Source organism: Plectropomus leopardus, chromosome 21 (assembly GCF_026936395.1).
Source record: "Plectropomus leopardus strain MGB_pleo_1.0 chromosome 21, ASM2693639v1, whole genome shotgun sequence".
Taxonomy (NCBI): domain Eukaryota; kingdom Metazoa; phylum Chordata; class Actinopteri; order Perciformes; family Serranidae; genus Plectropomus; species Plectropomus leopardus.
In genome coordinates, this window is record NC_142196.1 from 1297521 (window position 1) to 1358468 (window position 60948).

At 39.7% G+C, this 60948-nt stretch overlaps 1 protein-coding gene across 1 annotated transcript; it reads right to left on the bottom strand.

Moving 5' to 3' along the window:
- Window positions 1-33609: 33609 nt before the first annotated feature.
- Window positions 33610-59176, bottom strand: c1ql3a (complement C1q like 3a). The gene is made up of 2 exons (XM_042510654.2): window positions 58435-59176; window positions 33610-37534 (listed from the first exon to the last, which is right to left on the bottom strand). The coding sequence occupies exons 1-2, from the start codon at window positions 59023-59025 to the stop codon at window positions 37355-37357; spliced, it is 771 nt and encodes a 256-aa protein (XP_042366588.1). The 5' UTR covers window positions 59026-59176; the 3' UTR covers window positions 33610-37354.
- Between the last annotated feature and the right edge of the window lie 1772 nt (window positions 59177-60948).

Here is a 60948-nt window from a genome sequence, read left to right on the forward strand (position 1 = left end):
GCTTTAGGATGAATTGCTAAGCTTGAATCAAAAATAGCAGCGACTCCCTCTCCTCTGCCAGTGTCTCGAGTAACATGACTATTTATATGACCAGGAGGAGTGGATTCACTCAGGCTAATTTACTTATCAGGACAAAGCCAGGTCTCCGTGAGTCAAAATAAATCAATATGGCTATCCAATATTAAATCAGTGACTAAAAAAGCTTTGGTTGATAGGGATCTAATGTTCAAAAGTCCACAATTAATTCTCCTGTTATGATGCTATGACAGCAGATGTACTAATTTTTAGGAGATTTTTTTGTACAACTCCCTTTTTGTTTATTTTAGATTTAATCAAATGAAGTGGTCGAGGGACAGACACTGTTTTTATAACATTATGGGTGTGTGATTGTGCTAGAGGAAGCTCAAAGAAGCGCGTAAGACTGTGACTCTGCCCCTTGGTCCCAACTTTGGATCGTCATAGCTTTGGGCCTCTAATAAACTGGGCCAGATCCCTAGAGAGGAGAGGGGCTCCATCCAAAGTGGGATGGATGCCATCCCTCCGGATAAGACCTGGTTTTCCCCAAAAATTATGCCAAATATCTATGAAGCCCACGTTGTTTGCTGGACACTACCTCGACAACCAGCGGTTGAATGATGACATGCGGCTAAACATGTCATCACTGGTCACATTGGGGAGAGGTCCAGAGAAGATTACGGTACGGTATCAGACATCGTTTTTGCATACTCATACACCGACTTTACACCAATTTTAGTGACCTCCGATTGGCATAACCAGGTGTCATTGTCACCAACGTGAATTACGATCTTAGCAAATTTACACTTAGACTTAGTCAGCAGCTTTAAATTTGACTCGATATAGCCCGCTCTGGCCCCAGGGATACATTTGACTATGGCCGCTGGTGTCACTAATTTCACGTTTTGCAAGACAGAGCTACCAATAACTATGGCTGCATCATCAGGTGTGTCACTGAGCAGGGAGTACCTATTTGAAATGTGAAGGGGTAGTGGGTGGTTTACTGTGGGCTTCGGCTTACTATGCTTTGCTAAGACAGTCACCCAGCCTCCCGGCTAGCTAGAGTTAAAGTAGCTAACGAGGTGAACAGCTGTGTGATTAAACAGGAAAGAACGCTGAGAGTAGCTGGGAATCACTGGTAGCAGCAGTACAGAGACGCTACCAGAGATGGACAAAGATGCACCAGAAGTGAGGTAACACGCTTACTGCAGTACCGTCAGCATGTCAGGTCAGAGGAGGAGAAATCAAATGAGGTGAAGGGGAGATCTTTCTGCCTAACAACTTTGCAATGGCTAAGAAAAGGTTTTGTCACGATGATCACTTTAGCCAGGAGTATGTTAGGTATATGAACAAGCTCTTCAGTAAAGGCTATACAGAGCAGGTACCTCAGCAACAGCTCCATTGTGACAGTGGGAAGGTGTAGTACATCCCTCACCATGGTGTCCACCATTCTAAGAAAGGAGCTCTGCATGTGGTGTTTGACTGTGGAGCCACATTTCAAGGCACATCACAGAACAGTGAACTCCTGCACGGTCCTAACCTCACCAGCTTGCTACTTGGTGTCCTTACTCGCTTCAGACAGGAGCCAGTGGCATTCATGGGGGATATCCGAGCCATGTTCCAACAGGTGAAGAGTTCTGAATGACCGTGCACCTGTTTGGTGCTGTGTCGTCCCCCAGTTGTACAGGCTATGCATTGAGGAAGACTTCAGAGGATAATCAGTCACAGTTTTCAGCTGAAGTCCTTCAGGTTGTCAGGCAGAACTTCTCTGTGGACAACTGCCTAAAGAGCTCAGCAACTGAAGGAGAAGTAAGATAAGAGATCTCATTGTTCTGTGTCAAAAGGGAGGCTTCATCTTGGAAAAATGGATCAGCAATAGTCGTGCTGTTTTGCAAACCATCAGGGCCAAGGACCTGAAGGAGTTGGATCTGGATTGAGACAATCCTCCAGTGGAAAGAGCTATGGGTTTACAGTGGTGTGTGAAGACTGACTCTTTCAGATTCAAGATGGAGATAAAACATCAGTCTCTCACCAGACGTGGCATGTTGTCAGTCAACAACTCTGTATATGATTCTCTGGGTTTCTGCACCTGTCACTTTACTTGCAAAAAGAACTCTGTAGGAGAGGTTGTGGATGTGATGATACCTTACCACAAGACATCTTTCACAGATGGAAAAGATGGCTGAAGGAATTGCTGGCTGCATTCAGTGTGGACAGGTGCATTAAGCCATGGGACTCGAGGGTGGTCACACATGCTCAACTACATCACATTGCAGATGCCAGCAAAGGTGGAGACAGAACTGTGACCTACATCCGGATGCTGTGCGAAATCACATCCAGGTCAGCTTTCTGCTTGGTAAGGCCAGAGTGACACCACTCAAGGCTGTGACCATTCCTCGGCTTGAGTTGACAGCAGCTGTCCTCTCTGTCAGAGTGGATTCCATGCTAAAGGCAGAGCTGAATATCCAGTTGGAGAATTCAGTGGTTTGGACTGACAGCACTTCAGTTTTGAAGTACCTTAACAACAAGGACAGACGCTTTCACACGTTTGTGGCTAACAGAATCTCGACCATCAGGGAAGCATCTGAATCCTCACAGTGGACACATGTCAGTACTAAAGACAATCCAGCTGACGATGTGTCAAGAGGAATGAAGGTATCTGATTTCTCAATGAACAGCAGGTGGCTGGATGGTCCAGCATTTCTTTGGAAGGATGAGGAGGACTGGCTTAAGACGGTGCTGGATGTCATAGATTTGATCAGTGATAAAGTGGTCAGAAAAGAGGCAACAGCCAATGCCATCGGTGTGTGTGATGTGTCTAGTCCCACTGACCAGCTCATCACTTACTTTTCTGACTGGAGGAGGCTCAAGAAAGCAGTTGCCTAGCTCCTTAGGTTAAAGGCCATGTTGTTTGGGTGAAGTCACCTGAGGAAGCAGTTGAAGGTGTCTGTGGTTGGTAATCTAATGAAGACACCAATGCCCAAGAGCCGAGTTTTGACACTGGACGAGCTACTAAAGGCAGAGGTTGCTATCATTCGCTTTTGCCAGCAACAGCAATTCAATGAGGAGTTTTCTGATCTGTCATCAAAAAGGGATACTGTGAGTTGCCAAAATCCCATATACAGGATAAACACAGTTTTTGAGGATGGAATTTTGAGAGTTGGAGCAAGACTGAGAAGAGGATAGATGCCGGAGGAGGCCAAACATCCACTCATCCTCTCCAAAGATCAGCACATTTCTATGCTCATTCTTAAACACATACATCAGAGTCTAGGCCCTGGTCGGCGAACTCATACTCTGTTTACTGTGAGAAGGAAGTTTTGGATCACCAATGCCAGTTCAGCCATTAGGAAGATCATTGCTGAATGTAGCTTTTGTAGATGCTACAATGGAAGAGCAGTTGAACAAAAGATGGCAGATCTTCCTAAGAAAAGGATCCTACCTGAACTACCACCATTTACCAAAACAGGGGTAGATTACTTTACTAGATTACTTAAGGAAGATCAACCTGCAAATTATATGGAGTCATGTTTAGCTTTATGGCGAGCAGGGCTGTCCATCTGGAGGTAGCAGCTTCGATGGACACAGACGCATGCATAAATGCTTTGCGGCGTTTCTTTAGCAAAGGAGGACAAGGTCAGATAATCGTACCAACTTCATTGGGGTGGAATAGAACAGAAGGAGGCTCTTGCTAATTTGAACCTGGACCACATTCAAGGAGTCCAATCACAGGCTGGAATCCATTGGAGTCTCAACCCACCAGCAGGTTCGCACCACAGTGGTGCGTGGGAATGGATGATCCGCTTGGTGAAAAGAGTTCTCAGTTCAGTTTTACGTCAGCAAAGTTTGGATGATGATGGGCTGCACACAGTGTTTTGTGAAGTGGAGGCATTTTTGAACGACCAATCAATTACCAAACTCTTGGATAATCCCAATGATTTGGAACCACTCAAGCCCAACCATCTTTTTCTCATGAAGGGTAAACCATCTTTGCCACCTGGAGTGTTTGGCCCTGATGACCAGTACGTGAGAAGGCGATGGAGACAGGTGCTATACCTTTCAGATCTTGTCTGGAAGAGATGGATACAGGGGCACTTGCCCTTGCTCCAAGAAAGTAAAGAATGGAACCAGACGAAGAGTTTGGTTGCTGGAGAAATTGTGGTTGTCATGGATCGTTCAGCTCCTCGTGGTTCCTGGCCACTTGGAAAAGTTATGGAGGTGTTTCCAGACAGACATGAACTTGTTAGGTCTGTGAAATTAAACAAAATCCAGCATCATTGAAAGACCAGTGACAAAACTGTGTTTGGTGTGTTGAGTGAATGTTGGGTTTTAGTTGGTGGTAAATAACATAATTTGACGAACCCTTTTTTTTATTTTCTTTTTTTGTGATTTGAGTGAATTGTTATATCTCCTGGCCATTAGCAATTAGGGGCCGGTGTGTGGGAGCCAAATTTGTGCAAATAATCAAATGTTGATGTGTTATTCACTATTTGAACACTGTGTGGCACTGTGATACCAGACTATTGGCTCAGGTATAAGGGTAGAGGAGTTCCTGTTGACGTCAGGTGTTTGACACCGAGCCCTTATTCTCACACTAACACCAAAACAAAAGCCTGTTTTAATTCTTGGATAACTTTAGTCATGTGATGCTGGTGGAGCCCTGTCACTGTGTGTGTGACTCCAGGTCCAGTCCTGCAGCAGTAGTCTCATGCACACAGCCCTACAATAAAATTAAATTTTACCCATTGTAAATAGTTGCGGTGATCTGAAAAAATTGCAAGGATGCACATATTTGAGGGGATCTGGCTGAATTTGTCTTAATTGTTGTAATACACAGTCTTTTGCTTGTTGTGCATGAAAGCTGCCCCTGTCCGGTCACTCGAATAATCTGTTTTATTTTATTACATCTGTAAGTCTACGTGCGAGAATATGTCGTCTCAAGCAGAGAACAAGACAGTAGAGTTACTTCTACAGAACGAAAGAGATTAATAAAGCTACTGGTCCATAAAACATGATGTAGCATGACACAATGAGCTGATTTGCCCTGATATGAGAGAGAAGGTAGAAACATGAAGGTAGACAGACAAAGAGAGAGCGAGAGAGAGAAAGTGGAAAGAGAGACAGAGAGAGACTGTGACAAATGTGCTTTCGCTATCAAGCGCCTGCTAAGCGAGATGAGTCTTTTTACACCCTGACAACAAATAGAGATATCAGTGATATTAAAACAGACAAGTCCCCCTTTAACCTACTTGGCACAATTTGCTTGGAGTTAATAGTCTGTTGTTGAAGATTTGATCAGCAGCGAGCCGAGTGGATCACATCCAGTCCAAACAGTCCACAGAAGCTGTCACTTCTCATCACATCAGCACCACTGCTGCACCAGGCTAACTAAGAGAGGAAAAATTGTGGTTGAAGGAGGCGAGTGTAACAGTGTGTGTCTGTCTAAGGATGTATGAATGTGTGTGTGTGTGTGTGTGTGTGTGTGGTGTAGGGTGTATAGTGTGAAAGGTCTGTATGTGTGAAGACAAATAATGCAGCTGTGATACAAATCATATATGTGCAATATTTATGGTTATTTAATGTTGATTTATAGTAAAATTCGTTGTTACGGTGTTAAGGTTAGCGTGGCTTGATTCCTGCTACAAGAGAACCTGATTAAATGTATTGAAAATGAGAAGTAAAATCATGTTCTTTTACTTTAATTGATGAAAGATAGTTTGTACACAATGAAAGTAAAATGAGTGCAGCACCATGTGTTCTGTCTTTATCTGAGGCCATCCAGGAGATCTGTGACTCATCCACCTCTCTGCTCCATCAAGCTGTAAACCTTCACTTTCTCTGCCACTATTTCATTAAAATTTGGTTTAGGGTGTACCTGAATTGCAAGAGACCTTCATCAATATGGGAATATGCTACTAGGTCAAAAGGTTAAGAACTGCCCCAGTCTCAAAAACTCTAAGGAGCAGAAAAATAATTACAAACTAGAATTTATGCCTTGCTGATGTATGCCTCTGTGCACCGTGGCATGTAAATCATCGTGTTTAAACTGTAAGTGTAAACTGACTGTAAAATATATCTCCAGTTTTGTCCCTGAATTACAATGTTACCTTCTGCAGAGACAGGCCTAGATACATTCCCTTAGACCACTACCGAAATCTGGTGTATCAGTTATTTCTTTTAGGTTTAGAAAACAAGGGTGTTAAATTAAACCGTTCTCATTCCAAACTTGTAAAATAGCATCAAGCGAGGCGTCAAAAGGCACCTTCCGTGCATGAAATGCTCCTGGGTGGCATTGGGTTAAAACGATACTGATAATGATGTATCACCAGCAGCGCGAGGGCACCTATAAGCAGAAGGGAAGGGTGGTGGATGCGTCCCAAAAACAACAAACTGTCATGCAGGAGTCCAGTGTTTGATCCCCATCTGAATGTGATTTTTATTTTTCTCCACCATACCATGTGCCTCCTTCCCCTAATCCGAACCATCTGTGCCAGCATGTGCATTTGTTGACATTCCTGTCCAGGTTGCCATGTGCTTGTGTTGTCTAAACATGGCTCATCATCCCACCATGTGACATGATGACATCACGGTAGCAGTGCCCCAGAACACAAATAGCAGACACAGAGGGATACCTATTGCGTAATATGTAGATGCAGACGTCTACTGACAAAGCGGCAACATGTGATGACTTGGGATCCGAACATGTTGGTTAAATTTTCAAAATTTAGAGTGGTTTTCCATGGGGAAATCTGATTTATATGGATGTGTTGGCAAGATTGGAGATGATCAGCCACAAATGTGTCATTGCACATACTGGAGTGGTCAAACCAGTGTGTTCCAAAGGACATTACATTGCTTTGAAATTTGGCAAGAATGATCTCAATTGCAAGAAAACCCAGCATTTTTGACTACAGTGAGTCCCCATATATCCCACAGCTCAAATTGAAATGAATGATGAGGCTTTATTTTGATGCACAATTAATGTCTGTCTTCAACATCCTTAGATAGTGATCATTTTTATAGGTGGCCTGCTAATCTGCTGTTAATTCTAGAACACCAACTCTGGGGAAAGTAGTGCACCCAAATAACATTAAAGTTCACTTCCCTTCATCTTCATTGTAATAATCTGAATGCTTCGTGTGGTTAGAAATATGTGAGGGTGTACTTGTGTTTCTGCTGTACTTATCTCTGGTATCAAGTTGTTTGCATGAGATTTGGGAGATTGACATCAAACATTCACTGTGTGTGTTTGAAGGCGATGCACTGTGACACTCTGTCACCTTCCTGCGGGGCCTGAACACATCTCAGCTCGACCTTATCTCCTGCATAGTACAGTCATGTGCAACTATTTTAAATTAGCAAACATCTTGTGGGGGTAACATAAAGCTGTATTTCCATTGCTTTGTGGTATTCCATTAGAATTAATGTTGTTTCTTTAATTGTTAAAGCTTGGAAAAACACTTTATGTGATAACACACATGATCCCACTTCCATGATGTCAACACAAGCACATGGTGGTTATGTTTAGGCAACAGGCACATGCTAAGATGTAGAAAGATTCACATTCACACAGGAAGTGAGCATGAAAGTCCATTGTTGGATCCATCTCCCGCCCTATATGGACCTTCCTTATATTATGCTGATATCAGCAGTGTTTCAGCCTGATTGCAACCATCTGTATATCATGCTGCTGTTGCAGGCGCCATTCGGTTGTCCAGCCACATAAAATAACATGGCAACCGGTTCTGTTCAGTTGTGCTCTGAAGACGTCCTGCAACATATCATGCGGATGTGAAAGGTGGGTGGATTTTGGCCTTTGGATCTTGTACATGAAGCACTGCAAAAGCTGCGATATTTAATGACTTTGGATTGGTTAGAGGTTGAAAACACCTAGTAAACACAATTAGAGATACTTAGCTGTCTAAATGGCTGTTGGTTGTTGGCCAGTACAGTTTGGTACATGGTCTTGCTTGAATAATACATATTAGGCATTGAGATAATAAAGACTTTGAAAGCATTCACTGTTACATATTAGTCTCTTTTTCTGCATAGTCAAAATTTGCATAGGCCTGATTGCTTAATGGCAGAGCTGTGATTGTGTACATATGTGCCCATGCATCCATGCCTCTTTGTCTGTGTGTCATAGTAATTGTGTGTGTCAATACTGAGATGGTTGTGTCAGTTAGACAGTCAGTGTCGTTGTAGAGACCAGGTACTCAGTCACATGGCTTGAGTCAGACCAAGCAGCAAATCTGGGGACTTGCTTGATCCATATTGAATTTTTTTTTTTTTTTAAACTTGACTCGACTTGACTTGTGTTCATATATTTGTGTGTGTCTATGTGTGTGTGTGTGTGTGTGTGTATTAAGTGGCTATTTTACTTTTTTCATTGTAAATCTTTTAGTAATTAATTTGACCTTTTAACCCTTTTCTTTTTATTATTTTATCGTAAATCTATATTCTTTAAAATGTTTTATAATTTATTGCTCTGTAAAGCGTCTTTGAACGTGTGGTTCGGGCATCACAATACATAAATATATGCTTTTTCACAGCAGCAGGTATGTGGGCTTAAAGCAGGAGGGAAATATATCAATACTTTACTCCAGGAAAAGTAATAATATCACAATGCAAAAGTACTCTGTTACAAGTAAAAGCCCAGAATTGAAAATGTTATTTACGTGAGAGAGTTTTTGAAGTGTTCTTAAAGTATTAAAGTGTTACAAGTAAAGGTACTGTACTGAGAAAAATGTCCCATGTGACTTTTCTACTGGATAATTATATATGATATCATTAGATTATTATTGCTCATGCATTAATGTGTAGCTCATTTTGAACCATTAACTGATGATTATTATCCCCACCAGATTGTGTGCCTCATTCAGTGTGCCTGAAGGGGATCATGCCTTTGTGTGTGTGTGTGTGTGTGTGTGTGTGTGTGTGTGTGTGTGTGTGTGTGTGTGTGTGTGCGTGCGTGCGCGTGCGTGTGTGTGTGTGTGTGTGTGTGTTTTTGTGTGTGTTTTTGTGTGTGTGTGTGTGTGTGTGTGTGTGTGTGTGTTTTTGTGTTCTATTGCTTATAAATCCATAAAAATTAAAATCAGTTTTAATGCTGTGAGACAAGCAGAAATATGATGAAATAATGATGAAATATGAGAATATGCTGATTAAGTGATGATATGGGATGATCTCTTTCACCTAAAATTGTCACACTATAGCAAATGGTTGTAAAAATTACGGCCAAATTCATACAGTAATGTACACGTTCGATTTTTTTTTTGTTTGTTTGTTTTGTTTTGTTTTGTTTTGTTTTGTTTTGTTTAAATGTAGTAAAACCATAAATCTTTATCCTTTTTGAGCCAAAATTAATGCTGTAAAAATACAGTCACATTTGTTTTTTGTTTTTTTCAAAATTCAGTCAAACACTGTAAATCTTGATGCTTTCTGAGCAAATATTACACTATTAACCTCAAATTCTACTGTAGAATACTGTAATAAATTTAACAGTTAATACTGCTGAAGTACTGCTGGAAAGGAAAGAAAGTTGTTACAATCTGACCTCAGCTGCTTTTCTCAATCTAGAATTTCTGTCAGTAGCTGTAAGAAGGATTTTCCACCTCCAGTGACTGATATAATTTTTAACACAACTGTATTATCTTATCACACTTGTTATTATCACTAGTATGAACAGTTGCCACCGAATTAGTCAAGACTTAAGTCCCAAAGATCTCAACTTAAAATAGAGTTACTCTCTGTCCCTAAACTGAGCAGTTAGCAGGGGTGGGCTGGCTTCTGAGGGTTGGGTCTTCCAGCATCTCAAATGCCAGACAGATGTGTCTTATTCATTCAAACCCCTCAAAGAACTTCACCAAACTAGTATGATCTGGATTCAGGACACTGATGATGTCTAACAGGGAGACCTGGGAGGAAAAGATGTTCATAGTGTGTACTCTGATGGTAGAGCAGGTGCCCCATACAGAGGCTACATCCTCACTTCAGCAGCTGCAGGTTCAATTCTAGCTTTGGTCCTTCATGTCATCCCTCTCTTTTACACTTTAGCTGTCCTATCAAATAAAGGGAAAACACCCCAATAATAATAAATAAAAATAAAAACACACAGCTGAACTATTAAGCATGACCTTGTATTTCATTGTTTGCTTGTCATTCTAAGACCAGAATGAAGGATGTATCAAATACTGATTAGTTTTTAATTATTTCAACACATTTTTGTTCAGAAAAACAGATTGAAAATGGCGAGATAAAGTCACTATGTAAACCAACATTTGCTTCAAGTAAAAAAAAATAAAATACTGCGATGGTTTATTCTCAACATAATTCTCCATGAATGATCTGCCTTGTACATACAGCTTGTACAGAATGTGGCACAGAGCCTCTCTGTCCTGTTTTACATTTAAAGACTAGTTTTGGACTTGTTTCTTCAGAAAAAAAAGTGTACCCAGTGGGTTTTCGAATAGATCCATTAAGCATCATTCAAATTTTCATGGATTGGATCTATTTTACCTGATGTACCAGAGGCTTCTGAAATTGGCCAAGGTGACGTTTTTCAGTTATATCTTTTCATTTCAGTGTTTGAGAATTACACTTCAAGGCTGAATTTTCAAATTCAGAATGTGTAGTCATCTTCGACAAATGACTTTCATCTCAAATGTGCCTTTCTCTATCTGAGTTCCAATGGTAAAATGACCAGAGTCCATCAAACAACTATATGACAATATATATAATATGACCATAACACATATACCTTTGATGAGACATCCCAATGCCTGGTGAAGACTTGACATTATCAGTCTGATGTAGCAGGACACGGGGTTCTGATGATGTTGTCTTGGATTATGAACGACAATGAGTGTTGTGATCAATCATTTTATCCCATATGTAGTGTGACACAGTAAATGAGAACCGACACCATGTCTGGGACACCTCATGACATTCCCACAGAAATTCTAGCAATATTTGATTTTTTTATTGTCATTGACGACCCTCTCCCCACAGCCGTCACTTTGACCAATGGTCACACACAGCGATCTGCTGCTGTGGACAGCAACCCGGCCTTTTTGATATTCCCTCTAGGGACTAACATTACCACCACAGAGTAAAAACAGAAAAATGTTGGCATGAAATAGCAGAGGCACTTCAGCAACCCAGAAAGTACTGTCATTAGCATTAAGCTAGCAAAGAAAGTAAAGGACGTAGTAGTCAAACATTGTATAACAAATGTGTGGGCCTTTACTCACCACAACTGCAGATGGAACCAGCTTTATTTAACAGACACAGACTTTTATTTTTTTAATTTTCTGAGCATGTTTATATTTTTTTACTTTTAATCACCTCCTGTTCACCATCATTTCAAACACAACTCCTGTGTCCATTTCAAATTAAAATCCTATAATTTTGTTGGTCCCTTTCAATTTCTGAAAATGCTTTTATTGTGAAGATTTGAAGGAACTTGTGGAGAATTCAGTGACTTGTACAGTGTACAGTGACTAAAATAATATTTCTAATAATGAAAAAAGACTGTGTTAATCTGATGACATAACAAACATCATGAAAGATGATTGCAGTGATGACTGTGAACAAACATGTAGTCTGTCATGTCTGTCAGCAAAGTCACAATAAGATTTTAAGATTTTTAATCACCTTATCTGACATAGTGACTGTCGGAGCAGTCAAACATGTCATGTAGTCTGAGCCTATGATAATATCCATAACTCACTGTTGCATTTTGCTCTATTCTTTTTAGAACTCAGTGATATAACTCATTTCAAAACACCTGAAACACACTTCAGTTGTTCATATTAGATAGTTGTGGTTTTCAGATCAGATTCACGTTAAATTAAATATGTTAAATGTGTCTCAAAAGATAATTTTCATATCAGCATGTGGTTTTTGGACTCTTGTGTCCCTTGTTTTTGTTAGGAGTACTTGATTCTGAGTTATATATCAGTAACTCTGAATGCACCTGACACAGATTTGGTACATAGTGACCCACCGAGGTGTTCAGTGGCCTCATTGCACACTCTTGGTTCTGCCTTGCAGGTAGATACAGGGACCCACACTAAGGAACAATAACCACAGAGGCATGCCTATTGTTAGCAGCACATCATCCATCAAGCAAAAAAATCACTATTTGGACCACCACCTGAAACCCTTAGACTAGATGTATGTGCATTTTAGAAGTGTTTCTCAGAGGGTCAGAGGAGCCTTCTGAGATGATCCTTATACTGGATCATCTCAGCCTTCATACCTGCAGAAGGTAATTACCACAGGTCATTTTGTATAAATAAATGTGATGTACATAAAGGATTGTATATTGATCAGCTTTGTACACATAAAGTGTTTCCTCTGAAAAACAAAGTCATATCAACTTTATTTTTTCAGCTGTTAGTGCCTGTGAAATGAGTGAAGCTCCTGCAGTAATGGCTCAGTAGTTGGCAATGGCATCAATCACATTAAATCAGACAGGCAGTACATCACCAATGGCTGAATTCAGTATGCAGATGAGAGGCATTATAACATACAACCAAACAATGTCTGACCTCTGTAATGAAGGCAGAAATCCAGGCTGTTCTCATCAACAGTTTGTACTTTTGGCTACAAAAAGTAATACACCAAAATGTATGTATATATATCCCTCTTATTTTGAAAGGCTGTGGTCATGTGACCACCGTGCTAAGGAGGTCTTATGAGGAGGCAGGTTGGGGTGTTGGATGGGTCACAAAAATTCAGACTTTTTCTTGGAGACGTGCAGAACCGTGTGTGTGAACTTTGAGTCACTTCAAGTTACGTTCTCATCCCAAATCATGACTTATTGTGCTTCACAGTGGACTTCCAAGCCTACATATTATGCTTTAAGTATACTTTTGCACCTGCTGTTGATGTTGCAGGATGCTGCTGCTGCACTTTGTTATGTTTAGGCAACAACAGCACATTGCAACCAGCACCAGGACGCCAACAAACGCACATGCTGGCACAGACGGTAAGGATTAGGCAAAAAGAGGCACAGGGTAAAGTAACATGGTAACATCGCATTCAGATGGGAGGTAAACACTGCTCTCCTGCATGAAAGTCTAGGGTTTGTTGGACCCATCTGCCGCCCCTCCCACCTGCCCTTTAGGGACCTTCAAACTCTATATATTAAGTTGTTACAGGTTGTTACAGGCGTTACAGAGTTTCAACCTGTCGCTGTTCAGCAGCGGATCATACTGACATGACAGGTTCTGTTGGGCAGTGTTCTCAACTGATGAAGCCTGTCCATGTATCACGCTGCCGGGGCAGATGCCGTCTGCTGGCATGTCACAACACTGCTAATGGTTCTGTCTAGGTGCGTTCTAAGCTGACTCCAGCCAGCCATGTGTCATACAGCTGTGAAAGGTGGCTTCTAACCCTAAATTCATTGCAAAAGTGACAGTATTTGATGGCTTTGGAATGAGAACAGGCTGGACAGAACTATACAATGTCTGACCATTGCAAAAAAGTGGCAATTCAGGCTGTTCTCACAAAATGTTTGTATGTTTTTTAGTGCTGAGCCGTTAACGCCGTTAACGTGCTGCGTTAACGCAGGATTCTTATCGCGCGATAAGGAAATTATCGTGCGATAAACTATTCACTAAGTTGGGTCTATACAGTGAGCAAGGCACCAATTTCACTTTGTTGATTAAGCGCGGATGTATACCTGGTCGAATTACACGGAGGGGGCGTGAACAAGGCGGAAGCTGGTCTGCCTGAGTGACTGGAGGCTCAAGCCGTGTCACAAAGCTGCTGACTGTTAATGGTCTTCTTCATGACCTCTAATGTAGGCCCACAGTTCAGTTAGGGTCATGTTATCAGAGGCTGCGCCCTCTGCTGTTCATTCCAGTTAGCAGGAGAAAGTTTTTTCACATGGAGACAGAACCTGTGTTCCTAAATGTCTGTGTTTAACAAAATAAAAAAAAGTTAAACACCAAAGTAAATCTTATGGAACATTATTTTTCTTTACCAAATATTATAGTAGAACAGCTTTCTCAAGCAGTTTGTGACGCATTTTCATCATTTATGTAGATAGATATTATTTTGAATGTCTTTGGCAAAATTCAAATCTATAATTTTAATCTAGATTAACTACAGGATTGCAGTGAGATTAATCTAGATTAAAAAAATTAATCTATGCCCAGCACTAATGTTTTTCTAATTAACAGTAAGTAACAGTAAGTTATACACCCAAATTTGTGTATAACTCCCATATTTCTGAAAATATGCTTTTATATAAACAATGTTCTGTTGGAAGTAAACAAGTAAGCAGTCCCAAACAGTACTGTCATGAGGAAGGTTGGAATGGTGGATGGGTCACAAAGATCCAAACTTTCCCCTGGATCTTTTTCCCTGGAGACATATGTGAAGAACCATGTGTGTGAACTTTAAGTCACTGTAAGTTATATCCTCACCTTGCTTCCCTCAGAAAACTAACCAAAGTGACTTAAATTGACAAAATCTAACCTCCATAGACGCATTTTCAGGATTAACATAAATGATGTTCATGGGGTGCTAATTTGTATATCATACAAATTGTTGTGCGTTTATGTTTGTAAGATACACAACCCATTCAATGCAAATATGTTGAGAAGTGACAAATCATTATGCTGATACAATTTAAAGATTCTTAATCACAGACTGTGTTGTTCCTGTCCTTTTAAAGATTAGCAGTTGTTTCACCATTTAAACAGACATCAGCAATACAACAGTAAGTGAATCCATCACTATCACCATTCACACAAGACTCATTGTGATCGTGAGTCCCTAAAGCTTGAATGGAGCTGGGATGGTGAGAGGTGTGAGGCGAGAGCAGTGGCTAGAAACAGAGAGGGAAAGGTTAAAAAGAAAGGGAAGTTCAGAACATAATTGGACTTTTCTCTGTGTTTTCTCTCCCTGTCTGGATTAGAGGAGGGAGTCAGGCAGGATTTGGGACACATGGTAATTATCCCATCTGAGATCCCATCTGCGACCCCTCCTGTCCCCAGCCTGTTTTCTAAAACCTCCCCAGCCCTCGCAGCTTAAACAGGATTGTCTTTCTCTGCTCCAGAGTCTCCGAGGTCACTAAAAACAAGCCGGGCTTTTGTGTCACAACAACAAAGGATTTCAAATGAAGAAGAAGATACCTTTTAACTCCCTCTGAGAGGAGCCAGCACTTGTTTTGCAGCCTTAACAATTTCAGGAATGCTTGGGTTTTCTATTTTGTGTTGCTCGCCTGATGTGCTTAAAAAACCCTGAATGTTTACTTTGACTTCTCAGTTTTTGTTGAATCATTGTGGTACACTGCCTTTTCCTATTCTGTTGTGCTTCATCCTGTAATTTAAATGCATTTTTATTTGTTTTTTTATAAGGGACCCACACAAAATAGTCAAAATTGGTGAAGTGAAAGAAGAAAAAAAAAACTGGTGGTGCTGGCATTTTTATTCATCCCATTTACTATGGTGCAACCAAATAATACCTGGTGCTAAAAATTATCTTTAAAGGTCACATAATTAATTAGGTCCACCTGAGCGGCATGGTGGTAGTGTAGTGGTTAGCACTGTCACCTCACAGCAAGAGGGATCTGGATTCCAACCCGGGTTTAGGGAGTTTGCATGACCTCCGGGTGTCAGTTTTGGTATTTTTCAGGATCTCCAGCTTTATCCCACAGTCCAAAGACATGCAGGTTAATTGGTGACTCTAAATTGGCTGTAGGTGTGAATATGAGCGTTAATGGCAGTGTGATAGTCTGGCATCCTGTCCAGGATGCACCCCACAAGACAGGCCGTTATTGATAATAAATGAATGAAGTCCACCTGTGTGCATTCCAAGTATCACATGATCACAGTATATGTAAACCTGTTATAGAGAGTCGGCAGCCCCATGAAGACCAAGGAGCTCTCTAAAGAGGTCAGGGACAAAGTTCTGGAGAATAACAGATCAATGTTTGGTTCTAAAAAATCTCTGAAACTTTGAACATCGCACAGACAACAAGTAAATACATGATTACAAAATGGGGAAAAAACATGACAGCACAACCACCAAATCTCAAGGACCAGTCAAGGAGGACAATAATCAGAGAGACAACACAGAGACCAAAGATAACCCTGGAAGAGCTGGAGAGCTCAACTGGAGACTGGAGGATCTGTCCATAGGATGACTTTAAGCAGCATACTCCACAGGCTTTATGGCCAGAAAAAAAGGATTGCTTACAGAAAGAAAAAAGAAAACAACTGGAGTTCAATGTCAATTTTATTTATAGAGCCCATTATCACAAAACATGGTTTGCCTCAGAGGGCTTTACAGTATACGACATCCCTCTGTCCTTTGACGCTCACATCACCCAAGGAAAAACTCCCGAAAAAGAACCCCTGTAACGGGGAAAAAAAAAGGAAGAAACCTCAGGAAGAGTGGCAGAGGACGATGAGGGATCCCTCTTCCAGGATGGACAGATGTGCAATAGTCGTAAATAACAAATGAAATACAATTGTGGCAAAATGGAAAGAGAAAGAAAGAGGGGGAGGGGCAGAGAGGGGGAGAGAGTCACAGCATTAATGTAAACAGATGCATGTCATAATACAATAACGACAGGTGCAAAATTATCAAATGCACTCTATGATGATGTTGTGGGTCATTGTGGGTCTATGATGATATTGATAAGAGTCTCATGCATGTGTTGATAGGGAGGTGTCCAAAGGCATGATCACAGCATAAGTGCAACCAGGGCAGAGAGAATGATCAGGGCGAGCGAGGGATACAGTATCAGTGCAGCCACAGCACAAGCACAACCAAAGGCAGGGTCATAGCGCCAGCACAAATATCACAACAATCAGGCACAGCCAGAGTTGTGGCCAGGATCCGGGAAAGCTAGGAAACAAGGGAGCAGGAATGCTTCGGAGAGGCAGCGGGATTAGCGTAGTGCAGTTCAACAGAACCAAGGTGGTGAGCAGTAAAAAGGATAAGCACTCAATGAGGATCCTAGAGTCACTGATCAGCAATTACGACTTAAATATGAATGCCAGAGAGCAGAAAAGAAAGAAAGAGAGAGGAAGCAGAGCCAGAAAGAAAGACAGACTAAGCAGAGCCAGAGTGGCAAGTCTGAACGGACTCAAAACCATCCCCGGGCCAAAAGCTCTGCCACCTCTCCCTCCTCCCCGTCACACGGACGGGGATTTCAACTGAGCACAAGAAACTTGTGCTCCAGGAATATACACACTAACGAAACTAGGGTCATTAAACTGCTATTATGGCTTAAATATAAAGGTCAGAGAGCAGTGTTAGTCCCCACTGCTCTCTGACCCCTATAGAAAGTCCCCTGGCAAGTTAAACCTATGTCAGCCTAACAATGGGCAGGTCCAGGCAACCTTAGCCAGCCCTAATTATAAACTTTATCAACGGAAACGGTGTCTGCCTCCCTAACCAAAACTGGAAGATGGTCCTATAAGAGAGGAGCATGGTAACTGAAGGCTCTGGTTCCTAGCCTACTTTTGGAAACTTTGGGAACCATAAGTAACCCTGCATTTTCAAAGCGCAGTGATCTTGAGGGTTGGTAAGGAACTATGAGCTGTGACAGATAGGATGGAGCCTGACCATTTAGAGCTTTGTAAGTAAGGAGGAGGATTTTAAATTCAATCTTGGAATTTACAGGGAGCCTGTGGAACAAAGCTAAAACAGGAGAAATACGGTCCCTTTTGTTGGTTCCTGGTAGAACACGTGCAGCAGCACTCTGCATCAGTTAGAGCGACCTAAGTGATTTGTTGGGGCAACTGAATAGTGGGGAATTACAGTAATCCAGTTTAGAGGTGACAAATGCGTGTACTAATTTTTCGGTATCTGTCTGGGAAAGGATATGTCTAATTTTTGTGATGTTCACTGAAAAGAATCTAGGAGACTCCCCAAATTTTCTTTCTAAGGAAGCTGAAGAGTTTTGATGTAAATCTGACACACATGAAAATGTTCTATTATGTTCTCTTTGAGTCTGTTCTTTGTTTTCACATTGTCTGTTGGTTTGGTAATCTCAGCCACAAAGACAAGAACAAGTTCAAAAAGGAGGTCGAGTTTTGCTGTAAAATTCCTGGACTTCCTTTTTATAACCTCCAGCAGTATAGAGAGATAGTCACCGCTAAAGGTCAGTTGATCATCTCAGACTCTCAACGTCCCCTGTTGAGTTTCAGATGCTTCCATCTGGACAGAGGTTTAGCCTCCCTAGATGCAGTCCTAGGCGTCCTTTGTCCTGTCTCATATTGCTTATCTCAACAAAAGCATGGACTCTAATGTCTATGATTTGCCTCAGACAGTGTGATTCTGGGTGTTCTGTTCTGTCTGTTTTGATGTATTGTGACTGCTGTCTGTACTTCAAATTGCCTTCTGGGACATTAAAAAAACTGTCAAAACTGAACTTTTTCCCACTTGTCCATAAAGCTCAGCTCAGTGGAGTGTAAAGTGGTCCTATGGACAGATCGTCCGGTCTCTGCACTGGGGCGTCCCAGCTCCTCCAGGATTATCTTTGGTCACTTTGTTGTCTCTCTAATTATTTCCCTCCTTGCCTGGTCCTTGAGTTTTGGTTGAAGGTCCTCTCTTAGCAGGTTTGTTGTGGTGCCAGATGTTTCCCTGTATTTTAATTGATTTGATTGTTCTCAGTGGCATGTTCACATTTTCAAACATTTTTTAGAACCCAACCCTGATCCATACTTCTCTAGAATTGTGTCTCTAACCTGTTTAAAGAGCTCCTTGGTCCTCATGGTGCCACTTGCTTGATGTTGCTGTAGATTCTGGGTCAACTGAGATCATCTGACTCTAAGATTGCACTCAGGTGGACTTTGACCAATTGTGTGACCTCTGAATTGAAGTGGTAGCACCAGGTCTTATTCATGGGCCCAATAGCAAAGATGGTGAATACCTATGCCACTTTTCAGTTTTTAAGTTTTCAGAATTTTTAAAAAGAAGTCTGAGTTTTTTGGGGTTTTTTTCATTTCACTTCATCGATTTTGACTAGTTTTTGTAGGTCTATTACAAAAAAAGTCCAAATAAATTACAGGTTGTAATTCAGCAAAACGGGAAAAACAACAAAGGGTTCAAGGGACACAAATCTGAACCAACTATGATAATAAATTATGTAGCCCTGGTGTAAAACTGGGAATTAAAACAAGTAGTTCCTAATAAAGTAGATGAAAATAAAACAGTAAGCCAATTAAACTGAAAATAATTGAGTTTAATAAAGAAAGAAAAATAGTTAACAGAGAGATTAAATAATTTAGTCATAAAGGAGGCAGGATGTAAAAAGTTGAATAAATAGTTAAAATAAACAGTTATGAACAATGTTGAAGGCAAACTGTGGTGTTAACTAAATAAAAATCGCATATTGTGCCTTTAGTTTCAGCCATTTTGCTGATTGGTTGCTGTTGGTATTAGTCAGTGCCACCTGTGGTAATTGGCTGTAGGTAAGGAAGAGAAAGGAAGGGGGTGGGACAAAGAGGAGAACGGAGAAGAATTGGGAAGGAAGGAGAAAGAAAAAAAAGAAACAGTGGATAGCTTAGTGAAAGTTTACATAAACAGAAGAAAGAAGGCACATTTTCTGCTTAATCACAGTTGATTAGCCTAAGTGTTGTGCGTGGGTGTGTCTCTGCTAAAGTTAATTAACATTGTGAGTCGTCGGAGCACACCGCATCCCAGCGATACAGGCCTGCAACTTTATTTTTGGTTTCGTGTGTGTGTGTGATTGTGTGTGTGTGTGTGTGTGTGTATGTGTGTGGACCCACTGTAATGTTAAAGTTCAATTATGCCTTTGATCTGAGTATGCTATAGAGAAATATTGGTTTAATGTTATTTGGGAAAGTTACCATTTATTATTTTAAAGGGGTCTAATTTGTGTTATTTGTGTTTGTGTTATTTTAACTGAAAGGGGTAAATATTATTTGTACATTTGAAAACAAAAGCAGTCAGTAAACTTTTATTCCCTGTCATTCTGAAGAGTCGTCTGGGTCAATTATTTCAAATACAGTCAATGTGAATAGATCTTCGAAGTTTGATAGCTTCTTTGTTTATTATTAGGATACTATAAGTCTCACCCAAAACAGGTAAACCTTCATGATAGCTACCTTTAAAGACCGAACCCAAACACCCCATCATTCCAGTCTAAAGTTAGTTATTGCTACTTTGGCACAATATAGAGTGTTGGGGTGCTATGATTAGGTCTAGTTATTTATTTTCTTGATGTGAACACCTCATCATTTGTTAGTTACTTATTAATACCATATAAAATGTCATTAGTCTGCAAGCTATCATTAGTTGGGGATCAACATGTGGTCTGTGATATTCTGTCAAGTTTTTTTTCATGTGTTTGTGTCAACCTCCTGTTTCTTTGACATATGTTCTCATTGTGTTTAGTGCTATACTTCATGAGTTTTCCCACCTTTTTTGATTGCCTCAGGTGTTTCACCTTTGTCTTGTTTCACTCACGTGTGTGCAGTTGGTAATCAGTCCTTGTCTATTTAAAGCTCAGTGTTTCCTCCATTAAGTTGCCAGATTGTCATTGTCACCTCAGTGTGTTCATGCTTTCCAGCCTTTCCTTGTGTTTACTCTCCTGGTTTTTCACTTTGCTAGGATTTGGAAAGATTTGGATTTGATAGACTGTGATAGGTGTTTGGTGCCTTTCTCTGCATCTGATTCCCAGCTTTGTAATAAATTGTTAGTGGTCTGTCTCATCTCTCAGTCAGTCCTAGGCAAAAATGTATTTGTTTATTTGCCTAATCTGACATAGTGAGTATCTTTACAGACAAAAACTATATCAATAGGAGCCTGGTTGTGAAGAACCAATTATCACTTTTTCTCTCTCCCAGCCTTTTGTGCTCCCTGACCCACTCTGCACTGCATCACAAACTGCATCAGACTGTTCTGTAACTGAGCGGGCAGCATTAGAGGACTCCTAGTCACTTCTCGACTGTGCACACTACACAAAATGTCAACATAGCGCATGCCCTTTGGATAATAAGAACACTTAAGAACACTTACTTACACTTACTGAAAAAGCAAGGGACTGATTTTAAATCTCCTTTCTCCAAAATATGAAGGCTCTACACCACTCTGCTCCTGAGGAATGGCACATACATTAGAGGTCTTTTCTCCTGATAAACATGTCACATTTTTATCATCAATATGTCAATTTTGCAATATTTAAAAGTGAAGTGAAATAGTGACCAGCCTTACAGATGGAGGCCTGCTGGACCCAAACCCTATTAACTCACTTTGCTCATAATTAATTTTATATTTTGGTTTTTTTTTCATATGGTTTTGACTTTGTGTTAAAGGACAGCGATTTTCCCTGCTCTAAATCACTGTGTGCGTTTTTCATTCTGGATGTCCACCCTTCAATGAGAAAAACTTGGTATGCTTTTATTTATACTCTCAAATCTGACCATTTTCTAACCAGCAACTTTGTAGAAATTAATTCTGCCATCTTCCCAGAGCTCAGCATTTACTTTATTGAGTGTTATGATGCACTGATATCACTGCAGCATAAACTAATTGGACATAGCTTCCATGATGTCACCCACTGGTTTGTGGATTCATGTACAAGCCTCAAGTCAGACATTTTACCCATTACCATCTTGTGTTTTTTATGCCTCCATGCCAACAACAGCCGAGGCCAGATTATGTTTCAAGGTTGCCTGTACGTCTGTCTGTACGTACATAAGTACCTTCATACTAGCATCCATCCTTGTGTTTGGCTGGCCCATTCTCATGAATGGATATCTCAAAAATGACTTAAGGGAATTTCTTCAAATTTAGCATAAACATCTATTTGGACTCAAAAATAAACTTTTGGTGATCATGGATCCAAGGTCAAGGTTACTGTGACTTTGTATTTCTCATTCTTGTGTGCACAATATGTCAAGAACACTTGAGACATTGAATCTTTCATTTTGGCAGGCACGGTCAAGCGGACTTTAGGATGAAGGATTAGATTTTGGCAGTCAAAAGTCAAAGTCACAGTAACTTTGCATTTGTTCATTCTTATAAAAGTGAAATTTACAAAACACCATGAGAAAATATCTCTAAATTTGACACAAACATACACTAAGGCTCAACAATGAGCTGTTTAGAATTTGGTGTTTAAAGGTCAAGGTCCCTGTGACCTTACGTCTGTCTGATTTTCATGGAAGCAATATTTAATATCTAACTCCCTTGAGGGACAAATGTCCACTTAAAGCCAAGACTGAACTGATTAAAATCTAGTCATGGTAACCTTATAAAACATGTCTTTGCCTGTAACTCAAGAATTGATAAGATCAAATTTTATACAAAAGTCTCATAAAATATAATGATGAAGTTGTGACAATTTATAACCAAGAGATCAAAGGTCAACTGTTACATCATAATGTTCTGCTAAAACACTTCTCTGGCCATTACTCAACGTCATAACTCAGGAACAGAAGGGATACATTTGGTCAGATACTGAATTGGTGATACTAATCTGTAAATGGTGCTGATTGTATAGATCTTCTATGCTGCCAGGGGGAAGCATGTTTTCACAGACATGGATTTAAACTGTAATTGCAACTTAACTTGGGTACAGATGTTGTTGTTTATTAAATAGCAATGATGTGTAGATGATGAAGAAACCTCCGCTGACACCGACTTGGTTGCATAAGAATAAGTTTATTATAACGAAGTTCAGCATCCACCAGGCACCATGGTCTGCCTGTGAGAGGATTCAGGACCAATACGAATCTCTCTCTCTTACAGCTCATGCAAGTCTCTTATATAGGTCCAGGCATCAATACATTCTTCAGTAAAACAACTCTTCACCTGCTGTAATCAATCACAAGACCCCACAAATATATCCTATTGTGGAGGGAGCCTCATTCCATGTTATTCTTAACCTGGCCCCAGTATTCTACACACTTGACTCCCAGGCCTAAACATCCCTAGACCTCTGACCTCAAGGTCTCTTTGTGCCTGACCAAATAAAGACCATAAGAAATGGACCATAATACACATCACAGAGGCATACAACCACGTGGCAGTATTTTCTTTCTTTTTTTTTCACATTTGTATGAGACAGTATCACAGACTTAAACTGAACTGATTTGACTGGTTTGTTTCTTTTTTTGTTCTGGAACTGTGGTCTGCAGAGGTCTGGCAAGTGTCTTACCTAGGTGACATGTCATCCACCTCCTGATGGCAAGGTCAGTTCATATACGTATGTATGCATATACTGTACTATGAAACACACAAAACATATTTGTGGCTTGCAGAAACACACAATGACAACATTTTCTTCTGGCAACTAGGCTGAGGTAAATAGGGAGAGAGAGAGAGAGAACTTTGCCATGTGATAGTGACAGAGACAGAGACAGACAGAGGGGTCAAAGAAGGACAGATAGGTGAGCCAATGAGTGAGAGAGTGAGAGAGTGTTGTGTGATGTGTGTCTTCTCAAAGGACAGTCTCAATAATATTGTTCAGCACAGGGTACACTATTGTTCTCTACTGTTGGTCACGATGTGAGAGCATTTAATTAGTCAACGTGAGATCGTTGAAAGCCATTTTCTTTTTAAAACTGGTTAGCATCTCTTTAGTTAGACAACAGCTGTGTCCCAATTCAGGGTCTGCATCCTTCGGAGGCTGCATTCGAAGGCCAATTACGCCACAGGCGCTGCCAAGGCTGTCCCATTTGGTCACAAGTCGAAGGCTCCTCCTTTTGCAGCCCACAAATGCGTCCTCCTTTTCCCTCTGTTTGGAGGACACATCGCTACTATCCTTCGCGGCCTTCCATTTCCCAAGATTCCTTGCGCGCCCGCGATCTTCAAAAATAATGGCGGCACAGAGCGGAGATCGGAGCGTTGATTTAACTTAATGTGGGTTTTTACTCATTTGAAAATCAAACGCCAGATATGTTAAACTTAGAGGGACATTAAAATCTCATAATTTCATTCATAATACGTGACGTTAGTAATGCTAACATGTAGCCACCTAGCAGCCGCGGAGAGCTCCGTCCGCAGCCGCGGAGAGCTCCGTCCGCAGCCGCGGAGAGCTCCGTCCCCTGACGGACGCTTTACTGCGCGAAAAATCAGCTTCCGACGCGGACAGAGGCGCTTGTCCTCCTCCTCCAGCAAAATTTAAATAAAAAGTAAATTTTAAAAATACAATAATTTCTTTGCTTTAGTGCCCCCCCCCCCTCTCAGCTGATGTGGGGGTAAGGGCGGGAACATCTGGTGACGCAACCAGGAAATCCTCTGAAGGCTAGACTGTCCCAATTAACAACCGTTAATGCGGCCTTCGGAGGTGCCTCCGAAGGAGTCGCCTCCGAAGGCTGCGTAGGCTGGGTCCTCCGAAGGATGCAGACCCTGAATTGGGACACAGCTAACATGTAGTCTGGTAAGGCAAAAAGTGGTGGTATAAAGTTAGAGAAGTAATTGCATGACCAGATGTAAACCTGTTGAATCCCTGAGCTGGTAGGATACAGCACTTAGACTTAGAGCACACTCTCCCAGTATAGACCTGTGTTCTGAGGATGACAGTGTTGGAGGTGGGGTGGGCTGCATTTTTACCAGAATGATTTGTTGACTCTAAGCAGGCCCCTGTGATGATGTGCTGTCAGCTGGGCCCCAGCCTCCATCTGGAGCCCTACTTGAGGTGTGAACGTTATCTTCAGCAGTCTCCTTCACTGTCCTTCACCACTGATTGCACTTTTTTACATTTTCAGTTCAATTTACAAATGCAATGTTGCTGTTATGGATAATTTTCTCCTTCCTTGCCTGGGCCACAACGTCAGACAGTTATCCACCTGAGACATGTCCAGATTTGATAAAAATAAACGTGTTAAGTATTTCAGACCTGTCTAATTCATTGTTTAGTTTACGAAAAAACTAAAAGAGTAATATAGTAGGACCAAGAGATCAAAACCTCCAGAACACAGTAGGTGGACCTTGACTTGAGAGAACAGTTTTGTTAACTGCTCTTTTCAGGGTCCTTCTCTTGTGCTATAAATAGATCTGAAAATAAGTGATGTGTTGTGTTTGATGATATAGAACTAACATTTCCTCTCTTCATCCTCCATCTCTTCTTTCTCTCTTTTAGCCCCATGGGGAACAAAGGAGTAACAACTGGAAACTTTAGAGAACAGGAGAAATAACTCACTGTACTTTTTAAAACTCTGGGTCCCTACAGGGTCCAGCACTGGTAAACAGTCAAAATGGGCCTTCAAGGACTCCTAGAGAACACACATATCTTACACAACGTAACCTTATTGAATGGTTCCTTTGATATCCTATATATTAGCAGCCCACAAACGACATTCCTCCTTGACTCCATAACACTACTCCTTCAGGCAAAGATATGTAATTAATGTAAAGTTACAGAGATTATGTTTTGGAAAAGAAACATGGTGACAATGTAGCTTCAAATCACAAACAAACGTCTCCAAGGGAAAGTCTTAGTGGAAAATCTGGTGTTTCTAGACCAATCCACTGCCCCGACCTGTCTTCTTACAGACCACTCAGGATCACATCCTTCATTGCTCCCGTCAGTGCATTGGTCACATGACACTGTCATATGGGAGAATTAAGTGTGATAAACTTTATTCATTCTTTAAAAAGGAGGTTTAACAGCGAAAAAAGAATCAGACAGGAGACATTCAGCGGTGAGAGGTGTAAAGTTTCAGGCCATGGCATCTGACAACGTATCCCTAGACGACAGGAGACTATAGAACAAGAAGAGGATCAAAGCTCTGGTCCCTCTCGTTTCCTTTACATTCGCCCTCTCGGTTCCTTGCTGCCCTTTTGTTGGGCAAATAGGGCAGTAGCCGACATCAGCTGAGTCCTCAAGCCCCACCCAACGAAAGAAGAATGGATTCTGAAAGAAACTCAGAAGTTGAGGTGAAGATAATGCAAGTTAAATTCTGTTCCTTAGTATAAATACTGATTATTATTAAAAAAATTAGTGCAGTCCCTTTCCTTCCTTATTTGTGATGTATATTCTCGGTGCCCCTTGTGAGACTTAGTACTCATATTCACAACATAATAAAAAAATAAATAAATAAAAATTGAATAGAATGTTATGCATTTTAAATGTACTCTGTCACCTTACAACATTAAAAGGACAAAAAATTATCCCAGTGTGGATCAATTTATTGTCATTGTGAATTAGAAAATGGTTGGCGGGCCATTTGATGCCCTATTGTAGGCCAGATTTGGCTCATGGGCCGCAGTTTTAGTATCACTGGACTATACTATAATGTCTTTATGTTCATATGTTCTGTACACATGATATCTATTGCACATCTGTCCGTTCTGGAAGAGGGATCCCTCAGTTGCTCTTCCTGAGGTGTCTACCATTTGTAATTTGTGATATTGGGCCATTTAAATAAAACTGAATTTAACTGGAATAAACTGAAGTGAATAAATTTAGATGTAGACAATATGTCTTCAAGTAAACCAAGTCTAATACTTATTTTTGTTTCCAAGAGGGTGTCTGTTCCCACTCACCTTCTCTAAGTCAGCCTGTGTCCAGTCTGTCACATTCTTCCTCTCCCTGAATTGTGTGGAGCAAATATGAGATTGTCAGTGAGTGAATGTCGATTGATAATCTGGCCAAACCGTTACGTAATGATAGATGTTTGTTCTATTCTTTTTTATTCTAGTTTCCAAAACCAACATTGTTCTCATTCACCTCCTTTAAGTCACCTGTTCAAGCCCTTTCTCCAGCTTCCTTTAATCCCCTGGTCTCTCTCTGTTTGCTGAATACATAAGAGGCAACATGAAAGCATGTGATTATTAATTTTGTTCATATTTTAACAGCGTGGAGCAACATGATGAAGACCTGTCATTTTTAAGATGTTGCCCTCCGAAGCTTTAGTTTAATTCTTTCTTATTTACCTGCGTTCCTCCTCTGCTGCTGTCTATCACTTCTCCTGCCTGATAACAACCGAGCAACAGCCTCTGAGGCTGAAAATTGAAGCCAATACAGAAGTGCTTAGAACTGCAGGTCAGCAAAGGTCCAACTGTGGCTGACTTCAAAACAGAGTCAGTCCCCACAGACCCTCCTGTTAAAATGCCCAACTTTGCAGCAGAAATAAACATTTACAGCCTGATGGTCTCTACAACTAATTTCAACATTCATGTCAACTGTATGGCGAGTTAGTATTTATATAATTCACCTATGTGCTTAAAGTTATGCATATTTAAAGGCGCGGCAGCTTGAGTAACAGGCTGTCTGCTGATAGTGTCCCTGGCCTCTCAGTCAGCTCCACACCTGGCTCATCTTCAGCTCTACCCTCTCACCCAAATGTGGTCACTTCTGGCTCAGAAAAACCAAGATGGCGACAGCTGAAACGCCGAAAAGGCAGTCAACAACCAATGTGTGATGTCATGGTACTACATCCAATATTTACACAGTCACTAATAACAACAAAGTGAACCATTCACCATTTACAATTCACCTCACTTGTGCTTTTACAAAGCAAACCTTGGTGTCCTTGTTCTTTCATTAAACCAAGAGGTTTAACAGCCAAAGTGTCAATATTGGGTCTTACTTAGGCCCTGGTGCTCAGTGGCGTGTCCAGACTTTTTTTTCGGGGAGGCCAAGTGGGGCACTGACTTATGCAGGAGTGACATGATATATGGGTGCTGCTGTGGGCACACACATCAGCATCAGCATAATTTACAATTTATGTCTACTCTACTCATATTAACTTAAATTACTAACATTGTAGGGTCTTACATTCCTGTTTATGGTTGAGTTTAAATGATAAATAGACCCACCAATCAGAATGACACCGCACAAAAGTAAAATAACGCTTCCTTACTTTATTACAGAAATTGTTCCTCTGAAATTAAATAGTATAATTACAAGTCTAAAGTGCCAACACAATTAAAGTACCGAAAAATGACAGTGAATAAGCCTGTGTGAACAAACTTTTGAACAGTTTGATCAATCATCAATGACATCAGGTTTCCTTTGCTGCAAGCTCAGCCTTTGACAAACATTTAAACCTCTGACACCTGAGAAAACTTTTTGGAAAAAAACCTGTGAAAAAAATGATCAGAAACTAGGCAAGAAATGTCCTGCTGCAAATTGCAAAAAGTGTTATTTTTTGGTGTTAGTCCTTAAGTGTTTTCCAGGCTTGCACTTCAGTTTCTGTCGGGTTAATATAATTAATCTAATCTAATCTAATCTAATCTAATCTAATCTAATCTAATCTAATCTCCATTAGAAAAAGGTGACAAGGAAATGACTTGGAATTTAACCCATTTATGTCATTAGTGGAAGTTCAAAATTTACTTCACAGCATTTGAAGTACTAGCTTCCCAAAACAATAGGTTAGGAATATCAGATCATAATAATTTTTCACACACATTGTCCAGACTCTTATAATGCAGATTTAAAATGATTTTTCTTGCTCCAGTGTGACATTGTGCATGGCATTTTATAATGTATTTCTATGGGGTTTTAAATGGGAATAAAACATCTGTTTAGACTCTCAATCTTTGCACCTCTACTTAATATCACTCACACACACACACACACAAAAAGAATGAAACCCAAAGTCAGACCCTTGTTGACAAACATCTTAGGTCTTTGAAATGCAGCTGCAGATGCACCAAACATATCAGGTTTGTTCTAGTTTTGTTGGCCTCTGTCAGTCTTGATGAGAGGCACATGCAGAGAGGTAAGATACTGTAGATAGGACAAATTCTCAAAAAATATTCCGTTTTTGAGCTGATTAACATGGTAACAGTTGATGCTGCACCTGCAGCTGCATTTCAAAGACCAAAGATGTTTGTCAAAGTGTCAAAGGTAATTCTAAGGTAATTTTTGAGGTAATCTTCAGGTTTTGTTTTGTTATGTTCTACTTTTCTTTCTTTTTTTTTTTTTTTTCTAATTTTTAGGTAATTGCCTGTTATGCCTTGTTAAGTTGCTTCTTCCCATGTCAGTCAAACCAATTTGTTCAGGTTTCAAAAGGGTTAATAATGAGCGTTTGGGGGTTTCATACTCAGAAATGACATCCCCACAAATAGGACATAGTCACCTGTACCACAGCAGTTTTACTTAAAGTCTTGCGTATTGAACTACAAAAAGCAACGGAGGCTTGAATGTGAGGTTGTAGAAGGTTATGTCATGTCAGTGGGACTTCTGGTTACATGTACATGTACATATTCAAATGTCATTTGCAACATGGCGGCTCATCGTCAAACACACACACATCCACCTGAGGACACCTAAATAAGAGACAAGTCAAACAGTCAACACACAGACAAAGTGTTTCTTCTGTCCATTTAATGGAGACATTGTTGAGGTAACAGTACACAGGTGACTGTTGTCAGACAGAAGAAGAGTGCAAAGTGTTTATAGTATTGCACACACCTGGCACTGTATCTACCATACATATGCCTTTCATACCAATACACTGGTGAGGCTATAACTTCAAGACAGTCAGCGATTACTGAACTAATGAGTTGATTAATCAGTTATTTAAAATCATCAATCTGTGCTCTTCTACAGTTCTGTACATGGGATAGGCAGAAAAATAACAACAGTTTGTATCACTACAGTATTTACACATGATTCCAACAACTGTGATCCACATTCTCTGTCTCTCAGATACATGACACTGCACACTGATACATTAGGATTTTCTACTTCTGCATAGTGCTGTCAGTTCACGTTGCAAATTTGGTCAGGCTGAAGTAGCATGAGCACACACTAGGGGCTGACACACCGAATCAAATGACGACAGTGATAAAGAAACATCCAAAATAACTCAAAGGACACATATTCCAGGAATAACCTGTTGTCAATGTATTGGGGAAACTCAGCCTTAGTGGTTGCTGCTTGCTTCCAACTGGTGTTAGCTACTTATTCAATTAACATATTTGTTGTAAGGCCATGGGAAGACCTGCTGAATGTGTAAACTTAGTGTATATATATATATATATATATATATATATATATATATATATATATATATATATATATATATATCCTACAGGATGTCAGTAACAAGACAAAAAAACGATCACACCAGACCTGAGGGCTCTGTGTGGTGGGATTTTCAAAGGTGGGCATATTAAGAACAGATTTATAGAACTTAAGCTAATTAAATTAAATTGAATTAAAATTGAATATTTGCTAAAAATAATAATAATAATAATAATAAAATCATAAAAAATAAAAGGATAAATATTTACTGATGTTAAGTCCTGGAATGGTAAATAGAATATACACGTGGAAATAATGCTAGTACTGGTAATACTGCTAATTTTAGGGTCACTAATGATATACGTTGGTGTACAAACATGTTACATGCATTTTAACAGTAAATTGTTATTTTAATGTCTTTTTTACTATTTTTACCCTCCAGCAATCTAAGCCATTTGGTAGAGACTTACATTAAAAAATCAATGTGACCTTTAAAAAAAAAAATAAAAAAAATACCGTTTTCATTATTATAGCTCCAAGGACATGACAAATGCAGAGAAAAGGACGTGAAAAGGGTTAAAGATGAGTTGCTGTGTTTAGGTCATCTTTGTTTCCGTAATAAACAGTTTTTGGCAATTTTGTATTTTGTGCTACCATACCTTCAGGTTTTTAGCCACCAGGCATACTGTATACTGCATACTGTACCAAGCTCATGTATGGGGGTTGCCAGCCTTTTATGTAACATTTTATATGCTGACATGTGTCTAGTCACATACAGTTCATGGGCAAGAAGACAATGTGTCCCCAGTCTGCGGCAACTTCTGTGAGTGTGACGCTTTCCCAAGAGTCCAACCACTCCTGTCAATGACCAACCTAAAGCTCCTAACTGGTTCATCAAAATGAAGAGATATTTTTTATCAGTTTAATTTTTGATAGCCGTATGCCCTCCACAGCACAAATATTTGTTTTTTAATAAAATTGATAATTGACCTCTATCCCAGGAGGCGCTGATTTAAAGCAGCCAGCATACTTCCAAAATTCCTTGTATATGTTATGTGGTTTTAACAGTCTGACATCATGAGGAAATACAATTGTTTTAGCCACAGTGGCATGTGCAGATATCACCTGCAGGATGTGTTTAGTTTAGCACATAGACTATGAGCACTGTAAAGATATGTCCCCCCTAACAACTCATAGATGTCTTTTTTACACGCTGCATCTTGTTAGTTTGCAGTCTTGTCAGCAGTTGTGTGGGCCTCATTCATGGTAAAATTATACTGTAAGGATGTTTTAGACACAGGATGTGTCATTTGAATTTTAAAAATGCCAAGTTTATGAATCAAAAATCTTCCAGTGAAACAACCTTTCCTACAGTAATCTGCAAAACTGTATATGTTAACATAATCCTTAAATTGTTTAGGAATATAATTATGGAGAAAGAACACTCAATTCTCAATGTTAGCTTGTAGGGATGTTAAATAAAGCTACCCCCCTGTATCTGCTAATGTTACAAAAATACATATTTATTTGTGCATTCAAATTGTACAAGGGGTGATAGTGGCTAATAGAAGTACTACTACTCATAATAATAATAATAATAATAATAATAATAATAATAATAATAATAATAATAATAATAATAATCTGTCTAAACTGGGTTTAAATAAAAGTGTGACTGTTGACGGCCTGGTTAGAAATCAATAGAAGCCTACAAAAAGGAGGTTATAAATAAAATCACAACTACAGTGGACCACTGTGCATGGTGTTGTTGAGAAGCTGAAGGTTGTGTGTAAAATGAGCATAAAAAGGCAAAAATTTATTGGGTCTGATGCCTCTGTAACAAAAACAGAAAGCTACTGCCAGAGACTGTTGAACAACTGAGTTCAGACAAAAGTTAAGGCCCTAACACACAAAGCTGAAAGTCGGCCATTGGTCTATGTTGGGTCGTCAGTGCCTTGGTTGCTGAGGTGTTTTGTGAATGAAATCACTCTGCTTGGCAATTCAGCTTCATGCATGAGAAGAAAAATGGAAGTAAGAAAAGTAAACAAGGACCGTAAGTCAAGAGAGAGTGTGGTCGAAACAGTTTTGTTTTAAAATTCCAAGGTGATATATTGATAAAAATCTGCATCAGAAAAAGTCCTGTTGCTTTGGCTTTGAGCAATTCTTGTTCACACTAAATGTCATTACCTGGATAAATATTGATGGAAAAGAAAAAGTCTGATTGTGATGATTATGAGCAAAGATACAAAGTAACATGGAACACCTTTTTTATATCATCTCTTTACAGATTTATGGATTTCTTGATCAAAGATCCGACTGTACTGAGTGACTTTTGCTGATTGTAACAAGGTGTGCGTATATGATATATGTGTGTTGAGATTTGACTGCTTTAAACGAAAAAGTGGCATGACATTGACAGAAAGGTTAGTGCGCCATTGGGTTGACAGGTTGGAGAATTGCATCTCTTTACATTCTTAGAAGCTACTGTGTTGCCTGGGTTTCCTAAAATGATGGACTGTTTCTGAAAGTAACTGGACTGTAGTGCAGTGGGGTGGGTAGTTAGCTTGGTGTATCAACATTTACTAAAGCGGAGAGTGGTTGGTGACCTGGAGTGACTAGGGGGGTGTTGCCAATAGCCATACTTGCAGTATTTGTGAGTCATCAAGAACCTATATGTGTGATGTATTTCCAGCATTTGCCACAGTGCCTAAGTGGCTGTGAGGACAGTTATATGGGAATGTTTGCTCACTGGGGCACACGTGATTAAAAAGGACATCTCATAAATCATACAAATATAGTACATGGCACAAGTGAACTTAAATGTTTTGTTGAAACAAATAAGTTGGATCAACCATACAGTGTTACAATACAATTAGATGACAGTAAAAAAATAAAATAACACCCATTCAGAAGCTAAGAGGAGGAGCTAAGTATCTAGAGGGATGCAGGTGTACTGCACTTAAAAGAGACTTAACTGGATGTTATTTTTGGTGGTTGGGAACATATTTTGTAAAATCTTACTGAATATTGTTAACAATAGCTTATGTATTTTTTTTCCAATCTGTAGTCACATTTTCAAAACATAGTTAGCACATCATCCGCCTGTTGTGGATCATACTGGTACAGTAACACAATTCATGTTGTTTTCACATAATATACATTCAGTTATCATGTTTTTGAAATGCTAACATTTTCTTTACATACAAGATTACCCAATACCAAAATTATGGACCTTTTGTCTTATTTACAAATGCTTCAATATGGTATAAAGCTGCTATATCTGCAACAACGGTAGCTCAAAAGCTGCACTGAAACAGCTGATAAGGAATTTTGAAAGAACAGATCATTGACACATTGAGAGATAACTGCCACCACAGCAGACATGGCCAGGTGTTGAAGTTCTTACAATTACATGAAGATATACAGGACAAGGGAGATTTTTTGATTGTTTTTGTTTGATATGGATACACAACAACACAGAGGAGATCATAAAGACTACAACCATCAGACTACCATTAGATGAAGACTGTGACTTTTTGAGTTTTTTCTCTCCTGTACATTTTTTTTACTTTGTATATTTTCATTTGAAACACTTGGATTCAAGGTTGTTGTTGATCACTGGCAGCTATTTAATGCTGCTAATGGAGTTTTTACTGCAGCCATTCTGTTTTATTCTACAGTGCATTCTATAAAGTAAAGATAACTCACTTTTAGATAAAATGTTGGCAAAAATGCACACATCCAAACCTCAACCAGTAATTGAAGAGTGGTTTACAGTAAAAGAAAACTGAATTATAAAAATAATAATGAGCTCCTCCAGTCTGCATGCCATAGTGTCCTTAGGCAAGACACTGAACCTCAAATTGCTCCTGAAGGCTGTTCCAGCAGTGTGTGAATGTGCATGTGAATGATTAGATTAGTTTAGACCCTGATGAGCAGATTGGATTGCAGCCTGTGGCATCAGTCTGTGATTGTGTGCTTGAATAGGGTGTATGTGGCATGTATTGTAAAGCGCTTTGAGTCATCGGAAGACTAGAAGGTGCTATATAAATATACCTATTTAATTTGCTAAGTCCATTCACACAGTCTGTTATATGAAGGTAGAACTGAAACATTATAAGTAATGCAGTTCTTAAAATGCTATCAGCTGTTAGTATTTTGGAAGTTGTTGTGCTGTGAGTGACAGTGTTTAAAATCATGATTTAATTGGTTATAACATGTCAAGTTGGCAGTTAATGAATGAAATTAGGTTAGGTAAGTATTTAGATAATTGTGTGACGTAGGTGTGGTGCTGTATATTTGAGTTTAGAAAAAGTAAAATAAGCACACAATGTATAAGCACTGTAAAAAAACTGTTTATGGTGAATATCAGTCTTGTCATTCCAATCAAGAGGAACAAACTTACTTAATAATCATCTGAAAAGGTTTGGACAGTTTAAAAAACATAATTACAGTAGGGTTGGCGTGGATGTCAAATATTTGTATCGGGGCTGATCAAAGCAGTTTTTGACTGATCAGGATCTGTACTATTTAGCTTGTAGAGCAATCTGACCTGTTTTTTAATGTCAGCTGTCACTCAGGTGTTTTTACTTTCATGCACAGCAACACAGAGCGCAGCCTTCATCAACTTTCCTCCACTCAGCTGTCTCTGTCTCCCCTCTGTTAAGCTCCTGTGTGTGTGTCAGAGAAGCGGCTGAAAATAAACAAATAAATAACAATCTAATGCATTGCACAGCCATTTATTTATTCATATTGTCAAGCATAGGCTATACTTTGTATTATTTTTAATAATTTTAAAGAAGCCTTAAAGTCAGACTGGGACTCAGTATCAGCAAATGACTCAGATTAGGATTGGGGGCAAAAAAACAAACAACCGAAAAACATGATTGGGACATCCCTGACAACAGTCTATAGCTTCACTACTGCCCCCAACTGGACATGGGTGGGGCAGTTGACCATGACAAATTGTGTGATACACTTACTGCAGTTCTGTATGAAGCTTAGAAGCAATGTCAGGAGACATGCTCATCAAGTGTAGGCTAAAGATAATGTATTGGCATTTTACAACATGGGACACTACCTGTCAAGGTGTGAATCCACATTTAAAGAGGCCCTGAGCAGTTTTTTGTAACTAGTTCACAATGACATTGAACTGTGACCGCTAAAATCTGACCAATGTTTTTGAGGAAACATTCAACAAACTGTTGCTGAGGAGTGACCTGCTGCATTGACTTTCAAATGTTTGCAACTTTTCCAATTGTGTTACATCATAATCTGCTCATATGCTTTGGACAGTAACACCAACACTATTGTTAATTGCTGTTGCTAGCCAGCACTGTTGCTCCTAATGCAACCGCACTCATGTCAGATGCACCCTAAGTCATTTTGTTCTAAAATCTGACCTCTTGCAAACTTGTTGAGTGCATTCCTCCCTTTGACATGAAACATGTGCAAGGCCAAGACTTAAAAATGCAGCATTGTTCACTTCCATGTTAACAAGCATTCAGTTTTCTTGTTCCCTGCCTTTGGAGACACGTTGCAACAAATATTGGCATGTTACCACAACCTGTAGATCAGTGGAATAGTGTGAATCCATTGGCATCATTACTCCAGAGTGTGCATGTGTATGTGAGTCCTTATGCACATGTGCAAGAAGTTTTCTTCTGTGTTCTGGACAAAACACCTCATGGGTAAATCAGGTTTCAGAAAAAGACTGCATGTTTAAATCCATTTACTGTATGTGCATAAGTACTTATGGAGGCATGTGAAGATAACTTTAGTGGAAATGGTGCCACTATCCAGCCCATTCTCATTCAAGTCGTCAAATACTGCCACTTTTGCAGTGATTTTGACATAAAATCTCAACCCAAAAAGCCACCTTTCACGGCTGTATGATTCGCTGCCCAGCAGTGTCAGCTGAGAAAGCAGTTGGAACCATTTTCAGTGTTATGAAACGCTGCTGCATTGAAACAGCATCTCCTGCAGCAGTAGGATACACAAATGGGCAGTGGCAGTTGAGAAGGCAGAACCTGTCATGTCCACATGACGCACAGCTAAATGACTCCAGGTTGAAACACTGCTGTTAAAAACATGATATATGGAGCACCAAGGTTCCTACAGGGTGGGCAGGAGGAGTGGTGAAAAGATCTGACAAAACCCAGACTTTCATGCAGGAGAGCGGTGTTCACTTCCCATATGGATGTGATGTTGCACCATGTGACCCTTTTTGACTAAACCTAACCATCTGTGTCTCCATTGCCCTGTCCTAAACATGTGCCTTTGTTAACATCCCAGTGTTGGGTGTCATGTACTTTTGTTGCATAAACATAACTGTGCTTTTGTACCGTAATCCAACCATGTGTTTTTGTTGACATCCTAGTGTCAGTAGCTGCATCCCAGAACATCAAGAGCAGATGCAGAAGGATACCCAGACTGTAATATGTAGATGCAGAAGTTCACTGACAATGCGACAGTATATGACGACTTGGGATGAGAATGTGTTGCTCACACCGTTGATGAGGAATCACCACATTATTAAATAGTGATTAATATTAAGATAAGAACATGAGAATACAAATGAAAAGTGTAAAAAAATGTATATTATTTGATTACATGTAACAAAAAATATGTGAATTATAATCTGCTGCCAGTGCATCATAATGCACTTCAAGTGTTACCAGCTTCCCCTTGCTAGTTTCACTGCATGATATGAAACAGAAAGAACACAAAACACACACTGACTGAGGGCTCTGTTATTAATTATCACCATAAATAGAGTTTATTATATTAGGTATTGCACAAAATCATCCCACAGTCAGGTTTTCAAACTACCCACTAGCTGCTACATTCTATCTTTCACTTTTTTCTAGACAGACGGTTTGATTGGTTAACAGACAGCTTGATGTCCAATAAGATTTCAGACCAAACCAATGGGCCTCTAACAGTGTAATTCATTCCTCTCCATGGATTTAAAAACACCTCATCTGGGACCATTAATTCTGTGGCAGTAGCCTATATTTGGACTTCAGCTTACTACAATGTTGAGTGAAATTCTGCCCACACCCACAAAGCACAACCTCTTCACTCTCCATTTGACCACCATCACTCTGTGACCCAGCTACAATAACACAAAGTTAAAGTGTGACATAATGGTTCAAACAGAGGACATGTTTGATCCCGCACTTTGCCAAATCAACCCTTTCATTGATGTATTGTCCAAAGTCACTTGCACTGAGGACACAGATGTTGGCAGAATAAAATAAATAAATAAATAATACTCAGGTCATTGAGGCTGATTTATATAAGTTTGTCCACACATGTTTCAAAGAATAAGTCTGAGCATCCTATTGGTAGAGGGAAGATTTGTAGAAGGACTTATGGCCATGAGGCCTGTAATAGCTGAGGGCACAAATGTGTTGCTGTCTAGTCAGCATAGATGATGAATCCAGAGAAGGTGCTGTACTTGTTGTTGTTGCCTCCATGAGCTTTGCCTCCGTCCAGTTTAATGTAGACCTCGTCTCCTGGCTCCAGATGCAGCACAGCACTGTTACTGGCATAATCATAGTTCTGGTCCGCATCCTGGGCTATGGCGCTGGCACGTACCTGCAGCAATGCATACAAACAGACACACAGTCATGCACAAATTCTAAAATATCTGAAGCAAATAATTCATTAGAAGCTGAGAGATCCAACAGGTGTGTGCATGTTACTCCATAGACACACAAATGCGTTCTCATCCCAAATTACCACATATTAGCACAAATTAAATATATTACATATTAACACAACATATGTTAACATAACTTATAAAATAAAACATATTACAAGTACCAGTCAAAAGTTTGGAGACATCTTCTCATCCAATGTTTTTCCTTTATTTTTATTATTTCCTACATTGTAGATTAATGCTGAAGACATCAAAACTATAAAAGAACACATATGGGATTATGTAGTAAACTAAAAAGTCATGAATGCATCCTCAAGTGCAGTCACGAAAACCATCAAACGATGGAAGTGGCTCTCATGAGGACCGCCCCAGGAAAGGAAGACCAAGAGTTACCTCTGCTGCAGAGGATTAGTTCCTTAGTTACCAGCCTCAGAAACCGCATATTAACAGCACCTCAGATAAGAGCCCACATCAGTGCATAGCAGACACATCTCAACATCAGCTGTTCAGAGGAGACTGTGTGAATCAGGCCTTATGGTCGAATTGCTGCAAAGAAGCCACTACTGAGGAAGAGCAACAACAAGAAGAAACTTGCTTGGGCCAAGGAACACAAGGAATGGACATTCGACCACTGGAAATCTGTACTTTGGTCTGATGAGTCTAAATTTTAGATTTTTGGTTCCACCCGCCATGTCTTTGTGAGACACAGAAAAGGTGAGTGGATGGTTTCCACGTGTGTTTCCCACCGTGAAGCATGGAGGAGGAAGTGTGATGGTATGGGGGTGCTTTGCTGGTGACACTGTTGGTGATTTATTTAAAATTCAAGGCACACTTAACCAGCATGGCTGCCACAGCATTCTGCAGTGACATGCCATCCCATCTGGTTTGCGCTTAGTGGGACCATCATTTGTATTTCAATAGGACAATGACCCCAAACACACCTCCAGGCTATGTAATGGCTATTTGACCAAGAAGGGAAGTGATGGAGTGCTGCGTCAGATGACCTGGCCTCTACAATCACCTGACATAAAACCTAATTGAGATGGTTGGACCACAGAGTGAAAGCGAAGCAGCCAACAAGTGCTCAGTACCTCTGTTGACTGTTGGAAAACCATTCCAGGTGACTACCCCATGAAGCTGATTGAGAGAATTCCAAGAGTGTGCAAAGCAGTCATCAAAGCAAAAGGTGGATACTTTCAAGAATCTACAATATAAAATATAAAACATCTTCAGATTCGTTTGACACTTTCTTGTTTACTACATAATTCTGTCTTTCATTGTTTTGAATTCCTCAGTATTAATCTACAATGTAGAAATAATGAAAATAAAGAAAAACCATTGAATGAGAAGGTGTGTCCAAACTTTTGACTGGTACTGTATAACTAAAATATATTTTGTTTTAGGTATCCCTCTGCGTCTGCGTCTCCCTCTATTTACATTGTGGGATGCTGCTATTGTGATGTCATCAAATGTAGGTGGTGGGATGACGCTGCACATTGTTATGATTAGACAACAAAAGAACACAATAACCAACACTGAGATGTCAACAAAACATGCTGGGAGAGATGGTTAGGTTTAGGCAAAAGGGCATATGGCAAGGTGTAGAAAAAAACAAACCCATCACATTCAGATGGGAAGCAAACACCGGACACCCGCATGAAAGTTCAGGGTTTGTTGCATCCATCCATCACCCCTCCAACCCCACCCTATAGGAACCTTCATGTGTTCACAAACACACAAACACACACACACACACACACACACACACACACATACACGCACACTGTTCTAAGCTTATCTTGAGCAGCTCTGCTACTCTTGTAACACTGTCCTCCACTTTGACGGGTGTCAGACTATCACTTTCACTACTCAGGACAGGGAAGCGAGGATATGCAGCCTTCATTACTCTTCATCGCTCCAGAAGTGTGACGCTTTTGCTGGCACCATTGCCTGTATTTCTGTTACGTCACTCTCAGCAGTACCGATGAATTTCTAAAAATATAAAGAACTAGATTTACTGTCACAGGGTTGTATACCTCTGTGTAGCAGTCAAGTTGCACTTACAGTTTTTATTCATCTCTGTGAAAACATGAATGCTTCACACACATCTTTCTGTTTCAGAGGAATGATGGTGAATAATGGCATGAAAAGTGTTTTTGAACAACATTATACAGTGAAGTTGACCTTTGACCTTTTGGATATGACATATCTTCACTTTGTCAGTACATCCACCTCCTGATACTGAATTAACAACTTGGACAGTGGTATGTTTAGGTAGCAACCCGAATACACACACACGCATACACATACAGGGGCGCTTCTAGACACTCTGGGGGCCCCAGGCAAGAGGCACCTTGGAGGCCCTGTCGCACCCCCCCACACACACACCCGTGGCCTCAAACAGTAATCGCTCGCAGCACTAACTTATTGCATGCACAATGTTCTGTGTACACAGCCATTGGCAATACGGGTAATGTCATCATTTTGTACACATGTTCTGTTCAAACAAATTCAAACAGATATATATTGTTTATGTCTCAAGAGTTTAGAAGCTGGTCTAACGTTTAACTAAGTTTAGCTGTTGTTGTGCATTGAACAATAAACTTTTCTGATGCTTGGTGGGACTGGGACAATGTGGAACAACTACTTTTCTATTTAACACATTCTCACTTACCACACCAGCAGCAGCGGCTAGTGTCAGCCGTCTCTGGGAGGCCCCCTTCTAGCCACTAGACAGCAACAGCTAGTAGGGGGCCCCATTAGGGGGATTCCCGACATGTTGTCGTTGTTGCAGTGTCTAAAGGGGTTCCATCATATTGTTATGATATGGGCCAATGTCAGCCATCTCTGGGGGACCCCTTCAAGTTCGGGGCCCTAGGCAATTGAATATCTTGCCTACCATTGCAACGCCACTGCACACACACACACACACACACACACACACACTAAATAAACCATTAGTGTTCAGCAAAATCAGCATACAGGAGGGTTGATGGTGTGGAGGTAGCTGCGCAGTGAATGGTGACACATTAATTGGGACGATACTATAACAGCTGACTTGTAAACATGTACAAATGTAAATTTGGATGCCATGGCTGATGTCAGATCTTGATATGAATGCAGTGCTGTATGACATCATGTGACAACTACCCACAGACCTTAGAAACGGTCATCATCAGACTACAGAACAGAGCCACTGTTAGGTTGTGAGATCGTGCTGCCTCTGAACATCAGAGTTCACAGGTCTAACCAGAGTACAGTCAGAGGAATGAAGAGACTTTATATCAACTACATCTCTGAGAGAATGACACAGAGAAAAAACGCGACAGAGAATAGCAACTGAATTGCAGCTCAGTGGTAGTGCACATGCTTTGCATGTATGAGATCCTGAGTTTAATCTTGGGCATTTCCAAGTGTGTTTGTGCTGACCTGTCACCCTCAGGACCCTGTGCTCATGTCAATCAATGTCCTCTTCAGTTATGGCTACACTGTGGTAGAATGAACTCTCCAGCAGGAGAGTAACTGCACACCTTCCACCAAAGGCTTAAAAAATGTAACCATTCAAAGGAAACATCTTTTTGAAAATCTCCTTTTCAGCCTCTGACTCCACACACTCTTTGCACTTACTATTGAACTAAAGCTCTCTGAACATTTTTTTCAGCTGTGTATTTGTGAGGGTTGCTTCTAATTTTTTAAGAAAATAAAGTCTTGTTCTGTCAAATTTTTATTGTACCTTTTGTATTCATAGAAATGGTGTTTCTGTTCATTTTTATGCAGATGATACACATATGTACCTGCTGGCTCCACAGTCCTTGAACAACACAGATCACTTAATGGCTGCCTAAATGATGTCAAAACTGGATGTCAAAAAGTTTTCTCCAGCATAACCTAAACAAAACCAAGACCCTTATATTTAGGTCCCAGCACACAACAGAACAGATTCTGACCTTGGCTGGTCACCTATGGGATCCTATCAAGTCTGTTGCAAGAAACCTTGGAGTCTGGTTCGACAGTAATTTAAATTTTGAGCAGCACGTCACAAAGCTATACAAAAATGTTTTTATTATCTTGGAAATATTTCAAAAATGGGATCTATCTTTACTTACCTGAACCAAAAATCTGATGATGGACTCCAGACTTTGGAACTCAGCTGCCAGGCTTTTAACCAGAGCTAAGAGACATGATCATAATAAGTCCAAACAAAGTCATTATGTCTTTACTGAATCTAGTCTTTACTTTGTCAACAAGAAACAAAGTAGACTATGATCACATCAGTCTTGTTTGAGCCTCTTGACACTGGCTCCCAGTTAGGGATGTCAGTGGTCAACCACTGTCGTCTATTTTAATTGATCTATTTTATTTGTATTTTAAGTTATCTTTTAATTTATCTATTTTCTTATTTTGTCTTGATCATGCTCAATTTTATTATCATTACTATTATGTGTCCACTTGTATTTTTATTTTTATTTTTTTATAGTTTCTATTTCTTATTATCATCTGTAATTCTTCTAATATGTTTTCAGATCTTTTGTTCAATTTTACCGTATTTGTTTAGTTTTAATTGTAATATTGTCTCTGCAAGAAACCCTTCTTGTTTCTGCTTTGCCTTGTTTGTCAAAACACTTTGTAAACTTGTTTTATTATTATTATTATTATTATTATTATTATTATTATTATTATTATCATTATTATTATTATTATTATTATTATCATTATTATTATTATGCATTAATCGGCTAACCGCTGAGAATGTTTTTGACCAATTACCCTCGGGTAAATTTTGCTATTCTTCAGTTTACAGGTGGCCCCTTCAATGGCCATGTACTGGGGTCCAGTCTATGAAATGAATGTGGTGAAAATGGCTGAATGTTACATGTAGTGTACAAACACTTTGAGTGCTCAGAATCTATATTAATAATAAAACTTGTTAATCATGTTAATACTAGTCATGCTGCCACTGCAAACAGCAGTAACAGAACTAACAGTAACTAACTAATAGTTTCTTACCATTTCAAGCAATTTACACTAAATCTCACATTCATTTATTTACAAACGTGCAAAAATTAGTGGCTGAGGCTACCATACAGAGCACCTCCTGATACTCAATTAAACATTCACACACACCCACACATCAGTGGAGCGGCCATCAGGAATGCTTTTACCCAAACGCATGTTGCTCCAAAGGCTAAAATATTAAAAATACTCCAAACACACTCCCAAACAGAAGCACATGGCTAGTTATAATGCAGGAGAATGTCCCACGTATAACAATTACCCTGGTGCTTTTGTTTGGGAGTGTGTGTAGTCAAACAAAGGGAGTAATGCCCTTTAGTTTTCAGGATAATGTAAAACCATGAGGATTTTTCTTAAAGCTTAAAAAAACTTTTAATTTAATATTTTAAAGTAAAAAACAAAAACAACAAAAAGAAAGATATGTTGGATCTGAAAACGATGGTCATGCGTATTATTTAATTCTTTGTAACTTATTTCATTTTATAAGCTTCTGTGAATAGTTCTCCTCCTCGAGATCAAAAATGACCTGAAGCTCAATCTTGAGGCTTTTCTGTAAATAGTTTTTGCATAACTGAGAAATAGTCTACAGTCCTTTCTTAACAAGCCATATGAATTTCAGAAAAAGATAAAAAATGACAAAATAAATAATAAATAATTATTACTTATTTGAGAGAATGAAGGCTGTTGCCTATTTGACTTAGTTTTTGATGCCATTTATTCAGCAGGAAATAAAAGTGATGAATTAGACGACACTCTTTGGTTAGCAAGAAAAAAAAAACATGTTTCATGACTTAAAGACAACTGGAACCATGAGCTCATCTACTTAAAATGTTGTGCTCTACTTAAGTGAATGTGCCAATAACTAATTAAACTTACACAAATAGACTTATAAATAGACAGATAAATAGATAGATAGATGTCCAAAAACCTTGGACTGCAGGGGACTGGTGTTTGTTTCCCTTTTTTTTTTCTACACCTCACCATGTGCCTCTTTCCCCCAATCCTAACCACCCATGCCCTTGTTGAGTGATCCTAAGCATGTTGTTGTTGTCTGAACACTTGCTTTTGTAGCTTTTTGTAATAACAACTTTGTTATTTTTGTCATACTCATTATAGATATAAGTGGCAAAGTATACATTCTGCCAAAAGAGAGTAAAAGACTGACTGGCAAGGTGCAGAGGACTTCCTCACAACTTTGGGGAGGAATTGAAACACAACGGAGAGATTTAATATCCAAGTCTGTCAGCTCTGTTGCTGTTCTCAGACACACACTCATGTGTAAATGTGCACAGAGTCTCTCCTAGTGGGAACACAGCAGCAGCAGACAGCAGCTCTGCTCTGCTCTCTGCTACGTTCACATTTAAAGAAAGTGATTAATATTTCCTCAGTAATGATGTATTATTTCAACCAAATGCAACCCATCTGTTATTAATAAAATTGTTATTGCTATGAGAGCTGCAGTGATGATTGTGTAAATCCAGCCTGTTGACTGGTATGTGAAATGGGAACAGTAGGCTTACCTTACTTTCATGGTGACTTTGTATCAGAAAAAACAAACAAACCATGAACCGATGTCTCTTTCTCTTACTCACTCACTCACTTGCTGAGGAGACAGTGTATGCGCACAGGTGGGAACCTAGACATCATAGTGGGCAGTTCTTGTGTATATGAAATATAATCTTGCACAGTTCCATTACGTTTTAGGGGCCATATACATGCCGTGTTTTTTTTTGCGCTCATTTCAACTTTTTTCAACGGAGACTCGTGCCAACACCACTACAATGTGCACACCAGTTGGCACAGAGTGGACAAGAGTATCACCCAGCACCCAACCTCGCGTTTTCCAGGCGGTTAAAGGTGCGATGTGTACGGCTCCTGACAGTGCACATTTTTAGTTTGTTAACTGAGAAGGTAAAACCTTTTTGTTTATTTTGCATTTGACTGAACCTTAAATGCCCTTTGACTCATCACTCAGCACTTCATTCTGGACAGCTTTCCGACTTTACGAACAGCCAAATTAAGCCCAAAGTTTATTTCTTATAGGTAGTAGCAGCCCATTCCAACTCTCACTTGATCAAATACAGCTGTGTGGTGGTTGTGAGTTCAAACACTGGACTTTTACACAAGAAGCCTACTGTTCCTTTCACAAGTCAATCAAGTTACTGTAACAGCTTGGTGTGCTAGTATGTCGTATGTCCCCTGACATTATGTAATAACAACCATGCTTATTTTACATCAAACCTTGATGTTTTTATTCTAAACCTCACCACATATTTTGTTGCATAATCCAAAGGAAGTAAACAAACTACTACTTTGTATGTTACTAAGTACGTGACCCTGATGCATTAAAAATTTAAAAGGTTGCAGAAAACTACCCATGCCTATTTTTCCCAAAGGCATCACTGTGTACATTAAAACGGTATTGAAACATTGGAGTGCCATGGGGAGGGAAGGCTGGGTCAACTCATTCTTCCTTTCAAGCTACACCACATCCAACTCAACTTTTTTTTTTTTTTTCAAGCCTGTGGAAACTTGAAATAGTAAAAATGCACATATTATATCAACTTTAAGTGTCTCATTGCGTATCAACAAAATTCTGAGTAAAAATAAATGTTAGAAAACTATCAGAAAACTAAGTTCAAACAGCTAATTTTGAGGATAACAGCATTTCTCCAGTCTACAGAGGTCGGAGCAATGGAGTCCAAAAATTAAAAAAACAAACAAACAAAAAACGTAGCATCAGTGGTGGATAGAAAAATGACACAAACAGATGAAAAGGATGCTAAAAATATGAGTTAAATCCAGCACCCGACCCACAAACTTTTTGCACAATTCAGGAAAGATGAGTACTGCAGTCAGAGAGGGAGAGAATGATGAAAGTGGACTATTTCCCTCATTAACTATAATTAACCTACTCAGGATACCATTTTGTCACTTTTTATCCCCTCCAACCAAACAGCTGTGATATTTTCTAGCCTGATCAGTAATTATTTGATGGCATGATCGTCATTCACAAAACTGATGTAAATTGAAGTGTGTGTTTTATCTATTTTATGAGACTATAATGAATTCCGTAATTTAATGAAAATAATAATTATTATTTAAAAAGATTTTACAAATTAAAATTCTAACTTTAATATTAATCCTATAAAAATACACAACTTCAGAAATGAAGAAACACAATAAGTGTTCTGTGTAAACATGTCAGTAAAACGTGCATCCTCTGTGTGTGAGGATTCCGTCTTAGGAACAAATCCCAAATAAAAAAACACTGATGGATGTCAGAACCTTTGTGAAAACTGTGTAAGAGGGTTTAAGTCGACATTTCTTCTTCAGAATGGTTGGTGAGTGAGGCCCACTCTTCATGTCTTCCTCATGTTGTTCTGTTAGGGTTTTATTTTAGAATTATTTTAAACAGCAGGTTCAATGAAGCGCTCTTTTGCTGACTTCATGCACAACACGGAGAGATGATGGACATTATACAGCAACATTCTCTTATGTTATCAATTATTATCATTTTTATTATATTTTCTCAAGAATTTATGTTAGAAGTGAAGTCAACTCCAAATGCACCAAACATTCTTAGCCATCGAAATCTGCTCCGACCAGGTGTGTTCAGTGATGAATCCCACTGATCATAAGATCGTAAGTTTCAAAAGTTAATCAAATAATCAAAATAAAGTCCTCATATTTGAGAAGCTGAAACCATGAAATGTTTTTTGCATGGCTTAAAAGATTATCAGAGTAGGTGATTTCTAATTTCAATTTCTAATCCACAGACTAATTGTTTCAGCTGCACTTGTACATTAACTCATGGCTTGTGCACATCTTCATCTGAAAAGTAACTAAAGTTACTAAATAATACTAGTAAAGTAAAATGTACAATATTTCCTTCTGAAGTGTAGTGAAATAAAGTAAAAACCTGCATGAGATTCAAATACTCAAGTAAGGTACCTGCAGTACTAAAGTAAATGTACTTAGTAGTATTTCTGTACCCCGCATATATTATAATCTGTTACTATAAAACATCATCTTAGTTTGAACAAATTCCTCAATTTGAAAACTCATGTTTCCTCAAGTTGGACAAGGAGTTTGTGGTCTGTGAAAACAAGTTGTTTTTCACTTATTAGGAGTGCTCCCAACGGTTCGTAAAATTGTCTCTTACCACTAATAAGAAAACATCGCTGCATTCCAGAAATCAATGTGTATTAACAAAATTCAACCAAATCGTGGACACCCATAAAAGTAAGAAAAACAAATGTTTATTGCGTCCTGCATGAGGCCCAAATGTACTTGGTGCATCTACAGTCTTACAGTATTACACTGCGTTCACTGCAAAGTGCTGCAAAGTGCACCAATTTTCCATTGAGCACTGCCCACTACCTTCCAGCTCCCATGGCTTGCAACCTGAAGTGATAGTTTTACTGTATGGTCTATTTTTTTCAAAAAAGCACACTGATAATATAGGGATGATATAAAGGATGTATAAGATAGGGTCTAGTTCTTATCAATAATAAAACAAGCATCCTATGCTACTACTTCCACGTCAGTTGTGTCCTAAGAGAGAGTGAGGGAGAAGAGCAGACACAAGCGTGCGCGCACACACACACAGACACAGACACACACACATATGCAGAGCAGACAGAGTCAGAGCTTTACAGCGGATTAGATAGGAACAGCAAGGTGACTGCTCCGGTGACAACTGACACATTAGGGTGCTTCTGAGTCTTTGTTAACATGGCGCTGTTTAAGTTTTTTATGGTTCTGCTGAGGCATAATTTTCTGAACCTTGTCTTTGGTATGACAGTGTTGTTCTTTGCATGGTAAAGCATGGTACATATATGTAGCTGTTCTTACAGACAGACAGACAGACAGACACGCACACACACAAAAAACCTTTTCCCAGAACATAACTCAGACATCAGTTGTTTTCCTTTTAAATACAACTTGGAAAAACAAATGTGTAGAATATGAAAAAAAAATAGGGCTGGTTAGAGAAACTGACGAGAGATCCCTTTTACAGGACAGACATATGTCCAGGGCTCTTTAGGTTGCCCTAAATTCTAACACACGATGACAGTGCTTAAATGTGTAATCAGCGGCCTGTGTCATAGTCACTTGAAATGGCACTCAGACACAGCTTACATACCGATAGTCCTGGGGCCAACTATTAGCACCAGCTCTGCTGACTGTAGTTATGTGTTAACCTTGTGACATCATTAGCTAAGCTGCTGAGAACAGAATAGAAAAGAATAGTCCAACATTCAACATTTGAGGACAATTTCTATAAATCTATTTTCAAGCCTAAAATTATATAAATTATAACTCAATGCCAGTTTCTGACCGTTGAAACCCTGACTTGACTTAGTAAAAGATCACCTCCATCCCTCTGAGAGCTCATTTTACCCTCATGTGACAGGCACAGTAAAGAGAGGGACAGGATACATGGGGAGGGGTAAGACATGAAACAAAGGTCCCTGGTATGTGTGCTTTAAATATTTGGCTATCAGACTGCCCCCCCCACATCTCTTATTTAACATAGACTCATTCAGCTCAGTCCCAGTTGGCTTTATTTCAGATATTACAGCTTTCACTTGTGTCCTTAACAGAAAAGGTCAGATTGAAACATCTCCCAGAGCTCCCTGGATCCTTAACCAAACATGCTGAAACCATCCGATGTTCGTATTTTAAAGAATCGTTTTAAATGGTCAAACCAATCAAATGCGTTATAAGGCACATCAAACTGCTATGACACCTCTACTCCGACCTTCTTTTGATTTTGGTGCTTCAAATTAGAACCAGTCATCAACATCAGTGAGGCAGAGGACAGACCAAGAAGACAGACAGAGAGGACAGACAGAGAGGTGGACCATACTGATTCTGCCACTCCCTGCCCTTAACTTTACTCGATAAAAACATTTTCCACAAAAAAGCTCTCAATAAAAACAATGGAAATAATTAATAGAAAAAAATTACCACCGCGTTCTCACCTGACACCATCAGCAGTGTTCCAACTGGAACGCTTGACTTTCAGTGAAACACTCATAAGCCAAGAGCACTGACAGAGCGGATGCATTTGAAGAGTTTGGAGTGATAACGGGCTGGAAACGCTGCCAGTAACAACATAATATATAAAGCCTGAGGTAGTATAGTAGCACGAGGGTGCTCCTTATACTACTAACAAACCCTGGACTTTTGTGCAGGAGTCCAGGGCTCACTTCTCACCTGAGTGTGATGTTTTTGTTTTTTTTTTTACCATGTACCCCTTTTGCCTAATCCTAACCACCCAGTAGGATTTTGGAATGCAAACAGCAGATGGAGAAAGATACCTTGAGTGTAATATGCAGGTGCAGAAGTCCAATGCAAAGTGGCAACATATGATGTCTTGGGATGAGAGCGTGTTACAGAGATGTTAGAGATATGTGTAGCGAAACCACACAATGCTTTTGGGCAACAGCTGATAGCTGACTCAGTTAGCTTGGCTTTAAACAAACACTGCCTGCTCAAGGAAGAAATACTGTGTGGTTATGCTGCCTTGCTGTTCTGGTTTAAGACACAATCACAGAACGGAGGGACAGATCGGTTTCACCTTTAGGCCACCATGGGAGGAAGTAACAGCGCTGAACAGGATCCATACCCACAGCACAGCCAGCAGGATGGGATCATTCTCAATTGACATTTAAAACGCAGTCCGAGCAGAGGAAAAATCATAGCCATATGAATAACACAGTAAATGAGTGTTACTGACATGTCTTGCTGAGTTATTACAGGCAGTGTTTTGTCAGTATTTTTCTCATTTCTTATCATCATATCCCTTCAGACCAACCCCATATTCACCAGGGCCTCCTCCCCTCGTACACACAGAAATATATATGGCTCAATGCAATTCTATTTTTTCCCACAATTAAAATCTCCCATTCTCCTTCCACTATTGATTTTTTTTACCCAAAGATTTAAAAAAAATGGGTTTTTTTTCCTCTCCAGAATTTGAATCTAAATCATACATTTTCATTAACTCCTTCAAACCTGGATATCATTTTGTGCTTCGTTCAGATGCTTTTTCTAAGCAGGTCTACGGAACCTGAGAAAATTGGTCTTTTTTTGAAAACATGGAAAAAGGCAATGAGCTAGTTGGCAAGAAATGTCTGTAAATTAAAAAAAATAAAAAAATAAAATCAGCAAAAGGTGTCAAAAAAATGACTTGAAATTTGGCTGTGGGTGCGACCTCTTGCTCACCCACTAGAGTGTGCGCCTCGTATGGCTGAGGCTTCTGCAGCGGCTCAGGGTTGACTGTCAGTCTATACTGTCAGTCTATACTGTCCTGTCAATAAAGGGAAATATCACCCCAAAAAACAATCTTTAAAAATAAGGAGAAAATTACCTGTGGATGGATTATTAAATATTATCCAAAAAAGGAAAAAAAAGTCCAGAAAATTCCATAATATCATATCATATCAATCATATCAATATCATAATATAATCAAAATTATGTTACAGAAAAAAATCAACATTTTTCATTTTATTTTTGCACTTTGTTAAAGTCATTTCTTTTTGAAGGGTTTGAAGGGTTATTTGAGGTTCTTGTTTAGATAAACTGTTTCTTTTATTTGTTATTTTGTTTAATCTGTTGGTGGCTAAACTTATTTTTGCTAAGTATAAATGAGAAATATATTAAAGTTTAACAAAGAAAATGAAGCAGACAGACTTTCACTTCTGGTATTAATCCAAATAAGAATAGAGATGTTTTAGTATCCTAAACAGACACAGATAGACGCTTTGTGTCAGACAGCCAATAAGAAGGAGGTCAGGGACAAGAGCCGGTTCAACAAAGCAGCTCACAGCAGAGTGTTCACATCCTGTCTCCTACCAACAGTCCTGTTAGTTTCTTTTAACCATGACCGCCATTGCTGCCTCACTATAACTGAGTAGGTTTAGTTCCCTAAATCTCAATGAATCAAACCACACCAGCACACGGTTAACCCTTTGAACTCTGAACAAATAGGTTGCTGCAGTCCAAGAGTATCATAAGAAGTCAAATCATTATATAGGCGTCAAATACACTCGCTTTTGTGGAGCTTTCGGTGTAAGGTCCCGAAACCAACATCCATCTATTGCGTCCACATAGTACATCACTGAGAACGCAGGTGTCATCAGCCGAGAACGCAGTTGGACAAAACCACTTGGTGGTGTTATTGCAAACTGTCAGACAGCCCAACGGCATCTGCCATGGAACCTCTAGTGTCTTCATGATACTCTGCTGGACACATCAGGTTGAAACAACATGATAAAAGGATCCAGTCGAAAAGGCAGGAGGGGATGGGTCCAACCAACCCTGAACTTTTATGCAGGAGTCTGGTGTTCACTTTCTGTCTGAATGTGATGCTTTTTTCTACACCTTACCATTTGCCACTTCACCTAATTCTAACCATCCCACCATGTGCTTGTGTTGACATCACAGCAGTGGCATCCCAGAACATAAAGAGCAGACAAAGAAGGATACCTATAGTGTAATATGTGGACCCTGCAAAGCAGCAACACGTGAGGACTTGGTATGAGAATGTGTTAAAGTTATGTATATTCAGGACATCCCCTCACTCCTTCACAGCTTCACTCTCTCACCCACATGTGGTCACTTCTGCCTCCAAAAAGCCAAGACGGCCTAGATGGCGTCAACCAAAATGCTGGACTCACTACATCCAATATTTATGCAATGGACACATAAGTGCCAGTGCCCCAGCTGTCACGCTATCCACCATTGCCTCCACCTCCAGATGTCAAAGTCAGCTCACATGCTGTGTCACTTTTAGAAACATTCAAATGATGCATAGGAAATTTAGAAATGTAACAAATTTGTGGTTTGCTGAAACGTACAATGCCAACATCTTGTCCCAGGTGTTATAATGCAATATTGATTTTATTTCTATTTTTGACTGAAGTTGTCCTTTATTATACAACCTGAACTACAGACTTTTAGGTCTGCATTCAAATTATTAAAGCAGTTTGGATTTAGGAGCTCCACATGAAGGGCATATAACCTGCTTGTTTCTTACAATATTTTGTTAATTGTTCTTGAATATTTTCTACAGCAGGCATACAGAGAGGGTGTCTGGATCCATTCACTTAAGCATGAAAGGAATTGTCAGGTTTTAAAAAGGCACCAGCAGATTAGAGATGTGCTTCAACTACAGAACATCACTGATTAGACACAAAACATCCACACAGCTGCTGACTCTCCTGCTGGTCTTCCAGGTTGAGGATCATGTTCTGTTCAACCTCCGGACTTTCTGGCATGACTACGGTTGGGGCCGGGTTGATCTTAGTAATGAGTCTTTTGCTCATGTGGGTCACATGATAATGTATGTGTGCTCATGCATTGGGTAAAACAGTCACCTCACAGAAAGAAGCACGAAGGTTTTTGTTTCAAACCCTCTGGGTCTTTCTGCAGTTTGCATGGTCTCCCAGTGTCAGTGTAGGTTTCCTCCTACAGTTCAACAACATGCAGATTTGGTTCATTGGTGACTAGAGATGTAACGATATTACAGCAACCAAAATTATCACAATAATCGATCTTGTTGTGATATTGTTGTGGCGGAAAATGTTCAGAAAGTACTGATACATATGCTGAAATAATTTCATCAAACCTTAAAATAAAAACAGTTATGTAAAAAAACAAAATGAACTTTATATGTACAACTTTGGTAGCATGTGACCTTGAGAGGGAAGGGCTGTATGTTCAACGTTGTTGTGTCTGTAGGAGATTGTAGTTACCTTTGTTTGACACATTACAGTCTGACAGTCAGAGTCTGAAATTAACTTTTTGACCTACTGGCCAAAATAATTGGCCTTTTTTGTTCAAACTGCGGGGCCTCCATTTTAATATCTCATAACATTCAGAAGTATGCATGCAGCGTTAGCTACCAGCAGACTGGCAGCTGGTGATAATTTTAGTGAATCAGCTGATGTCTGGTAAACAGTTCCGTAGAATGAGTAGTTCTCAGCAGTGGACCTCTAAATGACACCAAAATAAAGCAGAGACTATCAGACTGTTTTGGCACAAACATTCACCCCCTAGTGTGTCGGGTGAATGATTGACTCGCATGGGACGCTTGGTATGTGTTAATTTCGGACACTGCTGTTTAGCGTGATTTCAAAGCACAGTAATCACAGACACAGTTATCATGATAATTAAAATCTGAATGATATTATTAACCCTCTGCGACTTTTGCCACAATTACCATGATAACCAGTTATCATCGTTACAATAATTACAACCCTACTGGTGACATAGTGAGCATGATGTGAGCGTGTCTGTTTCTATAGACTCCTTTGCACTGTACAGAAAAGCCACTAACACCCAGCTTCAATTCGCAGTGATGAAAACACAACATCTGGGTGAATACACTAATTTTAGCTTCCTAATTGTCCGGATGCAATGACAAGCTACCATCAAATACCACCTGTCTTCACCCATGCAGCTCATACATCGATCCAAATTAGTCTGCACTGAGTGTGAAAGAAGTAAGAGATATATAAAGAGAAATAGGGCCGAGCGATATGGCTTTTAAATATTATCGGGATATTTTAAGGCTATATTGCAATACACAATATATATTTACAAAATTTTAAATATCCTTCAAACTAATGTTAACTACTAGAATAATAAAAAAACAATCGAATGAACTGCAGTTACAATTCAGTCAAAGTAGCTACTGTCAAGTTATTAAGTTGAATACATTATTGTTATAATAACATTTAATAAAATACGGTTATAAGGAAGTTAAATAAAGTACTTTTTTAATGAAATTTTAAAAACTATTGTTCTAATTAAATACATCATGGCAGGATCCATGGTGCTTTTAATTTGAAGGATGTGGCTTACTGCAGTTGGAGCTGTCGATGTTTTTGTTGTGCACTTGAAGCTTTCGGTCAAAAGTTAGATGTTAGTTAAACAAACTAACAGCTCTCCAGTTCATATTTTGCTAATATTTTCAAGTTGCACTGGTTCACCGTGGTTGTAAAATGTGACTAAATAGTCACAATTGGAGCTCTGCAAAAGCCCTGCTTGTGTGTGTATAAGAGAGCTATAGGACAGAGCGAGAGAACTGAAACGCCGGTGGCTTATAAAAGCGACATGACAATTTAAAGTTATTGTCCGCGTTATAGATAACCCATACATTGAGTTTATTTGTTATATTGCCCACCACTAAATAGAAGTACAGTTTTCACATAGTAAATTGACCTGCACTTGGTAGCACTTTCTATTCCTTTTTGGCCATTCAAAGCACTTTCACAGTATGAGTCACATTCGCTCTGCACACACACAATCACACACTGGTGGCCGCAGCTACCATTTAAGGTGCCACCTGGTGCTCAGTTTTTGAAACATTCACACCCACAAACATACACACAGGACAGACAAGGATACCTCAACATGTTGACTGGAAGATCCCAGGATCAAAGAGCCAACCTTCCGATGAAAAGACAACCCATTCTACTTCTGAGCCACAGCCGCCCCATGTCTCCATCCCTGCTGCTTTCTGCTATTTCCCTGTTCTCTGGCCTGTCTGTGATGTTCAGCCACACACCAGAAAAAGAAACACATACACACACGCGCACACACACACACATACAGAAAGGCACACTCGTCTGCTGCATAGCCGTGTACACAGCTCTGCTCTACTGGCAATGGAAAAACAGTCTATTTTTAGTTTAAAAAACCTGTGTGCACATGCTCATTTAGGAGGAAAAGGGATATATATGTCAGTCCTGGTGACCTGTCAAGAGGCCTGTACACGGCACAGCATTCTTACTCATCCTGCTGGGATCGTCTCCTCTAAAGCAGATAGATAGCGGATTGATGGATGGTTGGATGGACTGATGACCCAGTTAACCATGACTCCTACACAAGGGTCTGAGCAAATGACTTTTGGGTCACATAACATGACAGACTTTTGGAGAAAAAAAAAGGTTCTTAAAAAGATTTCTTGGTTCCATTCACTTCTAGTTGGAAGTGCCCGGATGACAGCCTAGAAACATCCCTTTATTCAGCTCACATCCCTGTTGTTCCAGTTTTGGAACAAAGGGAATGCCGAAAATGTTTGGTACACAGTTTTGTTCTGCTATATTTTTAGTCCTATTGTACTGATCTGATTTTAGGTCATTTAAGTCATCTGGTTGTTTGAACATTTCGGTATAAATATCATATAAAGCTTATACAGCCACAAAGTATTCAACTTTATCTTTAATCTTTAACTTATGTGTTGAAACCTGGAGCGACATCACTTTTCTTGTGCTACTTTCAGACACCTTTCACAAATACTTAAACCTTTAAACCCTGAGCAAACATGTTTGATTACTTTCAAAAGCATGGGGAGAGGCAATAAGCAACTTGTTAAGAAATGTTCTACAAATTGCAAAAAATTAGTAGATTAAAAATAATAAAGAGATTTTTTAAAAGCTTGGGAGAAATGTCTATGGAAAAAAAGAGAAAAAAATAGGGAAATTTACAGCACTTCTTCCAGGTAATTTCCTTTTTAAAACAAATATTTCTTTCTTCCTTTTTTTCCACTATTTTTTTTCTTTTTTTTGTTGTTTATTTTCAGGTGATATTTTCTTGTAACTTTTTATTATTGTTTTTGCTGATTTTGGGGTCATTTCTTCTGGTTTTGCTCTTTGTCTTCTGTCTTTCAAAAACTCTTGCCTGTTTTTGAAAGACACCAAGCCAATTTGCTCAGGTTTCAAGCGCTTAATTATTATCTTGAGTAAGGAATTAATTTTAAACACTTTTCTAGTAATGAAGTAGTTGGAAAGTATTTACATAATTTACTTAAACAAAAGTAATAGCACACTGTAGTAGTCCATTATAGTTCTACATGAAACTCATTTTAACTGAAGTTATTATGAGCCAATTACCAAAAACTTATTATGCACGATCTGCCTCTGTAAGATTTATATTTTTAAAATGTATATGATTGGAATATTATTTGGTTATTAACTCCTGCAGAGCTAAATAAAGGACATGATCATTTTAACTATATTTGTCTTTATTAAGGAAATGCATCGATGTGGAGCAGGAACATCAGATCGTATGGTGCAGATTTGGATAAGGTCAATGGAGCCTGCATACAGAGGACATAGGGCAGAGGGCAGAGGACAGGACACAGACTAAGACAAAGATCACCTCCCTCCATATGATACAATGTAGGAAAATAAAAGGCCGCTCAGCTTCACCTTAATCCAGCAGCCAGAGGCTGATTTATGTCGATCACAAAGTATGTTACTAAAGAAGGATTTAGCAGAATTAATCTGATATAATATTTGTAGTTTTTTATATTTTTCATATTATTGTCAGCATTATTATTATACCTGAATGTGAACCTTTACACCCTCAGAAAATAAGCGTTAGTCCTTTGAAACCTGAAGAGACGTCACTTCTTTGTGCTGCTTTCTAACCCTTTCACTGGTTTTATTTCTTTCAACAACTTGGTAATAGATGTTCAAAAATAGGAAAAAAATAGTTTAAAAGTATAGAACTAAAACTATATAAATATATACATAAAACTATATTTCTAATTATCATTATATTAATTAATAATATTTTGTCTCATTTTCAAGCATTTTTTTAAGTCATTTCCTTTTTTGTTTTTTACTTCCTGTCTTTTTTAACTAATTTTCAGGTATTTTTCTTGTACTTTTTTACTAATGTCTTGCTGATTTTTGGGTCATTTCCTCTTTTGTTGCCCTTGCCATCTTCCTGTGTTTTTGAGAGAGAAGAAGCCAATTTGCTCAGTTTTCAAAGGTTTTTTTTTTTTTTTAAGTGTCAGTAGCAGTGGTCCTAATTGAAACATGTCTTTGAGCAGCTTCTGATTTGTCATGGTGAGCAGCCCTGCTGGTTTAATCCCGGACATGTTTGCAGTGCTCGGTGCGCTCTGCAGCAGCATTCCAGCAATCGGCTGACAGGCAGCAGGGATCTGCTTGGTGGAGCGACGCTGCAACACTGCTTTGCTCCTCGGATTAGATCTGCTGCTGACAGCCTGATGACTGTAGAGACGCACACAGAGCAGGACACTGGGATGGAACAAACACGCAACACAGGAGACCGTACAGGCAGGGTCTCTGTGCATCCTCAAGCTTTATCACCGTTTGACTTTTTGCACTAAATAAAAAATTTTAAAAAAGGCTCTACTATATAATTAATGACTTTCCTGTGAGAATACTGCAAACAGTTTGAGGTTGTAGGAATGTTCTGGAAATCTCGTGGAGCACTTTCCACACTGTATCTGAAAACACATCCCTCCACGTTGCTTTAACAACAGTATTCCAAAAACTAATGAACGAAACTGGAATGGAGCGGAAACACACTTCAGATTTTTGAGACTGTGTGATGCTGCAAAATGTATATTTAAGCATACACTCATTTATTTACACTTTAATTTAATCCTTTCAAACATGGGCAAATTTCCTTGATTTCTTTCAAAAACATAGGAAGACAGCTATGAGATAAAATAAGTGAAAACTACAAGTATATTAAAGTTACCTGAAAATTAGCACAAACAAAAAGACATAAAAAGGAAAACAAAGGAAAAAGACAGGAAGTAATAAAATTTAAAATTTAAAATTACAATAATTCTGTAAAATATTTTTACATATATAATTTTGATAATTAGAAATTTTGTTTTTCAAACATTTTTACAGTTTTTTTGTTTGTTTGTTTTTAAGGTTTCTTAATCTACTGAATGAAATTTGTGGGACATTTCATTTCAAGTTGCGCATTGCCTTTTGCCATGTTTTCAAAAGGAATCAAAACAATTTGGGTTCAAAGGGTTAAATACTTGTGAAAGGCGCCTGAATGCAGCACAAGAAAAGTGATGTCCATCCAGATTTTAAAGGGTTAATTTCATGCAAACATACAACCATGAAATATCATGTATTTCTACAGCTTAGACGGGAAAGGAGGTTGCAACACACCTTACAACCCAGAGCAGATAAAATGATTTATGTGCTTTTATAAATGCTTAAATAATGCAGCTCTGGAAGGAGCCATTCTGCTGAATAAAATCGTTTTTTTAAAAAACATATTTAAGTACAGTTCTTTATAAAGACCTCTTTATTTAGCTCACAGTTTTTAATTAGGTCTACCTTTATAATGTTTTTTTCTATTTTATCAAAAAAAGAAAAACTAAAAAAAAAAACCCTTCATTGTGATTATTGGGTGAGAAGTAACACAAACAATGGAGAAATGTTGAGATCACAGAGAAAGTGTCTCTCTTGTTGTGAATGAATGAAATTAAAAAATAAAGATCAAACAGTTTGTTAGAGGCAGTGCTGTCCTGCATCGCTCTACAGGCTGACACAGGGTTCAGCAGCGCTTAATTCTCAGTTCAGTGTCAAGATGCAGAACAGATTCTGTTTCCATTGTTCACAGCGCTTAAACTTCTCTCCATCCAGCCTAAGGAACACAGAGTAATTACCATCCTCTCCTCACACTCTGACCTCTGACCCACTGTCCCATTAAGCCCAGCGACCTCTGGTTCATTCTGCCTGTCGGTCCCCCTTTAGGTACCAAATCCCCGGTCAAATGTTTCTCTCAAACAACACGCGCGCGCACACACACACACACACATTCCCGTAACACCACCAGCTGTTGTTAGTGTAACTGTGTTCAGTGGTTGGCTGAATGAGTCTGAGCTGTGGCTGGTGCTGAATTCAGTGGAGGGTAAACTCTATAAAGTCGTGCGTAAAAAAACAACAACAACAAATAAACAGAAACAGTGTGTTGTCGTGTGTCACAGTGTTGGCTCTGCATGCTCAGTGTGTGTGTTACCTGGTTGTTTTTGCAAAGGTCAGCCCACATGCTCGTGCCGTCGCCTCCTCGCATCAGGACGTGGTAAGTGAAGAAATAAATCCCGGGAATGGAGCACGTGAACTTCCCGGTGGTGGGATCATAGTGGTTCCCCAGGTTGGTCACCACGTCGTCGAATTTGAGCACCTCGTAGCCCTCGTGCTGCTTTTTCAGCCCCGCGTAAAAGGCGATCTTTGGCACGGTACTGTAGGTGGCCGCGCTTATGGCCCCGGCGGCCGCGCTGGGTCCCGGAGGTCCGGGTAAACCAGGTCTGCCCGGTTCACCTTTCTCTCCAGGTGGCCCCGCTGGGCCGGGCGGCCCGGGCTCACCGGGTGGTCCCCTCGGACCCGCCTTACCCGGACGGCCCGGTTCCCCTTTCGGCCCTTGGATGAAGGTGGGTAAAGACTGCACGAGGCTGTTGTCTCGGACCGTGTCCGCCGTGGCGGTGCTGGTGGGAGACTTGGTGCCGTAAGGGTCGCACACCATCCGACAAGTACCCAGCATCTCGTAGTGCGCCGCGGTGCCCGCTGAGTTGACCAGAACCGGGATGAGTATGACTAAAACCAGAACCATAACGACCCCCAGGACCCCCGCCGCCACCAGCCGCTTCCTGCCGACCAGCCGCGTGAGCGCAGGACGATCCGGCTGTCTGCTTTTGGGTGGAATTTTGCTGGCTGAGAGGTAACCCTTTAGAGAAAAAAAGTGTAGCGGGGCTACACGCTGTTGGTAATGTTTGATTAACTTTTTAAAAGAGAGCCCCCCTCCCCTCGGCGTCCTCGTGCCTCTCCTCTCTTCACACTTTTTCTGCTGATGCGCTGCTTCTTCAAACTTCTTTACTGCGCGCTGATTTCCAAAAGCGCTGGATTCAGCATCTCTGCAGTCCACACATGGGCTCCGGCCCCTCTGTGATCCACAGGTCCCGAGCCACACGCAACTCTTAAGGTGGATCAGGGCCACTTAGACCGTCTGCCTCATACAGAGCGCGCGGAGAGCCAAGAGCGCAGACACACAGCACGAGCTCAGCAGAGAGAGAGAGAGAGAGAGAGAGAGAGAGAGAGAGAGAGAGAGGAAGAGAAAATCCTGATGCTCTGATGTCCAATAGAAAAAGGGGCAGGTTATCCAAATACAGAGATGGGCTTATAGCATTTTATGAATCCTGAATTCAGTTTTGAGGTGGTTTTGAGGCAACGGGAATTTATTTATGAGGGATTCCATCACTGCTGGTGTCACCGCTTTGTGACATTCATTAACCTCCCTTTTTTCTTCTGTCATTAGTGCCATGTCCCCTCTGACAGTCTGTTTGGAGACATGTCTCTAAAGATGTGAATGTTGTTTTTGGCTGCAGAGTTGAACAAATCCAACAAAATTCATCTTGCCCAAACACAAAACACACTTACACCAACTGACAAATGCAGTTGCTTTTACAAGAAGATTTCTTTCTTTCCTTCTTTCTTTCTTTCTTAACTCAAGTAATTTCTATAAACTGTGAATCAATATTTTCATTTTTTTAACACAGTAATGTTTGGGGGCTTTGCAGTTGAACAATGTGTGAAGTGTCAACACATTTGCATTTTACTTTTTTAATGGGCACTAGAAAAAAAATAGTAAATGATAGATTTGCTGGAGGAAAAATTTCATTAGCTGGCAGAAATTTTAAAAAACCCCAACAAACAAGGTTTTTAGTTCCAAATGTATAAAAATAAAATACACATATACGGTCAAAATGTACAGAAGGGAAAAAAAAACACAAAAAGTCACAGTCCTCATCTAGTGGAATCCGTCCATCCATCCATCCATCCATCCATCCATCCATCCTTCCATTCATCCATCCACTCATCTATCCATCCATCCATCCATCCATCCATCCATCCACCCATCCATCCAATGTCATCTGCTTATCTTGGGTCAGGTCGCTGGGGGCAGCAGGCTGAACAAAGCTCTCCAGATGTCCTTCTCACCAGCAACACTGTCTACCTCCTCCTGGGGGACCATAAGGCGTTTCTAAACCAGATGAGATTTATAATTTCTCCAGTGTGTTCTGGTCTGCCCTGTTTAGAAGGAGCAGCGGCTCAACTCTGAGCTCCCTCCAGACGTCTGAGCTCCTCGTCCTCTCTCTAAGGCTGAGCCCAGACACCAGGGCTGGCATGGGCCACTTCTTCATCCCAGGAGTTTCATGGCTCAGACCAGCCCACTTTAGTTTACAACCTTTAATACTGGACATATATAATTTTGGCCTTACTAGTACGTAAGTCTGAAATAGTGCACTTTTGCTCAACAACCTTGTTAATCATAATGTATTTTTTATCAAAAATCAAATTTTTAAGTCAATGTAAATAAGTATAAGTTCAAATCTCCCCTCCTTACCAACATTTTTTATGATCATCTTTAAGTCAAGTCAGTTTTATTTTGTGCCAAATCATTGTGTTTTTCAGGTCTAGACTGTTCTTTCTTATAATGTTAACATTTATTGAATCTGTCTGCCCACTTTGTCAGCAG

Excerpts from the sequence above, each read along its gene's own strand:
- c1ql3a (XM_042510654.2), bottom strand. The coding sequence starts at position 59,025 with ATGGTTCTGGTTTTAGTCATACTCATCCCGGTTCTGGTCAACTCAGCG. Across the intron at positions 37,535-58,434 it reads ACCTTTGCAAAAACAACCAG|GTACGTGCCAGCGCCATAGC; the intron begins GTAACACACACA and ends GCATTGCTGCAG.